Source organism: Mesocricetus auratus, unplaced genomic scaffold, assembly GCF_017639785.1.
Source record: "Mesocricetus auratus isolate SY011 unplaced genomic scaffold, BCM_Maur_2.0 Super-Scaffold_100046, whole genome shotgun sequence".
NCBI classification, from domain to species: domain Eukaryota; kingdom Metazoa; phylum Chordata; class Mammalia; order Rodentia; family Cricetidae; genus Mesocricetus; species Mesocricetus auratus.
The window spans coordinates 2,315,446-2,387,357 of record NW_024429223.1 but is presented as its reverse complement, the minus strand read 5'-3'; the positions used below and the strand labels follow the sequence as shown (position 1 = coordinate 2,387,357).

General features: G+C 45.1%; 3 protein-coding genes and 1 pseudogene across 3 annotated transcripts; 2 read left to right on the top strand and 2 right to left on the bottom strand.

The window, feature by feature from the left end:
- The first annotated feature begins 12,748 nt into the window (after positions 1-12,748).
- On the top strand, positions 12,749-21,512 carry LOC121135975 (major allergen I polypeptide chain 1-like). The gene is made up of 3 exons (XM_040735444.1): positions 12,749-12,809; positions 12,922-13,109; positions 21,375-21,512. The coding sequence occupies exons 1-3, from the start codon at positions 12,749-12,751 to the stop codon at positions 21,510-21,512; spliced, it is 387 nt and encodes a 128-aa protein (XP_040591378.1).
- A 21,682-nt stretch (positions 21,513-43,194) lies between these two features.
- On the bottom strand, positions 43,195-56,611 carry LOC101830096 (annotated as a pseudogene).
- LOC110343026 (translation machinery-associated protein 7-like) lies at positions 56,610-56,792 on the top strand. The gene has a single exon (XM_040735443.1). The coding sequence runs from the start codon at positions 56,610-56,612 to the stop codon at positions 56,790-56,792; it is 183 nt and encodes a 60-aa protein (XP_040591377.1).
- A 2,509-nt stretch (positions 56,793-59,301) lies between these two features.
- Positions 59,302-61,035, bottom strand: Znf599 (zinc finger protein 599). The gene is given in 3 exon segments (XM_040735442.1): positions 59,302-59,741; positions 59,744-60,253; positions 60,942-61,035. Coding segments are annotated over 3 exon segments (1,044 nt in total).
- Between the last annotated feature and the right edge of the window lie 10,877 nt (positions 61,036-71,912).

Here is a 71,912-nt window from a genome sequence, read left to right as displayed (position 1 = left end):
GGAGTCAGGGATTAATATACTCAGCGATAGCCAATCAACTACACCCAGGTGGCATGCTAGGATAGGTTGTCGCCAAGCAGATCTAGAAGGGTACTTGGCCTCACGCCTTCGGGCTGGTGGAATGCAGAAACCAGCGCCATCTATAGGCATGGTACTCTGCAGCTCCCAACAGGGGATCAAGGTTATAGAAGCATCATAGAAAGAGTTTGGCAAAGACCCTTCTGCTTCTACTGTGTGGAATACTTTGAGAAGAATTGGTATAAGCTGTTCTTTGAATTTCTGGTAGAATTCTGCTCTGAGGCCATCTGGACCTGGATTTTTTTGTTGGGGGACTTTTGATGACAGCTTCTATTTCCATAGGGGTTACAGGTCTATTTATATTGCTTATCTGTTCTTGATTTAATTTTGGCAAGTGATAGTTATCCAGGATGTCATCCATTTCCTTTAAATTTTCGAATTTTGTGGAGTACAGGTTTTAAAAGTATGACCTGATGATTTTCTGTATTTCCTCAGAGTCCGTTGTTATGTCCGCCATTTCATTTCTGATTTTGTTAATTTGCATGTTCACTCTCTGCTGTTTGGTAAGTTTTGACAAAGGTTTGTCTATCTTGTTGATTTTCTCAAAGAACCAACTGTTCGTTGCATTGATTCTTTGTATTGTTTTCATAGTTTCTACTTTATTGATTTCAGCCCTCAATTTGATTATTTCCTGGCGTGTACTCCTCCTGGGGGGAGTTTGCTATTTCGAGTTCTAGAGCTTTCATCTGTGCTGTTAATTCTCTAGTATAACTATTCTCCAGTTTCTTCATGTGGGCACTTAGTGCTATGAACATCCCCCGTACCACTGCTTTCAAAGTGTCCCATAGGTTTGGGTATGTTGTGTCTTCATTCTCTTTGAATTCTAGGAAGTCTTTAATATCTTTTTCTATTTCTTCTTTGACCCAGGAATGGTGCAGTTGTGCATTATTCAATTTCCATGAATTTGTAGGTTTTCTGCAATTTGTGTTGTTGTTGAATTCTAATTTTAAAGCATGGTGGTCTGATAAGATGCATGGAGTTATTCCAATTTTTTGATGCTGCTGAGGTTGGACATGTTGCCAAGTATGTGGTCGATTTTTGAGAAGGTTCCATGTGGTGGTAAGAAGAAGGTATATTCTTTTTTTCTTTTATCATTTTTATTTTAATTTTAAATAGCTTGTTTTACATGTCAGTCCCAGTTCCCTCTCCCTCTCCTCCTGCCACACTCCCCTCCCCCCCCCCCCAGCCTCCCACCCTATTGCCAAATCCTTCCACATAGAGGATATCTAGAGTCTGTCGTTTCACTCTGGGTAGGGTCCAGGCACTCCCCTAAGAGTCCAGGCTGACAGAGCATCCCTCTTTGTGCTATGAGCACACGATGACTGTTTATATTCCAGGAATAGACACTGATCCACAGCTCAGGGCCCCATAGGTTGCCCAGGCCTTTTCGCTGACACTCACATTTGGGGAGTCAAGATCTGTCCCATGCTGGCCTCCCCGCTGTCAGTCTGGTGTCCAAGAGCTCTCCCCTGTTCAGATCAGCTGTCTCTGCTGGTTTTGCCAGCCCATTCTTTGCCAATTTGCTCATCACTCCTCTTTCTATCACTGGGTTCCTTGGGTTCAGTTCAGTGCTTAATTGTGTGTTTGCCTCTGCTTCCATTAATCACTGGATGAAGGCTCCCAGATGGTTATAGACATCAAGTTCATTATCAGGAATGGGCATTCGAGGTGGTCTCTCCACTATTGCTTAGCTTGCCAATTGGTGTAATCCCTTTATATCACTCAAGGTCACTCTGGTGTTTGATCTGTCTTCTAACCTATGATTCCCTCTTCCACCTATTCTACCCCCACCCACTCAACTTCCTGTTCCCCCATGACCTACTCTCTCTTCCTCTTCACCCCCTCTCTTCTTCCCAGCTCCCACTCGCCCCCACCCCTCGCCATGTTCCCCATCCATTCAGAGGATCTTGTCTCAATCCTCTTCTCTTGGGTACTATGCATATATGCATATATTTTAGGTTCTATCCTATTTCCCAACGCTCTATCAGTGGAAGTGCAGACTGGCACTATCCTGATCCATGTCTAAAATCCATATATAAGTGAGTACATACCATGTTTGTGTTTTTGCAACTGGGTTACCTCACTCAGGATGGTTTCTTCCAGTGCTATCCATTTACCTGCGAATTTCAAGATTCCATTGTTTTTTCTACTGAGTAATACTCCATTGTGTAAATGTACCACATTTTCCCTATCCACTGTTCAGTTGAGGGGCATCTAGGTTGCTTCCAAGTTCTGGCTATTACAAATAATGCTGCTATGAACATTGTGGAGCAGATGCCCTTGTTGTATGAATTTGCCTCATTTGGATATATGCCTAAGAGTGGAATTGCTGGGTCTTGTGGTAGATTGATTCCCATTTTCCTGAGGAATCTCCATACTGATTTCCAAAGAGGCTGTACGAGTCGGCACTCCCACCAGCAGTAGAGGAGTGTTGCCTTTTTTCCACATCCTCTCCAGCATAAATTGTCTTCTGTGTTTTTGATTTTAGCCATTCTGACAGGAGTAAGATGGTATCTCAGAGTTGTTTTGATTTGCATTTCCCTGATGGCTAAGGATGTTGAGCACTTTCTTAAGTGTCTCTTGGCCATTTTAGCCTCCTCTATTGAGAATTCTCTATTTAGTTCTGTACCCCACCTTTTAATTGGATCCTTTGGTGTTTTGGAGACTTGTTTCTTGAGTTCTTTGTAAATTTTGGAGATTAGCCCTCTGTCAGATGAAGGGTTAGTGAATATCTTTTTCCCATTCTGTGGACTGCCTTTTTGTCTTGTTGACTGGGTCCTTTGCCTTTCAGAAGCTTTTTAGTTTCAGGAGGTCCCATTTGTTAATTGTTGATCTCAGTGTCTGTGCCATTGGTGTTATGTTTAGGAAGTGGTCTCCTGTACCAACTCGTTGAAGAGTATCTCCCACTTTCTCTTCTAAAAATTTCAGTCTGGCTGGATTTATGTTGAGATCTTTGATCCATTTGGACTTAAGTTTTGTACAAGGCGATAAACATGGATCTATCTGCAGTCTTCTGCATATCAGTACCCAGTTATGCCAGCACCATTTGTTGAAGATGCTTTCTTTTTTCCATTGTACAGTTTTAGGGTCTTTGTCAAAAATCAAGTGTTCATAAGTGTGTGGGTTAAAATTAGGGCTTTCAATTCGGTTCCATTGGTCTACCTGCCTATTTTTGTGCCTTTTTCTTTGGCTGCTCTTAATATTTTCTCTTTACACTGTAGGTTTGATGTTTTGATTATTATATGGCGAGGTGACTTCTTTTTCTGGTCAAGCCTATTTGGTGTTCTGTAAGATTCTTGTACTTTCATAGGCATATCCTTCTTTAGGTTAGGGAAGTTTTCTTCTATGATTTTGTTGAATATGTTTTCTGTACCTTTAAGTTGAATTTCTTCACCTTCTTCTATACCTATTATTCTCAGGTTTGGCTTCTTCACGGTGTCCCATATTTCCTGGATATTTTGTGTTAAGGATTTGTTGGTTTTGAGATTTTCTTTGGTTGACGACTCTATATCCTCTAATGAGTCTTCAACACCTGAGATTCTCTCTTCTATCTTTTGTATTCTATTGGTGATACTTGCATCTGTAGTTCCTGATCATTTACCCACCTTTTCTATTTCCAGCATCCCTTCATTCTCTGTTTTCTTTATCGTTTCTATTTCAGCTTTCAATCCTTCAACTGTTTGAGTTGTTTCCTTCATTTTTTTTGGTTGTTTTTTCTTGGTGCTCTTTAGATTCTTTGACAGATTTGTTCATTTCTTGAATTTTCCCCCCATTTCATGGATTTTTTTGTTTGTTTTTTCTTCTATTTCTTTAAGGGATTTCCTCGTTTCTTCTTTGAGGGTCTCCATCATCTTTATGAAATAATTTTTAAGGTCTGTCTCCTCTTCTTCATCTATGTAGTGCTTTTCGGGTCTTGCTGGTGTTGGATCCCTAGATTCTGGTGTGGTCATATTGGTCTTTCTATTGCTGAGTGAGCTCTTATTCTGTCTTCTTCCCATCTCTTCTTCCAGTGGGTGCTGGTGGGGTCTTTCCGTCTCCACTGGTCTCCTTTCTTCCTGAAGCTGAAGCTAGGGATGCTGACATGGAGTTTGGGGCCTGGAAGGGCTGATGTCCTTCCTGAAGCTGGACTCGCTGGGGTTGGGGTCTTGGAAGGGCTGATGTCTTTCCTGTGTGGGCGGGTCTTCTAGATCGGTATATTCTTTTTTATGTGAATGAAATGTTCTATAGATGTCTGTTAATCCCAGTTGGGTCATTACTTCTATTAGACCCTTTGCTTCTTTGTTTAGTTCTGTCTGGTATTCCTGTCTAGTAGTGAGAGTGGTGTGTTGAAATCTCCCACTATAAGTGTGTGGGGCTTTATATGGGATTTAAGTTTTATTAATGTTTCTTTTACAAATGTGGATGCCTTTGTATTTGTGGCATAGATGTTCAGGATAGACACTTCATCTTGGTGGATTTCGCCTGTGATGAGTATGTAATGACCTCCTTCATCTCTTTTGATTGATATTATTTTAAAGTCTAATTTCTTTGTCTTTATTTATTCTGTATGTTTAGGGTCTTGACTATTATGTAGTGAGTGGACTTTTTGTGGTTTTCTGTATTTGGTGTTCTCTAAGCTTCCTTTACCTTCATTGGCATGGCTTTCTTTATGTTGGGAATCTTTTCTTCTATTATTTTGTTGACTATATTTTCTGCTTCCCTTTCCTTGGCAGTCAGTTAAACTTGCTAAGGATGATGTTCAATGCATCCCTGTTTCCAAGGACCACTGCACCGAAGGCTTCATAGAAAGAGAAGCATGCTTCCGCTGCAAACACAGAAAATCAACATTAAGGGAGCCCCAGCTATAGCAGCAGACATTCAGGGTGTCTTGCCACATCTACAAATGTCTTAACGGACGTTCAGAGTCCTGCCTTCCTGAGACTGCTGACCTGAGTTCAAATTCCAGAACTCAAATGGTAGAAAAGAGGACTGGTTCCTCCTAGTTTTCCTCTGATGCACACACACACACACACACACACACACACACACACACAAATAAGTTTTTTGGAAACCCGAAACAAGAATACATAAACAAGCTCTTAATGGTCAAATATGAAACAATTTCAATATATCACATTGAATTATGACATAATTGTGGTATATTATATGAATCAATGTTGGCATGAATGAATGGATGAACAGATACATAAATAGGATGAAAGACAGTGTTCTTACAGAGGAAGCCATGAGTACTTACATATGCTCCTCTCCTCTCAGGAGGCGAGTTTAGTTCCTTTGGTCCTTCAGTTTGAGCTTCATGAATGCAAAGGAAAAATCCAGGTGAGCTGTGGCTGCCCCAATTATGAAATACTTGCTGTGTAAGCTTGAATACCTGAGTTTCAGTCCCCAGGACCATGAGGAAAGCCAGGCACAGTGGTGCTCCTTGTAATTCCAGCACTAGTGAGTCTGCCCCTGGGGCTCCCTGGATAGCTAGTGTATCCATGTCAGAAAGCTCCAGGATCAGGAAGAGACCCTGTCTCTAAAATATAAGGAGGTCAGCTGTTAAGAGGGCTGAGCACCCAGGAGGTAGCTAACAACCCCCTGTAACTCCAGTTCCCAAAGATCCAACACCCTGCTCTAGGGACCACAGGCCCTGCACACACAGTGTGTAAGACTTCCATGCAAGCAAAATTTGCATGCATATAAAATAAAACAAATAAAATCTTTTCAAAAAGCAGAAATCTGCATATACAATATGTATGTATGTGTACATGTACAAGCACACACATAAACATATACACATGTACATGTATATGGTGACAGTGACTGAAGCACTTGATTGTCTATCTCTGACTTCCATGTGTATGCACACATGTATGCCATGTGTCTCAGTTAAGATTTCTACTGTTCAGCCAGGCGAGGTGGCACACACCTGTAATCCCAGTACTCAGGATGCAGAGGCAGGTCAATCTCTGTGAGTTCCAGGCCAGCCCAGTCTCCAAAGAGAGTTCAAGGATATTTGTGATACAAAGAAATCCTGTCTGGAAAAAATACATAAATAAATAAAAACATTAATATTGCTGTGAAAAATACCACGACCAAAGCAAATTAAAGAGGGAAGAATGTATTTGGCTTATATTTCCATGTCACCATTTATCATCAAAGTCAGGACAGGAACTCAAGCAGGGCAGGAGCCTGGAGGCAGGAGCAGATGCAGAGGCCATGGAGGATGCTGCTACTGGTTTCTTTCCCAGGGCTTGCTCAACCTGCTACCTTATAGAACCCAGGACCACCAGCCCCAGGAGATGGCACCAACTGCAATGGGCTTAGCCATCACATATTAAGCACTAATTAATAATTAGCCATCCCGTATTAAACACCAATTAATAAAATGCCTGGGCAAGGATTGGTGCTTGGCACCTCTAATCCCAGCACTTGAGAGGCACTGACAGGTGTATCTCTGAGTTTGAGGCTGGCTGGGTCTACACAATGGGTTCCAAGAAGGCCGGGGCACTACAGGAAACCCTGTCTTCAGGGAAGGCAGAGACAGAGATAGAAAATGCCTTATAGGCTTGCCTCTAGTCCCAACTTATGGAGACATTTTCTTTTCTCTTTCTTAAATGTGTTTCTTTTGGTTTTTCCGTATAGCCCTAGATCTTTTGGAACTCCCTGTAGAACAGGCTGGCCCCAACATCAGAAATCCACCTGCCTCTGACTCCAGAATGCTGGAATTAAAGGAGTGGGCCACCATTGCCCATGGAAGGCATGTTTTTCTTCATTGAGGTTTCCTCTTTCTGGTGATTTTAGCCTTGTAAAGTGACATAAAACTAACAACCAACTATATAACTACACACAAAAATGAACATATGTATAAGTGAACACACACACATATATATAGAACAATGTGAACAGATGGGAAAACTGTAGAAATATCTGGTCACAGAATGTTAATGGTTCAAGGGAGAATGTCCAATCAGTGGGGAAAGGTGTAGATGTCATGTGTCCTCTGACATACAGGATTAGGCACTAAACCTCTGTGAGATCTACAAAAGGACTAATGCTAGATCTGACAAATTAGGAGAGTGTTGCAGGTGTCACCCACCAGTAGACACTTGTTAGCCACATTATGCCCTTGTCTCCATTCCTAACACATCCTAGGACTAGAAAGGCCTTGCTGGGCCTAAGTAGCCCTGTGGACCCGCAAGATCATCAAAACAAGGACTGGAGGACATAGTGGACAGCTCATGGATGGACATTAGTTCTTGGCAACTCTTTGCCAAAATTGTTACCGGATGCAGATCCTGTTTGGCTCGAGCATTCAATAAGTCAAAAGACTAAGGTCTCTCTAAGCCTTTGGAAAACTTCATCTGTCACCACTGATGGAGACAATGTGACAGTCAATGCCTTTGAAAACAAACTCCTTAATTTTGACTTAGCAAAAACTTAAGTACTTAAGTACATAAGCATGTATATAAGGTGAATAGGGAGTTGGGGGCAGTGGTGTTGAGGCCAGCCTGGGTCATGTGGGAAGATACCATTGTTTCATGCTTCAGAAACATCTTGTTTAGAGACTTTAGAGGAGCCAGCTACCCTTCAGTCCATCTAACAAAAATTGTGAAGACCTACCCTGTGGTGTCCCTGGGATGGAGTGTCACATGCCTTGCTCTCCTTACATCTAAGTGACTCAAAATCAGCCAAGGCAAGAAGAGCTGGGGAAGCAGGGACTGGGTTCAGAGCCCTGTGCTGTGGTGGAGGCCAGGCCTGTTCTCATGTACAGGGTCCATGTGCACTGTGGTGTTGTAATCTGTATTCCATTGCTATGGCCACATTCCCCAGACTCGGTGCTGTATGTGAAAGAGAAATTAACTTGGTTCATGGTAGGAGTCTTGACAGTCCCAGATAGAGCAGCCACATCTAGACACTGCTTGCACTGTGTGAATTCATGGTGGGGGGTGGGGAGGTGAGAGGAGCTGGTGGAAGTCAGTCCTAGAGCAGGGGCTCCACTTGGTTTACAGCCACCGCCATAACTGCCTGTCAGCACGACCACCCTGGGGACCAAGGCTCAAGGTGGTGGTTGCTGTGCATGGCCTAACCGAGTTGAAGCCGTAGCTGTCTGTCCCTCTGATATGGTGCTTGATGAATCTGAGCATCAGATCTCACAGCCAGGTGACAGGGAGCACACCACCCAGTGAAGGCAGAGCATTGGGAGACCCTGGTTCTCACTGTGGTCATGATCATGGGAAATGGTGTCCTACCCCATACAGAGATGCTCCAGTGACTGACAGGTCAGGTAGATGATAAGTTCTAGTTTCAGGGGACACAGGGTCATCAGGTGAGCTGCAGAGTCCACTATGGGAGGCTGAAGCAGGTGTGTCCCCAGATAGCTGTCTGGGATCTGTTTGCTCAGAAGATGTTGGGCTCCAGCCCCACAGGATCTATGTGAGTTGCTGGTCAGCCTACAAGTGCAACTTCTTTTCCAGTGCAAGTGCTTCCTATTTTCTAGTGCTGGCTTACTGACTCAGCCTTGAGCCTCTGACATCAACATTCAGCAGGAGGAAAACATGCTCTCTTCTACCTGGGGTTTTTCCACTGTGCTGTAAACCTGTATATAAAGCTCTTCCCTCCTACAGGAGAGGGACCCCTCTTAGCACTTGCAATACAGACACACACACTCTCTCTGTCTATCTCTCTCACTCTCTCTCCTGGCAATAAAGGCAGCACATGCATTCTCTTAGTACAAACCGTTTGTACATCTGGTCTTTCTTTCCCTGATACCTTGGAGTTGCTTATGGCTCAGGCACCACATTTGGAGGTCCCACAGATATCTAGAGAGACTTGGAAAGACTGGGAAAGATTGGCCAAAAAGAAGACTCAGGAGAGGAGAGACTAGAGAAAGAAAAGAATTAAAAAGAGGTGCCTCAACTTCTAAAAGTAAAATTGAATGATCAAATATCTAGGCTTTGCTTGAGAGATCACTTTCTAAGGAGAAGGTGGATTGGATTGAATCTCCGGGCCTTCACCTGACACCAAGGTTGGGAAAGAAAGGGGAACCTGAGAGATCACCCTAGGTTGGAGGGTGGATTGGATTAAATCTCCAGGTCTTCTCCTGACACCAAGGTCAGGAAAGAAAGGGGAACCTGAGAGATCACCCTCACTTGGAGGACAGATTAAAAGTGGGTAAATTAAAAATTGATAACAGTTAATAAACGAGGTACTGGTATTAAGTAAAAGAAAAGGAAAAGATAAAAGTGTATGGAACGGAAAATACACACAGAGTCTGGATACTATGTATAGTTGTGTTGTCTTTAAACTGTTTAATTGCTAAGAAAGGAACAAAAACTGCTAAAAGACATTTGATTATTAATATTGGTAAATTAATCTAACTTATATATTTTGAAAATGCTTTGACTTCTAAATTTAAATATAAGGACAGGTTACTTGGGAAAAGAATTTATGCTTTTGTTTCCACAGAACATAAAAAGCTATGGGTTCCTTCTAGACTAGTGTGCTTTGATGAAGCAAGACCACCTGAAGCAGTGTCCCAGGTGATCCAACATCTAAACACCTTAGATGATGCAGCCTTACAGACCACAAAAACAAGAATGTCAACAGGATTCTGGGGGGGGTTTGTCTTGATCACCATGGTATTTTAGTGCCCCTTAACAGCAGGAAGTAGTTTGGAACGAACGATGCCCACATTCCCAAATATTGTTTATAAATGTTTGTTTTCATTTATACAAGGTTGGTTATTGATACTAAGATTGGCATTGACTTTCTTGTCACCTAAGATAAGTTCTAATTTATATATAAAGAAGGGGGGAGATGTTGGTCCCCAGCCCCACGAGGATTCTGTGAGTTGCTGGTCAGCCTACATACAACCTGTTTTCCAGTCCAAGTGCTTCCTGTTTTCTAGTCCTGGCTTACTGCCTCAGCCTTGACCCTCTGACATCAACATTCAGCAGAAGGAAAACATGCTCTCTTCTACCTGGGTTTTTTTCCACTGCGTTGTAAACCTGTATATAAAGCTCCTCCCTCCTACAGGAGAGAGACCTCTTAGTACTTGCAATGAAGACACACACACACACACACACACATTCTCCTGGCAATAAAGGCAACACATGCATTCTCTTAGTACAAACAAGTGGACGTCTGGTCTTTCTTTCCCTGATACCTTGGAGTTTATTTTGGTGCGGGCGCCGCAAGAATATAGAAACTGTGTGTGGGGGAAGGGAAGGTCTCCAGCTGCTGGCTTGGGCTGCTCCATTGCCCTCCATGTGTCACTGCAGTGGGAAGAAGCACAGCTGGTGGGAGCAGCAGCAGGTGGTACCCTAGGTGAGCAGGCCTCACACTAGCATAGACCCAGGACCCCGTGGTTAGGAAGGAGGACCTCCTTGGCACTCACCAGTGCTGTGGCTATTGGACCTGGTGAGGCTCTTGTGTCTAAAGACACCACAGCTCCCCGGACATATTCTGGGAACCAGGGCCTGATGTTTCCATCCTCTGGAGTGAACCCTTCTGTCCTTCCTCAGACACTGCTCTGCCCTCTCCTGCTGTGACTCTTCCTTTTCCTGCCCCGTCCCCTGTCAGATGCTTCAGCTACCACACATCCAGTCGCTTGCCTGCTGACCACTCAGCTGTCACTCCCCTGCCTCAGCCTTTGCTGCACTGTCTGCTGCCTGCTTCTCCATCACTGTCCTGAAAGAAGAGCCATAAAAAGATGACTCAACAGAACGTTTTGTGAGGCCTAAAATGTCAGTCCCATGGGAGAGAGTTGTTTTCCAGACCAGTGAATGACCTGGCAGCCCACCTCCATAGCAGGGGTACTGCAGCCTACACAGTCACCTCCCAGCACCCCCTCTGCTAGGCCACGGGGAGAAGGGTGGGACTCCCTCCCCTCTGGCCAGGGTAGAAGTGGTTGAAGGGTCAACTAGAATTGTGTGATAGCAAAACTCTGCTAGACACTCTGAAACAGCCTGACTGAGGCTGTGCCTTCTGAAGCCCGGGTTACCAGCTCAGATTGTCCTCTAGTCTCTCCAAGGTACCTGTGGAGTCTTCAAAATGGCCGGTGCTGTCCCAAGGCAGTCATGTGGCTTTATGTCGGAAAAGGCACCCGAAACAGCAAGGCAAAGTCGGGCAGTGTCCAATGAGGGTCAATTGTTCCACACTGACATGTCTTTCTTATTTATGAGAAAATGACCATGGGGCTCTTGAAGTATGACTGTAAAGAACACTCTCTTGGTGATATTAACAGGGTCTCACTCTGTAATTCTGGCTAGCCTGGAACTCCCTGTGTGACTCAAACTCACAGAGATGCTCCTGCCTTCTGTTTGACAGCACAGAAGGCATTCTTCATGGATTTTAACAGTGCTTACAACCAGCCACAGGGAAAGCAGAATTCACCACATGCTCACAACACACACTCACACACACACAGACACACACACACACACACACACACACAGAAACTATACACGTACACCACCTGTACACAATACCTGCCATATACAACCCACATATACCATGCAAACACACAAACATATTCTACATACATACCAACCAAAACAACACAGATATACACAACATACACGGCACAAAACATTCTACAGGAACACACACCATACACACAAGCACAACAAATATCCACATACTACACACATGACCCACACACACTCCACACACAATTCACATACACAAACAGTACACCCAGACATACCCATACCACACACAGCACACAGATATATCACAGGCTCACATACCATACACACACACTTTACACACACTCCCCAAAACAACACACATGCATGCTACACACACAACACATACATACTACAGAAACACATACATACCACAAATCCACATTCTACACACACCACTTACACATTCCATATACACACAACCTCCCACACAGACACACTCCATTCTTAGGACGATTATGAACACAAGGTTAGCCTGGGTAAGATCCTATCTGACAAATCACACAAACATCAACAAGGGAATTAAGAGGTCACCTTTGGCTGGGTAGACCACACATTTAATCCCAGCCCTCAAGAGGCAGAAGCAGGTGGATCTCTGTAAGTTCAGGGCCAGACTGGTTTGTATTGGGATGTTTCCGGACAGGAGTGCAATGTCTATGGACACTGTCCCAAAGAAAACAACAGCAGCAAGGAAAAGATCAAGTTGAAGGGTGTTTACAACATCAGGAAGACTTCAAAGTTACAGAGGGATTCAGGGAAGCCATGAAGCAAGTGAGAGATGGGGGCAGGGATGGAAACAGTCAGAGCAGGGGATCCCAGTGAATATGATCTGGTCTATCCTAGACATTGACTACAAGGAAGACTTTTCAGTAATTCTTGAGTTCCCTGCCAATCAGGGTGACCAAGGCCTCACTCTGGAGGCCTAGTTGAGGGTCCTTTTGCCTGGCTGGCAAGTCATCATCTCCTTGGGTCTTCATATGACATGTGACCTTAAGCAGAGCAGTAAGAAGTGAACCAGGCTGAGCCAGGACTTTGTTGACCTGGACCTTCTCCTCTAGCCAAAATAGACATCTCTCCTGACACCACCCCAGGGAGTATCACACAGTGTTCTGGGAGGAGCCTAGAAGGGCTCAGACACAGTCTGGCCCTGCCCAATGACATCCCAGGACAGTTATAGAAGGGGCCAGAGCAGGGGAGGAGCACCTGGCATCATTACCATGAAGCTCCATGGTGCTCTCACGATGCTTGGGGCTGCCCTGCTCCTGACCTCCGGGGGAGGTGGGTGATGGGGATTCGGGGTCTCCGGGGCTTTCACAGCTTCACTTCCCAAAGGGATCATGTGCTCTGATGCTAAGCTTCAAAGGAGGATCACCTATTCTTTGTGTTCCAGATTGTGGCATTTGCCCGACTATAAAAGAGGAGCTTGAGCTTTTTCTAGGCCCATCTGGGGATGCCTATATCAACTTTGTGAAGAAATACAAGGATGACAATGCCACACTGGAAAATGCTGAAAATCTAAAAACCTGTGAGGATAACAAGTTGACAGAGGAAGACAAGGAGAGTGTCTGCAGTTTGCTGGTGAGTTCTCTTGTGTCTGCCCAGAAGTCTGTCTGCTGCCCTGCTCACCCCAGGTTGGTGATGGAGCATGTGTTCCTCCCCATCACTGCAACTCCTCTGTGCATCCACAAAGAGGCCTCTCCCTGGTTAGGGTATCAAGAGGATAGGGCAGTAAGGGACACTCAGGAGGCCTAAACTAGGCCGGGCTGTTCGGCTCAGCCCAACCAGACTGGACCCTGCAGGATCCCTGCCCCCACAATACCACTTGGCCTCCATCAGCCTTTCTGGCTCAGCCTTCAGAGTCCAGCCACACAAACACAGGGCCTGGTAACCTTCTCCAGCCTGGGTCTTTTATCCCAACTTGTCAATTCTACCATCACACGCCCAAAACACTCATTTTTTTCTTGTCCTCTGAATCTCCGAGACCACTATGTAAGATCTAGGCCTGGGTGACCTAGGTGGAGCATGTAATTGAGTCCTCTGTTTTCACTAGAAGTAGTAGGATCAGTCACCAGGTTAGCGTCATGTATCTGAGGGTCTCCATGTGACAGGAATCAGTTCACTTGTGGGGCCATAGCTGCCTGAGGCTCAACTGGAGCCACTGCAGGTCCTGCCCAGATGCTTCTGCATTCTGTCCCTCATGTGCTCATGGTCCCCCGAGGTCAGGTGGCTCTTTTCATCAGCCTGGATTGGAGGCTGTTTACAAGGTTTGCCCTGATGTGGTTTGAGGGAGGCATGATGGAGGTGGCTTCTTGGGACTGGTCAGACCCAGGATCTATGGCAGATGGGTACAGCTCCCTCCCAACTGGTGTCCTATGTATGATCAGTGAGATCTCCATCACTTCTGATGCCTCATCGGCCTTTTCTTTCCAAGTGAAAATAGAAGATAACATATTCTGCTGATGAATCCATCTTCACCCTGAAGACTCAATGAAGCCACATGCCTGCTCACCTTCATAGATACAAGAAGCCCTACCCTTACCCTCCAGGTGTCTAAGACCAGGATTCCAACAATAAATTTCTTGCAATCCACAGGGGAGTCTGGACTCTTTGGATTTGAGATAGGGCATTGATTGGAAGGAGAATGTGGGGAAAACAACCAGTGGACATTTAACTCTCACTGCTCAATTGAAGTGTTGCCAAAGTGTCCTGGAAGCAGGCATTAGGCATCCTAGGAGACCAAAGTCAACGAAGCCAGAGTGTCTGTGGGTCAGAGCCCATCGGGCACATGCATGACCTCCCTGATTGAAATGCCCAGGAGCACGGAACAGTGAAGGGTCAGAGAGGCCAAGTGTATTTTGAGGATGTCACAGTCTCTACACAGGAAAATCTGACCTTCCTGCCCCCTGCTGGAGATATGATCCCTTTTTGTGGTGTGTGACTTATGTCATAGTGCTCTCGATGGGTGTGGACAGCAGACTCTAGAATTCTGAAGACATGACTTCCTTTGTTATCACCTTTGTTTGGTGTGTGTATGTATGCTTCTCTGTCTCTCTGTCTCTGTCTCTCTGTCTGTTTGTGTGTGTGTGTGTGTGTGTGTGTGTGTGTGTGTGTGTGTGTAGAGGTCAAAGGTGCTAAGTAGCATGTATCCTAATTGGTTTTAATAGTAAAAACTCGGGGTCAGATAGTGGGTAAATGTTGAATGATAAGAGAGGTAAAGGATTCATCCACTACAAAGACTCTTTCCAATATCAAGTCTTCAGACAGAACCAGGGGTGGGAGTGTGGGTTACTCTTTCTTCAAATTCTCCAACAGAAGAAGCTGAGATCCTGTCTTCTCCAACCTTATACTCCTGTCTTGGCCTCCCTAGTGTGGGGACTACCGTCTCCAACACCCTAGTGCTGGGATTAAAGGAGTGTGCCTCACAAGCCCTGGGTTCAAAGGCATGAGATCCCAGGAGCTGAGATCAGAGGTGTGAGCCACCACCACCCAGCTCTTTCTTTTTAGAGTGACTCAATTTGGTGTAGCCCAGAGTGGCCTTGACCACCTGATCCTTCTGCTTCCTCCTCCCAAGTGGAGGGGGGTTAAATGTGTGCATCTCCAAGGCCTGGCCTCTATGGTTAACTGTTGTCTCCCTCCACCCCCTGATCTTCAGGTAGGCTTTATTAGAGCACAAACAAAATTTCATTTTCCCCCCTTCTGGCTAAAAATTTAAAAAGCTGATAACAAATATGAAAATATAAAAAACCATATGAAACAAATATACATATATATATTGTATCCAGGTGATAAATACTTCGAAAATGTCCAGTCCATAAATATTTAAAATATTATTTGACAAATTCAGAGAAAATATTCCATTATCTATCCGATTTCAATGGTTCCAAAAGGTTGTACATAATTCACTTTCTATTCCGTCTTGCATTATCAAAAGTATCTGTACATCCCTGAAACTTATACACTTAACCTTTCTTTAGTGAATGTCTTTACTGAATCTGCTTCTAGGAAAACTGTAAGTATAAATTCTTCAAACCTACGTCAGAGCCCCGAGAAGGAAATAATGTTTCCTGAGTAAGCAGGATGTGCAACAAGCGGCTTCCAAAATATGTGAGAAATGTCAGGCACACCCCGCTGCCTGGACAGTCACTTACAGCTCCTCTGCAATGTTGGGGCAACCATCTTCTGTCCACATGGCCTAGAATATCTGGCAGACTTTTCTATAAAACAGGATATTCTCATGGGCTGTCCTTCCTTTTCTTGGTAAACTTCGTCAGTCACATTCTTTTGTGTGCTGCTTGTCCAATTTGGGTGACATGCTGTCAGCAATTGAGGCAAGAGCTCTTTCTTGCCCAGTGGCTAACATTTGACACAAAGAAAGTAAACTCAGTTTCTTCACTGCCATCATCTTCTCTGAAGGGACATTGTTGCTGAAAGGAGAAGACATGTCTCGGTGTCAAAAAAACCCTATCATATTAAAAGATTTTTAAAAGTCATATTCTGCAGGTCACTGAAGTGTTTGAAGACCACCTGACTACCTCAAATATATCTGGGTGTCTTGAAAACATACCTTCCGAAGAACAATTAAAAAATCCAGTTCCTATTGTAAAAAATCATACTGCTCTGGATCATAGAATGGCTTTGGAGGATGTATCAAAAATTCCAGGAAAGAGACAATGCATATTTTGGCAAGCTTCTCTAAAGGGCAAATAACAAAGCTAAGAGTACAGATAAATAACATTGTAATTGAGGGATTATTGGTGTCAGGTGCAGATGTGACTATTATCACTCTGTAATCTTGGCCCTGAATTGGCCTCTTCAAGAGGAAGACATTCAATTCTTAGGGATTGGAACCTTATCTCACGTAAAAGAAAGAATGACATGAGTTGAATGTATAGGGTCTGAAGGACAAAAAAAATCTGAGGTTATATGTGGCTAGTGTAGCTTTGAATCTATGGGTTCATGGTCAGTTGCAGCAATGGAATACCCAGAATAACCTTCCTTCAGTCTCAGAAACCAACCATAAACCTACTTATGTTGTACAAACAGGATACAACAACAGTGCTAGGAATTATAGTGTGAGCCACCAGTGCTCAGCAGATTAGTGGATCCTGTGAACTATTTTAGCAACTATTAGTTAGAGACAATTTATATTGACATAGATGCTTCTATATTGGTACATATGTAAAATTATTTTTTATTTCTGTTTCAGATAATAATGTATATTGATACAAATTCACCATTATATTTCTTATATCATTTATATTCCTATTTCTGCTTAAAATATTTTATATACAAATATAAAGTTATGTTCTCATATGGTACTATGTATTTATGTTTCTACCTATGCTTAACATATTTTGTATATTGATACAAATTAAGGATTTTTTGCCATCTTGCACTGTATAGTTCTAGCTATATTGGCTGTGTACACACACACACACACACACACACACACACACACACACAATTTCCAGGACATTGTCCTATTGCTGTAGTCCTGTTTAAAGATTGCTTTTTCATATTTTTACTGAATTTGAGGTATATTGTTGTTTTTATAAGTATGTTTTTATTTAAATTTAAACATGCATGCTTCAAATGTCAATCCCAGCTCCCCCTTCTCCCTCCACCAGCCACACCCCCACCCCTAGCCCACTCCCCACATCATTTCCCAGGGAGGGTGAGGCCGTCTTTGCGGAGATTGCCAGAGTCTGTCATGTCATCCAGGGCAGGACCTAGGCCCTTCCCCATGTGTCCAGGCTGAGAGAGCATCCCTCCATGTAGAATGGGCTCCCAAAGTTCATTTGTATGCCATGGTGAACACTAGTTGGTGTAGGGTCTCTGGACTCTGGCTGTGTCTATTGCTCCTTGTGATTTTTATTGTCTCCTTCCAATCTGTTCTTGCTTTGGGTTCCAGAGGGTGCCTTTTCCTCTCCTGGTGGGTGTGGGAACAGGGTTCCCTTCTGGTATGTGTAGGCAAGTTCACTGTTGTGGTAGCTCTCCAGTTCCTGGTCTCCTGGGTGGAGAAATAGACTATGATGCTGGGGTGCTTTGGATCCCACCGGGATGGATTGGAGCCCCAGTGGTATACCCCAGGCACAGGAGTGTGGCCTGGAGACAGGCCCTGATAGTCTTAGTCACATGGGTGGAGCAGGAGACTAGGGTGCTGGGGTGAGTTTGCTCCTTTCCCTGAGATGGAAGCTGCAGTGGCAGTCCCCAAGCACCTGCAGGTGGTCTAGTCCTAGTTCCGTGGGTTCAGCAGGAACCTAGGGCACTGTGACTCCTACCGTTGCCACCTGGGATGTAGGCCTCTGTGTTAGAGCCCAGGTCCAGGCAGGCGGTGCAGACAGGGGTCCTGGTTTACCTGGGCCCGTGGGTGGAGCAGGAGACTATGGTGCATTGGTTCTCACTGTGGGGATGGAAGATGCAGTGGTAGACCCCAAGCACAGGCAGCTGCTCTAGTCCTAGTTCCGTGGGTGGAGCTATACCTATTATTCTTAGGTTTGAACTTTTCACAGTGTCCCATATTTCCTGGATATTTTGTGTTAGGGATTTGTTTGACTTCAGATTTTCTTTGATGAATCCATTTCTCCTAACGTAGATTTTCTTTGATTGATTAATCTATTTCTCCTAATGTATCTTCAACACCTGAGATTCTCTCTTCCATCTCTTGTATTCTGTTGGTTATGCTTGCATCAGTAGTACCTGTCCATTTCCCTAGTTTTTCAATTTCTAGCATTCCTTCAGACTGTGTTTTTTTTTTCATTGTCTCCATGTCAGCTTTCAATCCCTGCATTGTTTGAATTGTTTCTTGTAATTTTTGCTTTCGTGTTTTCCTCCCTTTCTTCTATTTGTTGGATTTTTGGTTTGTTTTTTCTTCTATTTCTTGCATTTTTTGGTTTGTTTTTTCTTCCATTTCTTTAAGGGATTTTCTCAATCCTCTTTGAAGGCCTCTATCATTTTCATGAAGGTGTTTTTAAGGTCATTCCCTTCTGCTTCGTCGGCATTGGGGTGTTCAAGTCTTACTGATGTAGAATCTCTAGACTCTGGTCTCTGGTGGTGTCATTTTTGTTTTTCTGTTGCTGAGTGTGTTCTTATATTGCCTTTTCCCCATCACTTCTTCCAGTGGGTGTAGAAAGAGCCTCTTCCTCTCCTGGTGGATAGGTGACCAGGGTTCCCTTTTGGTGAGTGCAAGCTAATCCAATACTCTCTGGCCTCTGCTCTCTGACCTCAGGCTCCTGTTCACTTGGTCGTCCATGTGGGGGGTTGACCTGGCTTCAGTCCGCAAGCCAGGGAATCCAAGAGAGTGTGAGAGTGCTCACCTCTGCCCTCTGCCCTCTGCCCTCTGCCCTCTGCCCTCTGCCCTCTGCCCTGGGCTTGGGTGGAAGTGGAGCAGCTCTCTCTGCAGGCTCCTGGTTACTTGGTTGTCTGTCTGGGGGTGGAGGGGAGTCGATCTGGCTGCTAGGTTGTTTATTTTTTATCTGAAGAATTGGTGAATAGCTATGAAGTTTATTGAGAATTTTCTATAATAGTCATCCATTCTTGTATTACCTAGGTATGTTATTTGGTTCTCTAGATGCAGAGAGATATACTCAGCATAAATAATTGATCTTCAAACACTTCAAAGACCTACAGAATATGGCATTTAAACATTTTAATAATTTAGAACTCTGCTGACCTGGGACATGACTGCTCCTGACAGCACTGAGTCATTTTTCCTAGACAATGATGAACACCGGAGATGCTTCATTTGGACTTTATTTTCTTCTTGGCAAGACCAGACCTGTTGGGCAAAGAATTTCCCTTGCATGACTGCTGAGAACAGGCACACTGTTCAAACTGGACAATCGGGATGCAAGCAAAAGCAATGACTGATCCATACCAAGACAGGGTAGGACAGTCTTTCCAATCTCTCTTTTTCTGAAATGGTCTGTCAGATATTCCAGGGCTTAACCAAAGTTGGCTGCCTCGACATTAGTGTGAGACTCTGGGTGACTGTCCAGGTAAACAAATAAAAAGGTTAGTATTGCTAATGCTGTGAGAAAACACCATAAACAAAGCAAATTAAGGAGGGAAGGGTTTATTTGGATTATACTTCCATGTCACCATTCATCATCAGAGTCAGGACATGACCTCAAGAAGGGCAGGAGCCTGAAGGCAGGAGCGGATGCAAAGGCCATGTAGGATGCTGCTACTGGTTTCTATCCCAGGGCTTGCTCAACCTGCTATCTTATAGAACTCAGGCCACAAGCCCAATGATGCCATCACCCAAAATGGGCTGGTCCTTCCCTCAATCAATATGTAACTACTAAGGAAATGCATGGCCATTGGCCAGTGCTAGTCACCTTTAATCCCAGTACCTGAAAGTAAGAGACAGCTTGAGGCAAGCCAGGTCCACAAAGTGAGTTCCAAGACAGCCAAGGCTACAAGATAAAACCTGTCTTGTTGTGGGGGTTAGTATATGTTTGGGGTCCTTACAGGCCCAGTCTACACAGGCAGGCAGCTGAGGCTTATGAAAAATTCCGTTTCCCCCACAGCTGAATAGTCCTTGCTATCAGAAGGGAGCTCTGCCCAAGGACACGGGCTTTGGGTGTCTGCTGTGACCAGATGGCCAGCCCAGCAAGATTGGGCAAGCACAGAGACCTATTGTTCCTCAGATAGGGCCAAGGCCGAGACTTGAGTTCCGAGAGAAACCTTAATTGCCCTCGTTCTGAGCCCCAGCCTCATTTAAATTGCCCAATCAGGGTCCTGTAACTAGGCTTCTCACTTCTGTACTGCGCTTTTTGCTATAAAAGAACCCCTGAGTCCCCAGCTCAGGGCTCTCAGTTCCCGAGACTGAGATGCCCCGGGTACCCGTGTATTATCAATAAAGCCTCTTGCTGTTGCATCCAAGCTCATGGTCTCATTGTTCCTTGGGTTCGGGTCTCCCTCCCGTGAAAGTCCCCCGCCTGGGGTCTTTCATTTGGTGCGTTGGCCGGGAATTGAGACCCCCGCCCAGGGACCACCGACCCACTTCTGGGAGGTAAGAATTGTCCGGACTCAATTTCTGTTGTTTCTGTTGTCTGCTGTCTGTCTATGCCTGTTATTTTCTCGCGCCTGCGTCTGTAGTATACAGCTGTATACATCTGTATCTGGCGGCACCGAGGAGGAATTGACAGATTCGTACTCCCGACCGCAGCTCCAGGAGACATCCTGGTAGCGTCTGGAGTCCTTAGGGACTCGTCTGGTTGGGGTAGATGCCTAGGAATCTGCCCCGTTTGTTTGGGGAATCTGCCCCGTCTGTTTCTGGAGTCCTTAGGGACTCGTCTGTTTGGGGTAGATGCCTAGGAATCTGCCCCGTCTGTTTGGGGAAGTCCCACTGGCCGAGGGATTTTCCATCCTGGTAGGGGACGAGGACGAGAGCACAAGGCCCCCGTCCCCGATCTGAATTTGCTTTTGACTTTCGTCAAAGCCGCGCAGCGAAAATCTGTTTGTTTTTGTTTCTTATCTGTTCATCCGTCTTAGTGTCGTTTGTCATCGCTCTCGAGAAAATGGGCCAGACAGTTACCACTCCGCCTAGCCTAACCCTTTCACATTGGCAACAGGTTCAGGAATACGCTCACAACCGGTCTGTCGATGCGCGCAAGAAGCAATGGATCACCTTTTGCTCTTCTGAATGGCCAACTTTTGATGTTGGCTGGCCACGAGATGGCACCTTTAACCCTCAAATTATCTTCCAGGTGAAGGAGAAAGTCATGGATCCTGGACCCCAGGGCCACCCGGACCAAGTACCCTATATAGTTACCTGGGAAGTGCTGATCTATGACCCTCCCTCCCCCTTCTCTTCCCTAACCCCCGCCACCGCCGCAGCTGCAGACACCGCTCGGGCTGCGGCTCATTTCCGGTTCGCGTTCAGCGTCCCGGCTGCTGCGGGAAGGGCGCCCTGAGTGTGACAGCGCGACCGGCGGCCGTGCGAGGGGAGCTTCGTCTGCCTCCCTGGTGGTCTAATGGTTAGGATTCGGCGCTCTCACTGCCGCGGCCCGCGGTGGACTGAGTACGGACAGAGAGTGGCCGCCACGCCCCTCGCCCCGCTCCCCTGCGGCCGTTCCGGCTCTTCCGGGTGGCGCCGCAGCCTCAGCCCGCTCCGGTCAACCGCCCTGCCTCCCCGTATGGGCCCCGATGGCCAGTTGCAGTACTGGCCGTTCTCTGCCTCAGATCTTTATAACTGGAAAAATAATAACCCTTCCTTTTCAGCAGACCCCGTGAGACTGACTGATCTATTAGAATCGGTTCTCACTACAGCGGGTCCTTCTTGAAGCCCGGGAAAAGAAAAGAAAAAAAAAGTTCCTGGGGCAAATGGACAACCTACACAGCTTCCAAATGAAATTGATGCTGCTTTCTCCCTTGACCGCCCCGTCTTTATTGCCAGTTGCTTGTAGCGAGTCTCCGAGAGACGGGTAAGCAATCTACAAATTTGGCCCAGGTAAGACAGAGAGTTCAGAAGGCAGAGGAATCGCCAGCCATTTTTAGAAAGACTTAAGGAAGCTTACAGAATGTATACCCCATATGACAGGGGTGTACACTACCAGATGTATTGAGGGAGGCAGAACGCATTTTTAATAAAAGAGAAGCACAGGAAATTAGAGAGAGAGAAAAGAGGGAGACAGAATGTCAGAGACAGGATAGGTAGAGAGAGGAACAAAGGGGGCCATCGGCGGGAAGCAGTATCGATGGACCACGGACCTCCAGCTCCACCTAGCGACCGGTAAGGTGATGCACTCCTTTTTACATGTTCCTGACTGTCCATACCCCCTCCTGGGTCGAGACCTCCTAACGAAGTTAAAGGATCAAGTACATTTTGAGAAAGCCAACATAAGAGTCACGGGGCCAGAAGGGGCTCCACTCACGGTGCTGACCATAGCCTTAGAAGAGTAATATAGAATACATGAGCCCAAGGATGACTCTTTTAAGGTCAAAGACCGCTGGCTGACTGACTTTCCCCAGTCCTGGGCAGAAACTGGAGAAATGGGACTAGCCCTCCAACAGGCTCCCATCATAGTCCATTTAAAGGCATCTGCTCTCCCGGCCTCAATTAAACAATATCCCATGTCCCGGGAGGCCCGCGATGGGATCAAACCTCACATTAAGAGGCTACTGGAGCAGGGCATTCTAACTCCCTGCCGGTCCCCCTGGAACACTCCCCTGCTGCCAGTCAAGAAGCCCGGAACCAATGACTATAGGCCGGTCCAGGACCTCCGGGAAGTCAATGAGCGGGTTGAGGACATACACCCCACAGTCCCCAATCCCTATAACCTCCTGAGTGGACTGCCACCTGACTATGTATGGTACTCAGTCCTGGATTTAAAGGATGGCCTTCTTCTGCCTGCGATTACCCAAAGACAGTCAGCCACTGTTTGCCTTTGAATGGCAGGATGCAGACCTGGGAATCTCGGGACAACTTACATGGACTAGGTTGCCCCAAGGGTTCAAAAATAGCCCCACCCTCTTTGATGAGGCCTTGCATCAGGATTTGGCCGGGTTTAGAGTCCACCATCCTGAGGTCATCCTCTTACAATGACATCCTGATAGCCACCAAAACAGAGGAGGAATGCTCTAGGGGGACAGAAGCTCTCTTAAAGACTTTAGGAGACTTGGGGTATAAGGCCTCTGCCAAGAAGGCCCAAATCTGCCGGACACAGGTCACCTACTTGGGGTACAAAATCCAGGATGGGAAACGTTGGCTAACAGAAGCCCGCAAACAGGCCATACTTGACATCCCTCCTCCCAAGACCCCCCGAAAACTGCGGGAATTCTTGGGAACGGCAGGTTTCTGTAGACTGTGGATCCCCGGGTTTGCGGAAATGGCAGCACCCCTGTACCCCCTCACCAAGACGGGGGCTGACTTTGACTGGGGGGAGAGCCAGGAAAAAGCCTTCATGGACATCAAGAAGGCTCTGCTCTGCTCCCCAGCTCGGGGGTTACCTGATCTGACTAAACCCTTTGACTTATTCGTGGCTGAGCAAGAGGGTTATGCGAAGGGGGTCCTAACTCAAAAACTTGGGCCCTGGAGACGACCGGTCGCCTACCTATCTAAGAGATTAGACCCCGTAGCGTCAGGATGGCCCCCATGTCTCCGCATGATCGCCGCCACCACAGTTCTCATAAAGGACTCTCATAAATTGACTTTGGGGCAGCCTTTGACTATTTATGCCCCCCCATGCTATGGAGGCAGTCATCAGGCAGCCACCGGGCCGCTGGCTCACCAATGCCAGGATGACTCATTACCAGACTTTGTTGCTGGACAAGGACCGAATTCACTTCGGGGCTCCAGTGACCCTAAACCCCGCCTCGCTACTTCCCCTTCCCGGGGGAAGCAGAGACTCATGACTGCTTGCAGGACCTGGCTGAGGTCCATGGGATGAGAGCTGACCTCACGGATCAACCCCTTCCCAACCCCGACTACGTCTGGTTCACGGACGAAAGCAGCTTTATACATCAAGGGAGGGAGAGAGCCAAGGCTGCGGGAACAGCTGCGCGGCGGCTCGGGAACGCTCCGCGGGCGCGCGCTATGGGGGGGATGGAGCGGGGTTGCGGATGGCTTCTCCCGGGCAGGGCAGAAGCGCAACGACGCTGAGGAAGGAGCGGCGGAAGCCGCGCAGCCCGAGGCCGGGAGCCGAGTGGAAAGCAGGAGCGGCTGCGAGTGCCAGCAGCCTCTGGTATCTTACGTGACTAGGTCCCACCTCTGTTAACACAGGCTCTGAAGCTGGCGGAAGGTAAGAAACTTACTGTCTACATAGACAGCCGTTATGCCTTTGTCACGACATCATACATTGCTCAGGGCATCAGAAAGGTGACAGCCCAGTCGCCCGGGGAAACCGGAGGGCAGACCAGGCCGCCCGGGAGGCTGCCCTGGCCATGGGAAACAGCAGTCACCTCCTTCAAGCAGCTGTAGTCTGGTTAGCAGCCTACACAAACTCACTCATTTGAGCTCCAGGAAAATGCAAGAACTATTAGCCCGGGAAGAAAATACCCGCCACCTGTTGGGAAAATACTAAAGCAAGTGACTGAGCGATGTGACGCCTGCGCCCGCGTAAATGCGACCAGGCTAAAGCTACCCATGGGGACCCGAGCTCGGGGGCACCGGCCTGGGGTGCACTGGGAAATAGATCTCACAGACCTCCTGGTTTTTGTTGACACCTTCTCGGGATGGACTGAAGCCTACCCCACCAAGCACGAGACGGCGAAGGTGGTCACCAAGAAACTTCTTGAAGAAATCTTCCCCCGTTACGGAATGCCACAGGTATTGGGGACAGACAATGGGCCTGCCTTTGTTTCTCAGGTAAGTCAGTCTGTGGCCACCTTGTTGGGGATTGATTGGAAATTACACTGTGCTTACTGACCCCAAAGCTCAGGACAGGTAGAGCAAATGAATAGAACCATTGAGGAGACTCTAACTAAATTATCGCTTGCAGCTGGCACTAAAGACTGGGTCCTCTTGCTCCCCCTTGCCCTCTATCGTGCCCGGAATACACCGGGCCCCCATGGCCTCACCCCTTTTGAGATTTTACATGGAACCACCATTCCCTTTGTTCAGTTCTTTGACCAAGATATTTCTGACTATGCCAATTCCTCCTCTCTTCAAGCTCACCTGCAGGCACTACAGCTGGTCCAGCAGGAAGTCTGGAAGCCCCTGGCCCAAGCCTACCGAGACCAGAGGAGACACCCTATCGTCCCCCACTCCTATTACGTGGGAGACAGCGTTTGGGTCCGACGCCACCAGGCTAAGAACCTTGAACCCCGCTGGAAGGGACCATACACGGTCCTGTTGACCACCCCTACTGCTCTCAAGGTGGACGGGATTGCTGCTTGGATACACGCCTCGCATGTGAAAGCTGCCTCCCCTGAGGAACCGGACTCAGGATGAAAGGCCCAACGCACTCAAAATCTTCTAAAGATAAGACTCTCCCGAGTTGTTTGATTGCCTTCTTATGCTTCATGCTTACCTTTCCCCTTATTGAGGGAAGTCCTCACCGAGTATTCAATATTACTTGGGTGATAACCAATCTGGGGACGGGATAGACTGCAAGCCTGAGTTCCCAACTTGGGGCTCTGACAGACACCTTCCCCACCCTGTATTTTGATCTATGTGATCTGGTGGAGATGCCGGGGATCGAATTGGGACCCCTGATCATTATACTTTTGGTTCTGATGCTTGGGCCATACATCTTAAACAGACTGACCCAGTTCATAAAAGAAAGGGTACAATCACTGGTCTTGACTCAACAATACCAGCAGCTAAAGCAAAGGGATCTCGAGATGGCAGAAACCCTTGAATGAAAGATTCCATTTAGTTACAAGAGCAATGGGGGAATGAAAGACCCCGGCCCAGTCTACACAGGCAGGCAGCTGAGGCTTATGAAAAATTCCGTTACCCCCACAGCTGAATAGTCCTTGCTATCAGAAGGGAGCTCTGCCCAAGGACACGGGCTTTGGGTGTCTGCTGTGACCAGATGGCCAGCCCAGCAAGATTGGGCAAGCACAGAGACCTATTGTTCCTCAGATAGGGCCAAGGCCGAGACTTGAGTTCCGAGAGAAACCTTAATTGCCCTCGTTCTGAGCCCCAGCCTCATTTAAATTGCCCAATCAGGGTCCTGTAACTAGGCTTCTCGCTTCTGTACTGCGCTTTTTGCTATAAAAGAACCCCTGAGTCCCCAGCTCGGGGCTCTCAGTTCCCGAGACTGAGATGCCCCGGGTACTCGTGTATTATCAATAAAGCCTCTTGCTGTTGCATCCAAGCTCGTGGTCTCGTTGTTCCTTGGGTTCGGGTCTCCCTCCCGTGAAAGTCCCCCGCCTGGGGTCTTTCAAGACAAGATCCTCTGAATGGATGGGGAACATGGTGAGGGGTGGGGGGAGTGGGAGCTGGGAAGAAGAGAGGGGGAGAAGAGGAAGACAGAGTAGGTCATGGGGGAACAGGAAGTTGAGTGGGTGGGGGTAGAATAGGGGGAAGAGGGAATCATAGGTTAGAAGACAGATCAGGCACCAGAGTGACCTCGAGTGATCTAAAGGGATAATACAAAGGGATAACACCAATTGGCAAGCTAAGCAATAGTGGAGAGACCACCTTAAATGCCCATTCCTGATAATGAACTTGATGTCTATAACCATCCGGGAGCCTTCATCCAGTGATTAATGGAAGCAGAGGTAAACACACAATTAATCACTGAACTGAACCCAAGGAACCCAGTGACAGAGAGAGGAGTGATAAGCAAATTGGCAAAGAATGGGCTGGCAAAACCAGCAGAGACAGCTGATCTGAAGAGGGGGAGAGCTCTTGGACCCCAGACTGACAGCAGGGAGGCCAGCATGGGACTGATCTGGACTCCCCAAATGTGAGTGTCAGCGAGAAGGCCTGGGCAACCTATGGGGCCCTGAGCTGTGTATCAGTGTCTATCCCTGGAATATAAACAGTCATCATGTGCCCAAATCACAAAGAGGGATGCTCTCTTAGCCTGGACTCTTAGTGGAGTGCCTGGACCCTACCCAGAGTGAAACGACAGACTCTAGATATCCCCTATGTGGAAGGATTTGGCAATAGGGTGGGAGGCTGGGGGGGAAGGGGAGTGTGGGAGGAGGGAAGTGAGAGGGAACTGGGTTTGACATGTAAAACAAGCTATTTAAAATTAAAATAAAAAATGATAAAAGAAAAAAATGAATGGCACTAGACGAAACCATACTGAATGAGGTAAACCACACACAAAAAGACAAACATGGTATGTACTCACTCATGTATGGATTTTAGACATGGATCAGGGGAGTATCAGCCTACAATCCCAGGACCAATGAGTCTGGGAAACAAGGAGGTTCCCAAGAGAGATGCATTATACACTAGAGAAGTGGAATGAGGCAAGATCTCCTGATCAGATTGTGAACATCGAGGGAGAAGAGAGGGAACCAGAAAAAAGAGAGGGGGATAAGAAGAGGTTAGAAGAAGGCATGGGGGAGCAGAAAGGCTGAGTCAGGGTAAGAATAGAGGAGAGCAGGATGAAAGATACCATAATAGTTGGAGTCATTATAGCTCTGAGGAGAGGGCTGACACTAGTGAGATTTCCAGATATGTACAAGGATAACACCAAATGGAAAATTAATTAATAGTGGAGAGACTGCATTAATAGCCCCTACCTGCAGCACTCGGGAGGCAGAGGCAGGCGGATCTCTGTGTGTTCGAGGCCAGGCTGGACCGACAGCCTCCAAAACAGAGAAACCCTGTCTCGTAAAACCAAAAAAAAAAAATAGCCCCTACCTGATGATAAGGTTGATGACTACCTTATGTGACATCCTAGAACCTTCATCCTGTGACTGATGGAAACAGAGACAGATACTCAGTTAAACACTGAACAGAACTCCTGGAACCCAGTTACAGAGATGGAGGTGTGATGAGCAAGGCAATCAAGACCATGATGGTGAAACCCACAAAGACTGGACAAGGGGGAGCTCTTGAATCCCAGTCTGATGCCTGAGAGGCCAACAGGGGACTGATCCAGACTCCATGAATGTAGTGTCAGTGAGGAGGCCTCAGAAATCTCTGGGGCCTTGGGTAGTAGACTAGTGTTCACCATGGCATACAAATGAACTTTGGGAGCCAGTTCTACATGGAGGGATGCTCTCTCAGCCTGGACACGTGGGGAAGGGCCTAAGTCCTGCCCTGGATGACATGACAGACTCTGGCAATCCCCAAAAGGATGGCCTCACCCTCCCTGGGGAATGATGTGGTGAGTGGGCTAGGGGAGGGGGTGGGGGTGTGGCTAGTGGAGGGAGAAGGGGGGAGCTGGAATTGACAATTGAAGCATGCATGTTTAAATTTAAATAAAAAACATACTTATAAAAAAGCAACAATATACCTCAAATTCAGTAAAAATATGAAAAAAACAATCTTTAAACAGGACTACAACAATAGGACAATGTCCTGGAAATTGTGTGTGTGTGTGTGTGTGTGTGTGTGTGTGTGTGTGTGTGTACAGCCAATATAGCTAGAACTATACTGTGCAAGATGGCAAAAAATCCTTAATTTGTATCAATATACAAAATATGTTAAGCAGAGGTAGAAACATAAATACATAGTACCATATGAGAACATAACTTTATATTTGTATATAAAATATTTTAAGCAGAAATAGGAATATAAATGATATAAGAAATATAATGGTGAATTTGTATCAATATACATTATTATCTGAGACAGAAATAAAAAATAATTTTACATATGTACCAATATAGAAGCATCTATGTCAATGTAAATTGTCTCTAACTAATAGTTGCTAAAATAGTTCACAAGATCCACTAATCTGCTGAGCACTGGTGGCTCACACTTTAATTCCCGCACTTGGGAGGCAGAGGCAGGCAGATCTCTGTGACTTCAAGGCGAGTCTGGTCTACAGAACGAGTTCCAGGACATCCTCCAAAGCAATACATAGAAACCCTGTCTCGAAAAACCAAAACAACAACAGAGATACACTAATCTACCTATAGTCCAATCCTTTCAATTCCCTTTTTCTTTTCCAAAAGAGATTTCTGAGTTTAAACTTCATTATTCCACCCCAACCCTATTCCACTTATAAGCAGGCCATAACAGGTGACAATTAACCCTAACCCTGAGGAAAAAGAAACATTCAGCCAAACTGTTGGGAAAGGAGGGCATCTGTTTCTTAGAAGAAGAAGTAATTCTAGCTATCTTGGGACCTATGGTTTCTCTATGGCATCCTTTAAAAAATAAACAGTGGTTCAGTCTCAAGAGGACTAGCTATAACATTTGTAGTCTGTCTCTGAGTCACCTGTCACATGAATAAAAGACTCAGGGACTGTTTTTGGAGTTCTAATATCAAGGTGAAGATCATAAATAAAAAGCAGCTGGCCATTAGCGTCTTACCTCTAACTCAGGTTGAAAGGGTTGACCCAGGAACTCTTCTCAGCATGCCTGGTGAATGAATGCTCCTATCTTCAATGTAGCTGAAAATGAATGTCTCCTCCTATCTTCAGTGTGGTTGGAGACTGAATGCCTGATATTGAATAGTGAAGACCCTGTTTATATCTATTAAAGGGTCTAGTGTGTGATCTGTGATTCTTAGACTGTTTCAATCTTGTGTGTCCCTGGTTGTCCTTGAGTTCAGAGAGATTCCTCTACCTCTTAATTCTGAAACCTAGGATTAAAAGTGTGCACCACTACCTCCTAGCTTCTGGCTGCTGGGATTAAAGGTGTGTGCCTGACTTCTATGGCTTGCATCTAACTTTGTTTCTGAATCCTCAGGAATGGTAATAAATTATAAATGGCATATCACTGCAATTCCCCCTTTTTGTCTAGTGCAAAAAGAAGGCTACAACTAACCAAAGACAAAATATATGAATAAAGTAGAAATGTTCAATGTATCTAATATCTTCCCTCTGCATCAAAATCCCTGAAGGGGTTTCCCTGGAGGGTAATACAGCCAGAATGCAGATTAGCTTCAGATCCACACGATCCACATGCACCTCTAGAATCTTCTGTTCACCAAAGCCAATTATTTTAAGCTTCAGATGATAATTCTATTGGATGATTCAAGCTCTTGTCCCTTGTTAGGGTATTGTTCAGATTTTTCAGTTGCTGCCCATCTACTCCAATAGTGATGTATAGATGGGAAATCTGTCCAAGGAATTTTTAAAAATCATTCAGTATCTGCAATCGACTTCTCTTGATCTGTACTTTCTGTGGTCTGATTTTCTGTAGATCTATTTTATATCCAAGGTAATTAAGAGAATCTCCCCTCTTCATCTCTTTGGAAGCAATTTGTAATCTCCACCAAGGCAAACTTTTAATTCTTCAAATATTTTTGTAAACTGTTTGCTTTTGAATCACTAAATAACATATCATCAATTAACAACAAATTTTAGAGAGTGAACACCTTACAGGAATTATTTTCACCTATTTTGCACAAATGTTGACACAGAGTGGATCTATTTAACAGCCCCTATGGGAGGACCTTGATGTCTCTTGACCCCCTGAGAATTATATGAAGGCAGTGTGAAGTCAAAATTTGCCCTATTGTTTCTTGTAAAGGTATAATGAGGAAAAAAGTCTTTGAATTCAGTATCTGTGATAGACCATCCTTTAGGTAACAGAGAATGCAAAGGCATTCCAGGCTGTATACAGCCCATCAGCTGAATTACTTTATTTATGGCTCTCTGATCTGTCAGCATACTCTATTTTCCAGATTTCTTTTTAATAACAAATACAAGGGCATTACAAGGGCTGGTAGATTCTTCACGATGTCCAGAATACAGCTTTTCCTGCCCCAGCTGCTCTAGACCCTGTAGCTTCTCTGAAATCATATGGCAATGGGAACCTAGAGAGGTTTGTCAGATAATCATTTTACGGTAGGGCTGTTTGTTCTGTTGTTGTATCCTGTTTGTACAACATAAGTAGGTTTATGGTTGGTTTCTGAGACTGAAGGAAGGTTATTCTGGGTATTCCATTGCTGCAACTGATCAGGAACCCATAGATTCAAAGCTACACTAGCCACATATAACCTCAGATTTTCTTTGTCCTTCAGACCCTATACATTCAACTCATGTCATTCTTTCTTTTACGTGAGATAAGGTTCCAATCCCTAAGAATTGAATGTCTTCCTCTTGAAGAGGCCAATTCAGGGCCAAGATTACAGAGTGATAATAGTCACATCTGCACCTGACACCAATAATCCCTCAATTACAATGTTATTTATCTGTACTCTTAGCTTTGTTATTTGCCCTTTAGAGAAGCTTGCCAAAATATGCATTGTCTCTTTCCTGGAATTTTTGATACATCCTCCAAAGCCATTCTATGATCCAGAGCAGTATGATTTTTTACAATAGGAACTGGATTTTTTAATTGTTCTTCGGAAGGTATGTTTTCAAGACACCCAGATATATTTGAGGTAGTCAGGTGGTCTTCAAACACTTCAGTGACCTGCAGAATATGACTTTTAAAAATCTTTTAATATGATAGGGTTTTTTTGACACCGAGACATGTCTTCTCCTTTCAGCAACAATGTCCCTTCAGAGAAGATGATGGCAGTGAAGAAACTGAGTTTACTTTCTTTGTGTCAAATGTTAGCCACTGGGCAAGAAAGAGCTCTTGCCTCAATTGCTGACAGCATGTCACCCAAATTGGACAAGCAGCACACAAAAGAATGTGACTGACGAAGTTTACCAAGAAAAGGAAGGACAGCCCATGAGAATATCCTGTTTTATAGAAAAGTCTGCCAGATATTCTAGGCCATGTGGACAGAAGATGGTTGCCCCAACATTGCAGAGGAGCTGTAAGTGACTGTCCAGGCAGCGGGGTGTGCCTGACATTTCTCACATATTTTGGAAGCCGCTTGTTGCACATCCTGCTTACTCAGGAAACATTATTTCCTTCTCGGGGCTCTGACGTAGGTTTGAAGAATTTATACTTACAGTTTTCCTAGAAGCAGATTCAGTAAAGACATTCACTAAAGAAAGGTTAAGTGTATAAGTTTCAGGGATGTACAGATACTTTTGATAATGCAAGACGGAATAGAAAGTGAATTATGTACAACCTTTTGGAACCATTGAAATCGGATAGATAATGGAATATTTTCTCTGAATTTGTCAAATAATATTTTAAATATTTATGGACTGGACATTTTCGAAGTATTTATCACCTGGATACAATATATATATGTATATTTGTTTCATATGGTTTTTTATATTTTCATATTTGTTATCAGCTTTTTAAATTTTTAGCCAGAAGGGGGGAAAATGAAATTTTGTTTGTGCTCTAATAAAGCCTACCTGAAGATCAGGGGGTGGAGGGAGACAACAGTTAACCATAGAGGCCAGGCCTTGGAGATGCACACATTTAACCCCCCTCCACTTGGGAGGAGGAAGCAGAAGGATCAGGTGGTCAAGGCCACTCTGGGCTACACCAAATTGAGTCACTCTAAAAAGAAAGAGCTGGGTGGTGGTGGCTCACACCTCTGATCTCAGCTCCTGGGATCTCATGCCTTTGAACCCAGGGCTTGTGAGGCACACTCCTTTAATCCCAGCACTAGGGTGTTGGAGACGGTAGTCCCCACACTAGGGAGGCCAAGACAGGAGTATAAGGTTGGAGAAGACAGGATCTCAGCTTCTTCTGTTGGAGAATTTGAAGAAAGAGTAACCCACACTCCCACCCCTGGTTCTGTCTGAAGACTTGATATTGGAAAGAGTCTTTGTAGTGGATGAATCCTTTACCTCTCTTATCATTCAACATTTACCCACTATCTGACTCTGAGTTTTTACTATTAAAACCAATTAGGATACATGCTACTTAGCACCTTTGACCTCTACATACACACAAACACAAACACACACACACACAAACACAAACAGACAGACAGAGACAGACAGAGAGACAGAGAAGCATACATACACACACCAAACAAAGGTGATAACAAAGGAAGTCATGTCTTCAGAATTCTAGAGTCTGCTGTCCACACCCATCGAGAGCACTATGACACAAGTCACACACCACAAAAAGGGATCATATCTCCAGCAGGGGGCTGGAAGGACAGATTTTCCTGTGTAGAGACTGTGACATCCTCAAAATACACTTGGCCTCTCTCACCCTTCACTGTTCTGTGCTCCTGGGCATTTCAATCAGGGAGGTCATGCATGTGTCCGATGGGCTCTGACCCACAGACACTCTGGCTTCGTTGACTTTGGTCTCCTAGGATGCCTAATGCCTGCTTCCAGGACACTTTGGGAACACTTCAATTGAGCAGTGATAGTTAAATGTCCACTGGTTGTTTTCCCCACATTCTCCTTCCAACCAATGCCGCATCTCAAATCCAAAGAGTCCAGACTCTCCTGTTGATTGCAAGACATTTATGCTGGAATCCTGGTCTTAGACAGCTGGAGGGTAAGGGTACGGCTTCCTGTATCTATGCAGGTGAGCAGGCATGTGACTTCTTTGAGTCTTCAGGTGAAGATGGACTCATCAGCAGAATATGTTATCTTCTATTTTCACTTGGAAAGAAAAGGCCGATGAGGCATCAGAAGTGATGGAGATCTCACTGATCATACAGAGGACACCAATTGGGAGGGAGCTGTACCTGTCTGCCATAGATCCTGGGTCTGACCAGTCCCAAGAAGCCACCTCCATCATGCCTCCCTCAAACCACATCAGGGCAAACCTTGTAAACAGCCTCCAATCCAGGCTGATGAAAAGAGCCACCTGCCCTCGGGGAACCATGAGCACATGAGGGACAGAATGCAGAAGCATCTGGGCAGGACCTGCAGTGGCTCCAGGTGAGCCTCAGGCAGCTATGGCCCCACAAGTGAACTGATTCCTGTCACATGAAGACCCTCAGATACATGACGCTAACCTGATGACTGATCCTACTACTTCCAGTGAAAACAGAGGACTCAATTACATGCTCCACCTGAGTCACCCAGGCCTAGATCTTACATAGTGGTCTCGGAGATTCAGAGGACAAGAAAAAAATGAGTGTTTTGGGCATGTGATGGTAGAATTGACAAGTTGGGATAAAAGACCCAGGCTGGAGAAGGTTACCAGGCCCTGTGTTTGTGTGGCTGGACTCTGAAGGCTGAGCCAGAAAGGCTGATGGAGGCCAAGTGGTATTGTGGGGGCAGGGATCCTGCAGGGTCCAGTCTGGTTGGGCTGAGCTGAACAGCCAGGCCTAGCTCAGGCCTCCTGAGTTTCCCTTCCTGCCCGGTCCCCCGGATACCCTCTCTTGGGAGAGGCCTCTTTGTGGATGCACAGAGGAGTTGCAGTGATGGGGAGGAACGCAGGCTCCATCGCCAACCTAGAGTGAGCAGGGCAGCAGACAGACTCCTGGGAAGGCACAAGAGAACTCACCAGCAAACTGCGGACACTCTCCTTGTCTTCCTCTGTCAACTTGGTATCAGCACAGTTCTTCAGATTTTCAGCATTTTCCAGAGTGGCATTGTCATCCTTGTATTTCTTCACAAAGTTAACATAGTCATCCACAGATGAACCAAGAAAAAGCTCAAGATCCTTTTTTATAGCCGGGCAAATGCCACAGTCTGGAACACAAAGAATAGGTGATCCTCCCTTGAAACTTAGCATCAGACCACATGATTTCTTCACAGGAAGTGAAGCTGTGAGAGCCCTGGAGACCCCTCATCCCCAACACCCACAGCCTAGTACCCACCTCCCCCTAAGGTCAGGAGCAGGGCAGCCCCAAACAACATGAGAGCACCAGCGAGCTTCATGGTAATGGTGGCAGATGCTCCTACCCAGCTATGGCCCCTTCTATAACTGCCCTGGGCTGCTCAGTGGGCAGGGAGGGGCTGTGTCTGAGCCCTTCCCAGCTCCTCCCAGAATATTGAGTGATACATCTGGGGTGGTGTCAGGGTAGATGTGTATTTTGGCAAGAGGAAAAGATCCTGGTCAACAAAGGGCCCTGATTCAGCCTGGTCCCCTCCTTGGTGCACTGCTTAAGGGCACATGTCATATGAACACCCAAGGAAATGATAACTCGGCAGCCAGGCAAAAGCCCCTCAATGAGACCTCCACAGTGAGACCTAGGTCACCCTGTTAGGCAGGGAACTCAAGAATTACTGAAAAGTCTCCCTAGTAGTCCATGTCTAGGATAGACCATATCATATTCACTGGGGTCCCCTGCTCTTACTGTTTCCATCCCTGCTCCCATCTCTCACTTGCTTCATGGCTTCCCTGAACCCCTCTGTAACCCTGAAGTCTTCTTGCTGTTGTAGTCATCTTCAACTTGATCTCTTCCTTGTTGTTGTTTTTTTTTAGACATTGTCTATAGACATTGCCCTCCTGTCCAGAAACATCTCCTCGTAGACCAGGCAGGCCTTGAACTCACACAGATCTACCTGCCTCTGCCTCCTGAGTACTAGGATTAAATGTGTGCACTACCCAGTTAAACTTGACCTCTTAGACTCCTTGTCAATGGTTGAGTTTTTAAGACAGGAACTTGCCAGGTTAGTCTTCTGTTTACAAATCTCCTTAGAATGGACTGCATGTGTGTGGTATGTGTGGTGTGTATATGTGTGTAGTTCATGTAATATGTGTGTTATGATGTGTATGGAATGTGTAGTATGTGTGTGTGTCATGTGTATTTGGGTGGTATATGTGTACTCTGTGTGTGTGTGTGTGTGTGTGTGTGTGTGTGTGTGTGTAAGCAGTCTGTGTGTGATGAATTCACCTTTCCCTGTGACTGGTTGTAAGCACTGTTAAATTCATTAACCAATGCCTGATGTGGTGTCAAACACTTTCAGTCCTAGCACACTGGAGGCTGGGGCAGGCGGATCCCTGTCAGTTTGAGGTCAGCCTGGTAGACACAGGGAGTTCCAGGCCAGCCAGAAATACACTGTGTGACTCTGCCACTATCACCATGAGTGTGTTCTTTAAGGTCATATTGTAAGCGCCTTAATGAGGATATTCAATGCTATAAGGAAAACAATATATTTATTTACCAGAGAGAGAGTCGCACTAGCTAGGAGTTAGAAGCATGGCTGGCTTCCAAGAGAAAAGGGAGGTTCCTTTTCCTTTCACTTCCTTTTATATCTACCTGTGTCAGTTTACATGTCCCCGTCCTCATGGGCAGATAGCTTTGTGGGATTCACTCCTACAATTCCCCTTTTAGTCTAAATAGAAGATTTAAATCTGATACAAACTCAAACATATAAAACATATATACATAGAGGGTGATAATTAATTTATAATCTACTTATCCTAAGCTAAACATATCCATTCCACCTAAATTCTAAACTTATCTGAAAAGGATGCCTAAGTCTGAACACCTCCTTCCAATCCCAACCCTAAAATAATTGCAAATTAATACTAACAGGTGTAAACTATCCTCTAATATCAATAGTAGGGAGAAGGGACGTGGAATTCTCAAATTTACTTCCTGCTGAAGTGGGACAATGACAATCATGCAGACCCATGGGAAGAAATTGTTAGAGTAACAAGAGTCTTAAGTAGGTCAATTAGTCTCTGTTTTGCAGGAGAGACTTGACTGAAGTTCTGGATTAGAGTTCTAATTTTGATTGAAGCTCTTGTCTGAAGCTCTGATCAGATTGTAGAAGATGCACTGTATCAGTTCCTTGGCCTGAAGATGTGTCGAATGATGTAGTTCCAAGCTGGTTTCAGGATGGTGCTTGTCAGATGGGGTCGATGATGTGAAGCAGTTTAGATGTATCCAGTTGAATCAGGCGGAGTCGGGGAAGTGAGTCCACATTCTCTTTCTGAAGCAGTTGAAGATCGCTGACAAGAAATCCCTTTTTCGCTGGGCGTTGGTGGTGCACGCCTTTAATCCCAGCACTTGGGAGGCAGAGGCAGGTGGATCTCTGTGAGTTTGAGGCCAGCCTGGTCTACAGAGTGAGTTCCAGGACAGCCTCCAAAGCCACAGAGAAACCCTGTCTCGAAAAACCAAAAAAAAATCCCTTTTTCTCTGGAAAACTGAAATATTAATGTTAGCACAGAAATTTTTAACTTTTATGTGTATGAATACTGGGAAAGGCGACCCTAAGGAAGATAATACACATGAAGGAGATTAGAGTTTTAGAAAAGAATCAAATATACACAGATGACAGTCCCTATTTTTTTTCTGTCTTATATCAATGGCTCTTTGATATAATACAGAAAGTCTGAATTGCATTTTAACAATATGCTTGGGTTTAAAGCAGGAGAGTCAATCCAACTCCAAAGCCAGTGTTAATTAGATGAATTGGGACTCAGACATATTAAGAAGCAAAGGAATAGAAATTACAATTAAAAATAGAGAGATTTATAACACGTTGTATTACTGCATGTTTGGTGGTCCTCTGGGTAGCTATCCTTTCTTCTTTAGGTATCCATATACCTAGTATTTTTTCATTGTTCAGAACTAATTTTTCCTGTAAAGACACAAACAGAACACTTCTCTTTCCTTTGATGAGGTCTCCTTGTACATAGCAGACTTTGTAGATGAGCCATCATCTTTCCTCCTCCTGAGACATTTTCTGTTCTGATGGAATCTTAATTAATTTAGATGGGACCCAAAGCTTATCTTCTCCTGTGGAAACAAAAGCATAACCCCTTTCCCAACGTTACACATATCCTGGTTTCCAGACTGAGGTCATAACATCCTTAAAATACACTGGTTGGTTCAGTTCAGAAGTCTTCTCTGTAGTCCAGTGTCTTTCTGCTGCAGTTTGTCGTTTTCATCAGCATTAAGAAAATTCAATGTTAGTAAAGCATTATGTAACCTGTGTTTAGGGGTCTTTGTTCTCCCTGGCTGTTTATGAAGCATCTCTTTTAAGCTTCGGTTAGATCTTTCAATCACTGCTTGTCCTGTGGGATTGTAAGGTATACCTGTTACATGTTTTATATTATAATATTTGAAAATTTGTTCCAATTTACTGGAGACATATGCTGGAGCATTGTAAGTTTTTATTGTTTTAGGTATACCCATAACAGCCATCACCTCTAAGAGGTGTGTAATAACAGAGTCAGCTTTTTCAGAGCTGACAGCAGTAGCCCATTGGAATCCTGAGAACGTGTCTATGGTATGGTATACATATTTCAAACTGCCAAATTCTGGGAAGTGAAATACATCCATTTGCAAAAGTTTATTTCTGTGAATACCTTTAGGATTACAATCTGCTGGTAATGGAGTTTGATTGTAAAATGAGCAACTGGGGCAATTTCTTACTATTTCTTTGGCTTGTTGCCAGGTGATAGAAAAGTCCTTCTTTAAGCCTTTGCGGTTAACATGGTGTTTCTTATGAAATTATGAAGCTTCCAACACATTACCTACTAATAAACGATCAATTTCATCATTGCCTTGTGCCAGAGGACCTGGCAGACCTGTATGGGATCTGATGTGTTATATATATAGGATGAGTCCTGTTTCTGATGATTTCCTGTAATTGTAAAAATAATGAGTTTAATTCTGTACTATCAGGAACAAATTCTGCAGTCTCAATGTGCAAGACAACTCTTTCTACATACTGAGAATCCGTGACTATATTGAGAGGCTCTGTAAAGTCTTTAAGTACCATGAGAATTGCATATAACTGTGCCTTTTGTACGGAGTTGTATGGGCTTTGAACTACTTTACTTATATTTCCTGATTTATACCCTGCCTTACCTGATTGGTTTGCATCCATGTAGAAGATAAGAACTCCAGAAATAGGTGTTTGCCTCACGATACGTGGAAGAATCCAAATTGTTTTCTTTATGAATTTGATTCTCTCTGTATTGGGATAGTTATTACTAATAGTTCCCAAAAAGTCACTGCAAGCTATTTGCCAATACTCATTATCCTTCCATAAGGAGGAAATTTCCTCATTCGTTAAAGGTACAATAATTTCAGCTGGGTCTTTCCCAGTCAGTTGACAAAGCCTTAACTTACCTTTTAATATCAAATCGGAGATCTTTTCTATATATGTTTTCAATTTTTTATTCTGTTTATGTGGCAGAAATACCCATTCTAGTATGATGTCTTCCCTCTGCATTAATATTCCAGAGGGGTATTCTCTAGATGGTAAAATAACCAGAATACAGTCCAGCTTTGGATCCACACGGTCCACATGTGCTTCTAATATTCTCTTTTCTACCCATTCTAATTATTTTTCAGCCTCAGCTGATAGGACTCGTGGGCTGTTTAGGTCTTTATCTCCTTTTAAAGCCATTTTCAGGTGTTTTAAATCATGCCATTCTACACCGATAATTGTCTGTAATTGAGAGATTTCTCCTAATAGTTTTTGAAGATCATTAAGAGTCCGGTAACCATCTCTTCTGATCTGTACTTTCTGCGGTCTAATTTTCTGAGCATCTATTTTATAACCTAAATAGTTAATAGAATCTCATCTTTGTATTTTTTCTGGGGCAATTTGTAAGATCATTAAGAGTCCAGTAATGGACCGGGCGGTGGTGGCGCACGCCTTTATTCCCAGCACTCGGGAGGCAGAGGCAGGCGGATCTCTGTGAGTTCAAGGCCAGGCTGGACCAACAGCCTCCAAAACAATACAGAGAAACCCTGTCTCATAAAAAAAATACAAAAACAAAAACGAAAAAAAGAGTCCGGTAATGATCTCTTCTGATCTGTACTTTCTGCAGTCTAATTTTCTGAGCGCCTATTTTATAACCTAAATACTTAATAGATTCTCCTCTTTGTATTTTTTCCGAGGCGATTTGTAATCCCCAGCGAGGCAAAGTTTCCTTTACTGCTTCAAACATCTTTTCCAAAGTATCCTTATTTGAATCAGACAGTAATATGTCATCCATATAATGATATATTAACGAATGTGGAAATTTTTTACAAATTATTTCTAGAGGTTTATTCAAAAAATATTGACACAAAGTTGAGCTATTTAACATACCTTGAGGTAGTACCTTCCACTGGAATCTCTGTACCAGTCAGGAATTATCATAGGTAGGTACCATGAAGGCGAACTTTTCTCTGTCGTTTTCTTGTAATGGTATGGTGAAGAAGCAATCTTTTAAGTCTATAACTATAATTGGCCAATCCTTAGGAATTAGAGAAGGTAATGGCATCCCAGGTTGTAGAGACCCCATAGGCTGAATTACCTTGTTGGTGGCTCTAAGATCAGTAACCATTCTCTACTTACCAGACTTATTCTTGACAACAAAAACAGGTGAATTCCATGCACTACAATATGTCCAGCATCTAACTGTTCCTGAACTAACTTGTTCAAAGCCTCTAACATCTCAGATGTCATAGGCCATTGACCCACCCAGACGGGTTCATCTGTCAGCCATTTTAAGGGTAGAGCTTTGGTTGCTCTGTAGGTTTGGCACTAGCATCCAGCTTCTGTACAGCCTGTACATTTGGCATCTGTTTTCTGTACTGCCTTACTATATTCTTTCTACCACTAAGATCTTGTCTATTTCCTAGCTGATACAGGAGGAATGTTAATCTGTGTATTCCATTGCTGTAATAGATCACGACCCCAGAGGTTTATAGCAATATCTGCAACATATGGGTTTAACCTTCCTCTCTGTCCTTCTGTCCCAAAAAAGTCAATCCATCTAACGGTCTGTTTAACTTCACATAGGGTTCCAATCCCTAAGAATTGAACGTTAACCTCTTTTAAAGCCCAATTTGGGGGCCAGGACTTCTGATTGATTATGGTGATGTCACTTCCGGTGTCTAAAATGCCATTAATCACCATATTATTTACTTTAACTGGTAACTTGGGTCTATGATATTGTATAGAAGTTTGCCAAAATATATGTTTTGTATTTCCTCCTGATATAATTGATTCATTCTCTGGAGCTAATGTATTATCCAGTGCCGTATTATTTACAATGGGCAGTGGATCTTCTAATTGTCCTGGGAAAGGCTGTCCTCCACTGTCACTGGGAATGACCGGATAATCTTTCTTTCTGGGGCCTGCTTGAGGCCCCGATTCCCGTTTCCCTGCTGTAAAAATCTACCTTGTCTATCTCTAGTGGACCAGCATTCGTTAGTCCAATGCTTTCCCTTTCCACACCTCCTGCAGAGACCAGGAGGCTGAGGCCTTCTGTTTGATGCATTCCTGGTGGTAAAAGCATTATTTCTAGGAATGTGTTGTCTACAGTTCCTACTCAGATGTCCTATTTTACCACAATTAAAACATCTAAGGTTTTGATGTCTTTTGAAACTTCTGAAGATTGCTTCCCCAACCCAATTTGGGATCTCCTCTTGGGTAGGCCATTTTTCATTCTGATTCCTCCTAAATCCTTTAGAAATGGCTTCTCCTATCCAGGTTCCTGCCTCTGGATTGTCATACTCAACATTAGTTGTATATAAGACCCATTCCTCCAGTGGTGCTGATCTTTAGTGGCCACAGTATCTGTTTGTAATGTGGGTTTGCATTCTCATAATCCAAAGATTCTGTAAGAAGTCGCCTGATATTAGGATCAGTTATTTGTAAATCTACTGCTCTGGATAATCTTTGTAAGAATTCAGAGAATCTTTCTCTCGGACCCTGTATCACTTTTGAATATGATTCAAGTCTTTCCCCTGGTTCACGAACCTTATCCAAAGCATTTAGTGCTGCTGTTTTGTATAAATCAAATGTACGCTCATCATAACCAGCTTGGACTTGTGGGTCAGAAAATTGCTTCTCCCCAATAATCTTACTTTCAGGAAGCTTCAAATCCATCCTTCAAACCTTGAAGTTCAAGGGCCTTGGCTTCCTGTCTCCACAAAGATTTCCACTGTATTTGGGAAGACTGGTCCATCACTGCAGATATTAAATCATTCCAATCTGAGGGGGTTATCTTATTGGTAGTAGCCCATGTGCTTAGTAACTGTTTTACATAAGGGCTGGGGACCCCAAAAGACAATATTGCTTGCTTTATAGCTTTCATTTCTTTCATGGGAATAGGTTCCCATTTATGTGTAGTGGAACCAGTTTGGTTCCTTCACGATGCTGGCCTTTCTACCATGGTTACTGGAAAGGCCACCTTAGGATGTCTAGTAGCCATATTTCATTTATTTCCTGGTAGCCTAACATCTGTTGACTCAACATCTGATGCTTCAGAGGATGTATCTTCTAAAAATTGAAATTTTGCAACCATGTCATCCTTTAAGTCTTGGATTTCCTGCATTAAAAATTGTTCCAAGTTGGATTTCCTCCATTAAAAATTGTTCCAAGTCCTTGGATTGTTCATTGAGGTCTTGGATTTCCTGCATTAAAGATTGTTTTAAGTTAAACGTGATTCCAAGCTTTTCATACCATCCTCCTTTAAAACTCCAAAGGCATCTATTTTTCCTTCCAGAAAACACATTCGTTCTGCTAGATAGTCATTATTGTCAGACATAGATTGAATTGACCCTGCTAATTTTGAATATTCCTCCTGGCTATACTCTATCTTAGCCATAAATGTAGTGGACATTGAATTGAATGTGTCTCGAAGGTTGTCCTAATCAAATTTAACTAAATGCACTTGTTCCTGAATTTTTTACTCTAATTTTTGAATTGACTCTGCTAATCTGGAAAGTTCCACCTGGTTAGACTTAAATGCAGTAGACATTGAATTAAATGTGCCTCGAAGATTGTCCTGATCAAATTTAACTAAATCCCCTTGTTCCTGAATTTTTTACTCTAATTTTTGAATTGACTCTGCTAATTTGGAAAGTTCCACCTGGTTAGACTCAGTCTTAGCCATAAATGTAGTAGACATTGAATTAAATGTGCCTCGAAGATTGTTCTGATCAAATTCAAAATTATCTGTTTTGGTAACTAAATCACCTTTTTCCTGAACTTTTGACTCTAATTTCGAATCATATGCACATGTTTCTTCCATGTGATTACATGTATTAATACACTAATCACAAGCATGGCACACATATATATATGAAAAATATGATAATTGTCTTTTACTGCATAAGCCATCACATTGGTAACAAAATCTCTAAAATCCTGCAGTGTTAAATTACCTGCCATGTTATAATTAGATGTTCTTACACCAATTGGTGATTCCTAAATTGGAAAAATCACCTCCTGATTTGTCTCGGATTAAAATACCAGTAGTTACCGTGCTTGGCCAGCAGATGGCGGAGGAGTACGGCCAAACACTGCCTCTCAGCAGAAAATCGGATGCTCCCCAAGGAACCTGTGAAAACTTTGCTAACAGATTTGGGGCTGCTAAGCCCGTGGAAGGAGTGGGTCAGTGATTGTGCCGCAGGACGGCAAAGGGGCAAGGGAATCGGGCAGGCAGCAGGGGGGAGTGGGCAGCAGATGGCTGTGGACAGCAAATGGCCCGGGTGCCGCGGCGGGGAACGCGGTTCTCTTCGCAGCCTTGCTGGCAGCGGCTCCGAGCAAGACAGCGATGGCGGCCTCCTGCACCAGGGTCCGGACTGGCAGCAGAAGACTGAGGAATGGCATTCGGGAGAAACAGGACCAAGTGTGCAATGCAGCTGCCGCCACAGCGAGAGGCCGGGCGGCTGGAATGCCGATTAGCACTCACCTCGGGATGCCCATGCCACAGAGGCGTGGGCTTCCAATCCACTCAGATGACACCAGATAAGGAGGATATTCAATGCTATAAGGAAAACGATATATTTATTTACCAGAGAGAGAGTTGCACTAGCTAGGAGTTAGAAGCGTGGCTGGCTTCCAGAAGAAAAGGGAGGGTCCTTTTCCTTTCACTTCTTTTTATATCTACCTGTGTCAGTTTACATGTCCCCGCCCTCATGGGCAGATAGCTTTGTGGGGTTCACTCCTACAGCACCTCATGATCATTTTTTTATAACTAAGAAAGATATTTTAGTTTGGAGCAATCTGACCCCTAATTGGCCTCTATCCTGCTCTGTATTGCTGCTCCGGGGGCCTTGTACCTCAGAAGTGCAGCATGATTGCCTCGGGGACAGCACCGGCCATTTTGAAGACTTCACAGGAACCTTGGAGAGACTAGAGGGCAATCTGAGCTGGTTACCCAGGCTTCAGAAGGCACAGCCTCAGTAAGGCTGTTTCAGAGTGTTCTGGGTCTATGCTAGTGTGAGGCCTGCTCACCTAGGGTACCACCTGCTGCTGCTCCCACCCCCAGCTGTGCTTCTGTCCACTGCCGTGACACATGGAAGGCAATGGAGCAGCCCAAGCCAGCAGCTGGAGACTTCCCCTCCCCCACACACAGTTTCTATCTTCTGAGCAAAGAGATCCCAGACAGCAATCTGGGGACTCACCTGCCTCAGGCTCCCACAGTGGACTCTGCAGCTCTCCTGACCACTCTGTGTCCCCTGAAACTAGAACTTCCTGCTCTGTCTGTCACTGGAGCATCTCTGTATGAGGTAGGACACCATTTCCCATTAGCATGACCACTTTGAGAACCAGGGTCTCCCAATGCTATGCCCTCACTGGCTGGTGTGCTCCCCTTCACCTGGCTGTGAGATCTGATGCTCAGATTCATCAAACACTGTATCAGAGGGACAGACAGCTATGGCTTCAACTCGGGTAGGCCATGCACAGCAACTGCCACCTTGAGACTTGGTCCCCAAGTCTGACAGGCAGTTATGGCAGTGGCTCTAAACCAGGTGGAGCCCCTGCTCTAGGACTGACTTCCACCAGCTCCCCTCACCTCCCCACCCCCACCATGAGTTCACACAGTGCAAGCAGTGCCTAGATGTGGCTTCTCTATCTGGGACTGTCAAGACTCCTGCCATGAACCAAGTTAACTTCTCTCCCACATACAGCACCGAGTCTGGGGAGTTTGGTCACAGCAATGGAACACAGATTACAACACCACAGTGCACATGGACCCTGTACATGAGAACAGGCCTGGCCTCCACCACAGCACAGGGCTCTGAACCCAGTCCCTGCTTCCCCAGCTCTTCTTGCATTGGCTGATTTTGAGTCGCTTAGATGTCAGGAGAGCAAAGCATGTGACACTCCATCCCAGGGACACCACAGGGGAGGTCTTCACAATGGTTGTTAGATGGACTGAAGGGTAGCTGGCTCCTCTCAAGTCTATAAACAGGACGTCTCTGAATCATGAAACAACAGTATCTTCCCACACAGCCCAGTGTGTTCTCAGAGAATGGGGACAGACGGACTTTCTGATCCTTGCTCACCCCCTTTCTACGAAGTCTTCGGAGCATTGGTCCTTGGAAACAAGGAAGCATTGAACTCCATCCTTAGCAAGATTAACCCAACTGCCACGGAAAGGGAGGCCTTTGAGAAAATCCAGGAATGCTACAATGAGGGAGGATTGAAAACCAAAGTCTCAGATACTACAGTTCTGGTAACTTCCTCCCTAAACCCACACCCCCATGCACACATGGTGCAAAGCCGTTTACAAGTAATGTGTGTCGGGGGATGAACAAGAGACACCCTAGTACATGTCAATGCAGCATGCCGGTACACAGCCAGCCTGTTCTCAGCTAGTTCTGCAAACACTCCCATGCTATGAGTAATCTCGTGTTCTCCACACACTAGGGCAGGCAGGGACAGAGGAGATTTTTGCTCTGGCTGCTACACAGGTAGGGAACCCTTAGTCCTACTCTAAGATGTCTGAATTCTGTCTACTGGCCAGTGTCACCTTCTCTGGATCTCCCTTGACTCTGCTCCCCTGTCTCAGATGGCGCCCTCCTTCCCCTGGGATCCTCAGAGCCAGGCCAGAACCTCCCTGCATGGCTTAGATGACACCCCACCCCCAGAGAGTGCCCGCAGCTGCCCACCACAGCTGCTCCTTGTTTCCCGTTGTCTCATCTTAAGTCAAACCTGGATTATACAGATGTGTGTTTTGAATAGTGCATCCCTCACAATGTTTGTACTTTAGTTTGAGTGACAGGTCCTGCAAAACCACAGCTCTCTCCAGTAAAGAGTTTCTTCTAACACACTCAGACTGGGGATGTACTGACCAATGTGCGGGACAGATGTCCTCAGGTACGGGACACCATCAAAACCCATACTCAGACATCCTGTGTCCTCTCCACACTAGCCCCCCATCATACCTTCCAGCACCTTCTCTAATTCATCCCTGCCTGGCTAGGGTGACTTTTCAGACTTCCTCCTGGCAGCTGTGGATGAGCTGCAGCTCCCTTGGGCAGAGTCTGCTGTGGAGACCTGAGTCACTGCAGGGAGTTTCCTTCACTGAGGACAAGGAGCAGTCTCATCGTGGGTGACTGGGGTGTCCCGGTGAGGCTCTGCACCTTGTCTGTGACCACCTCTGCCTCTCTCTGTGCTTTTCTTTTCCAGCAAGCCATCACCTTCACCCAAGAATGCAGGCAACACTTTACCGAAGACAATCTAAAAATAATTAGAGCATATGCTCTTACACTATACCAGTCTTCACAATGATGGCTGATGCGTGTGACATCTTGCAGCCCTGTCCTCTCTCCCTCCTGAAGTTGGAATCCAGACATCTGTCCCCTCCTTCTTCTGTCTGTCAAGCTCATTCTAATGAACACCTGCAGCTCTGCTCTGGTCTCCATGTCTGTGTGCTGTGCAGGTGAAGTGTGACATCTTCAGAGGATGTGGGAGACAGTGACAGAAGTGACATGTGTGGGCACTCAGAGCAGGGAGACTGGCACTGACTGGCCAGGTTAGCATGGGAAAGCCACTGCAGGTCTTTTGTTGTTCTGTAGCCCAGGCTGGCCTTGATCTCACAGAGGTCCTCCTGTCCTCTGCCTCCCGAGTGCAGGAATTAAAGGCACTTCTCACCACCACACCAGTCTGACTGCAGCTTTGTGAGACTGTGAGACAGGAGCTGTCTCAGGGTAAATAGCACGTGAGCAGCCAGCGGGTTCAGGGGCTGGCAGGACAGAAATGACATGCACAGCCACTCACCTCTGGGCTTGATCACAGGGCAGCTGGCTTCTTATAATCCATAGCAGTATAGTGACTCCAAAGATGACCTGGGGAGCTCATCAGATTCTCTATGTCTGATAGTGACAGTCACCGTTTGTCATAGCCTAGTCTACCTAGCAAGTTCCAGGACAGCCAGGACTTCAGAGAAAGATCCTGCCACAAAAACAAAAACTTAATAACACAAAAGAAACCTTAATGTGGGGAAAATATAGGAGTAGATGTTCAGCTAAAGAAAACAGAGTGTCTGGGAAGGAGGTTCCAGGAATAGAATGCTTCTGTGCCTTACTGGGGACCTGAGTTCGAATCTCAGAACCCATGCAAAGCCAGTCTTGGCAGAATACGTTCATAACCCCAGTGCTCCTGACCAGAGATGAGAGGAGACTAGTGAATAACCAGAAGTTTGTCTGGAGTCCAGGGTCAGACGACCAGAGAGACCTGTCTAGATGCGGTAGGTGAGGAGTGACACCTGACATTGTCTTTGACATCCGTGTGCACACTGTGGCTTCTGCATGTACGCTCTCTCACACACCCACACACAAAACAACCAGACCACTAAAAAGTAGAGCAATCTCAATTGGTACACTCAGAAATCATGAACAATATTGGTTCACAGGGAGACACAAATGATAGCACACTACAGAGAGTGGCAAAGATTGAGAAGAAGACGGAGCTAACCCTAACCCAGAAGTTTATCCCGCAGCCCCCGTGAGGATCTCTCCCGGGTGAAAGGTCACAGGGACGGCCCCGCCCTACTGCCTTATAACCTTTACTGTTCTGCTTTCATACACATCCCACAGCCAGTATCTCCTGGTCCCCTGCCAAACACAAGCTCTAGTCTATGCTCCTGAATTAACATTATCTGTCTTTGTCCTGACCATCTCCGTCTGACAGATGAGTCCAGGTCCTCAGCTGATGGGGGAGAGGCGGTGGAGAGTCCTTGTTGCCACCATCTGCTCAATTCCTTTCCTAATGTAAATAATTTCTACTTCTATCTCCATTTAGGTCTCAAAATGAGGTGTTTCTATAGGATCCTGTGTCCTGAACTCCAACCATACAGTCAACGCCTTTACACAGGGTTCTCCAGAACAGCTCAGATTCAACAAGGCCACAAACCTACTTCTTTTTTTTGTTTGTTTGCATGCTTGCTTTTTTATTTTCAGATGGTTTTTCTCTGTCCTGGCTGTTCTGGAAGTAGAACAGGCTGGCCTCAAAACCCAAAATCGTCTTGCCTCTGCCTCTCAAATGGTAGTAAAAGGTGTGCATCACCATGGCCAGGCCCAAACCTACTTCTCACCATTCCTCCAGAAAAGTGATCCAAATGACCTTTCCACGACAGGTGACAGCATGTCCTTCCCTCCATTGACTCACGACTCTCCTTTGGTTTGCAGGTATCAAGGTTGCAGATTTCTAGAAATACATGCAGGCAGAATACTGTTTACATAATAAAGAAACCTTAGGTGGGGAGATTGTTGTGGAAAGGACTGCAGCCAACTTCAGAAAAGTAGAGAGACCTTATTTCAGACATTCTCCAGTGCTGTAAAATTAGAAGACACCGGGAACCAGATTTGTCTGACCTTGGAAGCACACTCACCCGATGATCTTGGAGTTCATATTATATCCTTATTTGTATTCAGATGCATGTAGAGTGACCCTTCCAAAAGTGAATTGTGCAGCTGGTGAGATGACCCAACAGGTCAAGACACTTGCTCCCTAACCTGGCCACCTGAGTTCAATCCTCAGGACCTGCATGGAACAAGGAGAGTATCTTTGACCTACAAGCACAGGGACAGTCAGGACTGTTGCACAGAGAATCCCTATCTCGAAAAACAACAAAAAACAGCCTAATAATTCTTAAAGGAAGTTGCGTTGGATCAGGTATGTTTGGGTAACAAAGAAGAGAAAGTTCCAGGTGGCATCATTGTTGATAGCTGTCCTGACTTCTCCTTCTCCCTGTGTCCTGGGCAACCCGGCCCTCTTCCTGCTCCCGACTCCTCTCCTTTTCCCACCCTGGTCGTTTCTCCTCAGCACCCGCCTGTCACTCTGTGACAGCCCTCTCCTGGACCTGCGCCTTCTCCTTAGGGAACCTTTCCCAGTTAACTCCATGTGGGTTTCTTGAGTTAGAAATGAGATCGTGTCTCATTGCCCACAGCTGCCGCAAGAGCAACAATCGTGATGGAAAAGACTGAGGAGAATGGAGTTTTACCTCAGCAGATGGAGACTCCAGCTTTAAGGCAGCCCAGGTTCCCATAGAAACCATGTCTGCATGACTGTGTGCGGGTCATCAGACAACACTGTGTTATCTACACAATGTGTCTTATTGGTATTATGAAATACAGTCTACCATCCTCAAAAAGATCTATTTATTTTTGTTTTATGCGTAGTGTTTTGCCTTTATGTGTGTTTATGCCTGATGGCCAGAAAAAGGTATTGGATTCCCCTGGAACTGGGGTTACAGCAGTTGTGGGGTGCTGTGTGGGTGCTGGGAACCAACTCCCTGTCCTCTGGAAGAGCAACCAATGCTCTTTCACACACACACATATATATATATATATATATATATATATATATATATACATATGTATGTATATATATGTAGAGAGAAGTCTTTTCCTTGCCTGCCTCGTTGTAGTCCCCAAATAACACACAAGATGCTATATTAATTATGAAGCTGTTGGCCTTGCTTGTTTCTTACTGGCTAGCTCTGACTTAAGTATTTAACCCATCTAAGTATTTCTCTTACCTGACGGACATCTTACCCCTCTGGCGGGCTACATGTGTGTTTCTCCTAAGCAGAGTCCTCCTGGACTCCTAGTCCCACCTATCTTGCTTCTCTATTGGCAAACAGTGCTTTATTGACATATACACAGGGCTTCCCCATCATATATATACATATATATATATATATATATATATATATAATGTAGTTTTATTTTATGTTGCTCTGCTGTTACATAGGGCAGGACGTTTTCACAAGGCCTTTTTGGGACTACAGTCAATGATCAGCAAACACAACATAGTGGGCCCCTCTCTCTAAAAAAACATCACTGGACAAACTAGACACCCTCTCACATGTACACAAACCTGTGTGGAAAAGTACTCAAGTTTAGACCTGGCCCTGTGTACTTTATTTCCCCTTTCTAGCGTATCAAGAAAGGACATGCATTTTAATTTGCTCAAAAGCAAGGCTTGTTTTCTGGCAGCAACATGCTACTTCTATTACAAGGCACAGTGAATGCCAGAGCTACGAAGGCAGGAGGTGTAAGTGAATTCTTACTGGGAAGGAAGTTGTCAACTCAAACAGCAGCAAATGAAGAGTGCATAGAGGAAATTCCTTGTTGTCACAGACAGACGTAACCTCCAGAACATGTGACAAAGAAGACACTTTGATCTGTGACCCCAAGACTCCCTGAATTAACAGCTTTCCCATTTAATCGAACACTTCTGGATCCCTGCTAACAAGGAATGTGCAATACGAGTGTGGAAAAGTTGCTTCTGAAAGGAAACTCCCAAAGAAGGGTCAGAGAGAGGGAATGCAGAAATCAGGAAGTTTTTATTACAATCCCTTTAAGTGGTAATGTACCACGTTTCCATATCTTCACAGTAATACAAAGCACAGCCATTTGCAGAACTGGTTCAGATTCCTTAAACACCAATGGCACTTTCAGTCCTCTGCACAAGTGTCTGGAAGTTACTCGTGTTTGTATGAAATGAAGCTACTGATACTTTTCTACAGCAGTAAGTGCACACCAGGAGAGCCGAGACAACACAAGTCCAGGGGTGGGGTTTCCCAGAGCTGCAGTGTAGACAGACTACAAACAGTCAATTCCATACACATGAATGGGCTTCCTCGCTAGAGGAAATCCAAGTGGAATAAGGAATGGAGATGTAGAAAGGTTTTCTTGAGGGGACGGAGGACGGCGCCCTGGATGCCTTAGGTTTTCGGCCCCCTCGGCTGCACCACATTCTTCTCCTGCGCTGTCTGACGTCCACGATGTTAAGTTGTCTCTGCATGGTGAGGGTGCTGTCTTTGCAGGAATCTTCATTCAGTGTATCAAGCTCCACGATGGCCTCATCAAAAGCCGTTTTGGCCAGTGTACAGGCAAGCTTCGGATTATTAAGGATCTCATAGTAAAATACAGAAAAGTTAAGAGCCAGCCCCCAGGTGGACTGGATGCTTAGGTTGCATCTCTTTCCTGCTTGTATCAAATGCCTCTGGGTACGCTTCTTGTGAATTATCTATCGTTTGTTTCCGATCCTCACCGCATACTACCGGAAATAATCTCCCTTCATCTTCAGATAGAAGACCTTACTCTCTGGATTAGTTGCATTGGCTATTAAATACTTAAACAACAATTCCAGGACCGGCCCCGACTCCACTTTCTCCCAATAGTCCTTGATGGTGTCAGTCTTCTGCTGGATGCTCGAGATGACCCTCCAGGCGGACCTGCGGGCCCCCGACCACGTTCTTGTAGGCCACCGACAGCAAGTCGTGCTCCTCCTTGGACAGCTGGGCGCCCTGCCCTGTCACGGCTTTCATGCAAGTGGCCACGTAGTCATAGTGCTCGACCTGCTTGGCCAGCTTGGCCTTCTGGATCAATTTGGTCTTCTCCAGGGCGAAGCCAGGGCGAGTGCTGAGCCAGATCCGGAGTCCTCCTTCTATTCTCCACGGCTGTGACGCAAGTTGCAACCAATGCTCTTAACCACTGAACCATTAATTTCTCTATCCCAGGATACTTTCTTCACTAGAAAGTGCCTCTGTGTTTACTGGCAGTTGTGGGTTAAAAAAAATCTACATCTAGAGTAAATATTGTCTTAGAAAATCAGCTGTGAAATACAAGGCAACTAGAAGCGCAATTATTCAATTATACCCAATACAGTCCTGAGACAATTTTATTGGTGAGATATATACAGGCTCCAAAACTACACAGAGAAACCCTGTCTCAAAAAACCAAACAAAAAAGAAGAAGAAGAAGAAGAAGAAGAAGAAGAAGAAGAAGAAGAAGAAGAAGAAGAAGAAGAAGAAGAAGAAGAGGAGGAGGAGGAGGAGGAGGAGGAGGAGGAGGAGGAGGAGGAGGAAGGGTGAGGAGGAGGAGGAGGAGAAGGAGAAGGAGAAGGAGAAGGAGAAGGAGAAGAAGAAGAAGAAGAAGAAGAAGAAGAAGAAGAAGAAGAAGAAGAAGAAGAAGAAGAAGAAGAAGAAGAAGAAGAAGAAGAAGAAGAAGAAGAAGAAGAAGAAGAAGAAACAGCAGCATCTGTAGTTCCTGACCATTTACCCAGATTTTCTATTTCCAGCATTCCCTCAGTTGTGTTTTCTTTATTGTCTCTATTTCAGTTTTCATGGCTTGGACTGTTTGAATTGTTTCCTTCACCTGTAAGATTGTCTTTCTTTCTTTAAGAGACTTGTTGATTTATTGCATTTTTTGGTTTGTCTTTTCCTCTGTTTCTTCCTTTTTTGTCTGTCTTTTCTTCCATTTCTTTAAGGGATTTTCTCATTTTCTCTTCAAGGGCCTCTATCATCTTCATAAAGTTGTTTTTGAGGTCATTTTCTTCTACTTCATCTGCATTGGATGTCCAGCTCTTGCTGGTGTAGAACCCCGAGACTCTGGTGGTGTCACATTAGTGTTTCTGTTGTTGAGTGTGTTCTTATCCTGTCTTCTTCCCATCCTCTTCTTCCAGTAGGTGCAGGGTCAAGGCTCTGATGGTGGCAGATGCTGGATGGTTTCAGCGGCCCCTGGTCTCTGGGGATTCAGTGGGCAGGATGGGGCTACATGCCCCAGCCAAGGGCCTCCAGTGAAGGGGTGGAGACAGGAGAAAGCCCAGCACTCACCTCTCCAGGAAGGTGCAGGGCCAAGGCTCCAACGGCAGCAGCTCAATTTTCAAATTTTTAAAAGAAAAACAATTCTATGGCAACAGAATAATTTTTTCAACATTCAAAAGTTTTTTATTCTAGAAGAGAAACATATTTTGGATTTGAAATAAAGTTTCAAATCCATATGCACTTGTCTGTCTGTCCATCTATCCTGGTCACTGTCGTTGAGTTTGTCCAACAGATCAAGTTCCTGACCACCAGTGAAGGATTCAAGCTGGTCCAAGGAGACAAGGACCAGCGCGGGTGCCATGGTAGTGAGTGACCGAAAATTCTGTTTTATCTTCTAAAACTATTGTGTCATCCAGAGCAGTATGGTTTTTCACAACAGGCAGTAGGTTGTTTGATTATTTTGGGGAGGAGTTTCCCTCATGCTGACAGGGAATGGTTGAATGTGACATGGGGACCTTCTGGAGGCCCTCTAAGGCATTTTCCTGATGGCAAATGTTACCTTGACTGTCCCATGTTGATCTGCATTCATGTCCAGTGTCAGCCTTTGCCACACCTTCTACATATTCCAAAAGGCTGGGACCTTCTGTTAGGATAACCCTAGAAAAAACATTGTTCCTAGAAATGCCTTAGCTACAATCCCTTTTTATATCACCTGGTTTGCCATAATTACAACATCTAACATCACTTCTATCAAGTACCATCATAAGCATGAGATTCAATATCAACTGTATTTCAGATCCATTCATCTATAGACTGATCTTGCCTTTAAAGGCCTGATCAGCTACATTCTGAATTAGCATTTTTAAAACAGACGATTCAATTAATATTTGTCTAACTTTTATATTTGATACCATTCTATTTATAGTTGAAGACAATCATGTTTTTGTTGTTTTATTCTCTGTGTAGTCCTGGCTGTTCTGGAACTCACTCTGTACATCAGGCTGTCCTCAAACCCACAGAGATCCACCTACCTCTGCCTCCTGAGTGCTGGGATAAAGCTGTGTGCCACCACTGCCTGACTTGAAGTCAATCTCTATAAAAAAATCAGTAATTTTATTAAATGGCTCAGTCCTGTTTCCTGATTCTTAAATCTTGCCCCAAGGATTCAAAGCTTCTGTATGACATAGGGCCAAGGTGTGATTATCAAATGTAATCTGTCTATCCACATCAGCATAACAACCCTCACCAAGGATTCCATCTTAGAAAACCTCACAACCTCTAACCCTACTTCATTGTTTGATGGCCTTAGCTTCATCTCTCAATCATGTTCTCCACTGTAACTGAGGACCAGCTTCTAATACTGCTGTAACTAACTCTTTCCAGTCTCCTGAAATAATTCTATTTTAGGTGCCCCATGAATTTAACATCTGCTTCACAAATGGTGAATATACAACAAATGCTTCCTTAAATCTCCTCAAATCTAACATTACTATAGGATCCCAGTTAGTTTCTGTGTAGCCTTGGGGATGCATGTCATCTGGTGGTCATTCTTGAATAGTAACTGGATAAATTGAGGTTGGTTTTATAATGACCTTGGGAAGCTCCTTGTCAGGTTCCATAATGCCATGGTGGGGTAACTTCTGCTCTAAACTCCTCTATCTATGCGTGAATATTTTTCTTAGTTCCATTAGTCTTTCTAAGGATTTCATCTTATCAATGTTTCATATTTGGCACTGATATCAAACAACTCTCTTAGGGGTAAAACAAGAATTGCCAAAATGATAATTAACATTATGTCAATCCTAGCTAAGTTGACTATCCCTTCATTTAATTGTTTCATTTTCAAACCACCCATTGTGGAACTATACAGAGACCTAACTTTGTGCATCATAATATTTTTCATTTTTAACATGGGGAGAAAAAAGCCCTCTTTTCTCTCTTGTTTTAACTAATTCCCACCTTTAAGAATTCCCAGGTATCTCACCAGACCTGTTGACTGTGTCAGTGAAATGTGAGGCTGGCTGTCACTGTGCAGCACAGCTGGATGGAGATCACAGGTGGTGTACGGCCTGCCAAACCAGAGAGAAATCGGATGAAAGAACTATAGCAGCATTCAGTGAGGGTTATTTTGCTGGACATCAGATCAGCAGTTGAACAACCTGAAGAACATAGAAATCATAATTCTACAGACCAAGCAAGCATTTTAAATATGTATTTCTTAGATCACTAGCTTGCATGTTCAGCTCTATGTAGGAAGCATATTTTGCTAATTGGCATGTGAGGATGGTTAGTCTTTTGGAGTCAGATAGACCTGTTGGGGCTGAAATTACAGGTGAGCTGCCATGTGGGTACTGGGAACTGAATTTACATCTTCTGGAAGACCAGCAAGTGCTCTTAACCACTGAGCTATCTCTCCAACTCTACCACTGCTTCTTGTACAATTTTTCTTAAACTAATTTTAGCCACAGTATACTCTTTCAAGACTGGAAACCCTAGGAGAAACATGTCCTGGTCTCTGCTAAGAGTGTCTTTTTTTTTTTTTGGTTTTTCGAGACAGGATTTCTCTGTATTGCTTTGGAGTCTGTCCTGGAACTCACTTTATAGACCAGTCTGGCCTCTAACTCACAGAGATTCACCTGCCTCTGCCCTCCCTCTCTCAGTGCTGAGATTAAAGGTGTGTGCCGCCAACGCCCTGCTAAGAGTATCATTCTTTCGGTGAAAATATATTACAGTGTATTTCCAGTGGGCTTCATGAAAACATTTCAAGGAAAGAAATTCGAGCATCATTTACGTATTCTATATATTGTTATGGGCTGAACTATAATAACCACTCAGGGTAGAGAACTTCAGTTATACCTCAGAATCATTGGGAGAGCTTGCTATACATTGCTAATCTCCAAACCAAGAGTTTCTGTGTTAGTTAGTGTGAGGTAAGCCCAAGAATGTGCATGTTTCATAAACAAGCAGTAACGTCTTTGTTCATGTGACTCACTTTGCTGACTATAACATTAAAACAAGTAGAGCTTTCTCACAGAGGTTACAGTTTACAGGAAGTAAATTCTATATGGACACATGCACATAATTACAGGAAACTTAAAAGGTTAAAAACTTGTTAAAAGCGAGCAAGCAGTGGTGACATCACAACTTGGAGCAGGAATGCTGAAAGTCAGCAGAGCATAGGGTATATCTCAAGGGCCCTGAGTAACTGCCGGCCATGACCACAGAATGACGATTGTCATGCTTCCTGACATGTGCAGGGCACAGAATAACAACAGCAAAGAAGCCATGAAAGCAAAAAGGAGACCATGGAGAAAGGCTGCCCACGTGGTGATATGTTGAGAGAGTAATGAGAAGCACACAGGATTAAGGTAATGTCCTATACACGTATGAAAAATGGCATTACGTCTATTCATTTCTACAGTAGACATGCACTTAAAAAATATAAAGACAAACATGACAAGTGTCAATAATGAGTTCTGTCCATATGTCCTTAAGGCTAAAGAGTGGTAGTCCCAACACTGAGTCTGTTACAGAGGGTCTTGACAGAACTACAAAGGAGCCCGTCAGTGACTGTGATACTCTATTTCTGGACCTGTGCAGTGTTTCTCTGACTTATACACATGGGAACCTCCAGAGATGTAGCCTATGGAGTTGTCCATTCGTTATCATATGGTAATCACCTTATATTCCGTTAGACAAGCACGATGAGAAAGGAGTGGAACAGAGCCTTGTATAGACGCCTCTCCCACGAACGAGAAGCCCCATCAATCGACTTGGCCACCCAGATGAAGTTAAGTGTCCAGGGGGAGCCAGAGCCAATAGCTCTTCATCTGCTTTGTGTGTCCCCCGAGTGTCACACCCCCTTTGATTTGTAGAGCGGAGGAACATAGAGAAGTGGGAGGTAATCTGTTTCCCAGTGTGGGAGACTCATGCATTTCTTCTCATGATGCTGTCTCCTCACTCTTAAAATGCCCTCCACTGGCTCCAGATCCTGGTCCGGGAAGGGGCTGTCTGTGGACGTCATGTCGGGCCTCGAAGGCGGCAAAAGGAAGCCCCTAAAACAGCCCAAGAAGCAGGCCAAGGAAGATAAGGCTCTCAAGCAGAAACAAAAAGAGGAGCAGAAGAAACTCAAGGAGCTGAAAGCCAAGGCTGTGGGGAAGGGACCACTGGCCACAGCTGGAATTAAGAAATATGGGAAAACGTAAGCTGTCCTTCATACCTGAGACCATGGTGACCCTCTTCCATTCCTACTTAAACATCTGGATCCCTTGCCATAGCCTCTTTGCCACACACAGATAGAATGAAGTATTATACTGGAGCCTATTAAACATCTGGATTCCCTACTATAACATCCTTGCCACCTACAGCTAGAATGAAGTGTCATCCTGGAGCCTGTTGTACATTGTAATAAACTTTTGTAAAAATAAAATAAAATGAATAATACAATGAAAAAAATGTCCTCCACTTTACTGTTGACAGAAACACACATCTCTACTGTGGCAGTCATCAAAGGTGATTTTAAAGGCGACTCTCTATATCAGTATATGGAACCTTAAATTATTGTGCATGTAAGAAGGAAAGACTTGCTCTATAAGCCAGTTCTTTGTACACTGGAGAAAAATAGCACAGGTACCTCAGAAAGACTGACATTGTTCTCACAGCTACCCCAGTCAAGCTGAGTACAGTCTCCAAGGCAAAAAGAAATGCCTTTCCAGGTGAATAATGCCTCGTTTCATGGTCACAGAGGACTTGAAAATTTACATCCCAGCGGATGTTTTCACATCCACTAATTCAGGTAATAATTAAAAGCTTACAAGGTACTTCAACATGTGGGAACTTCACAGCCGGGCCCAAAAGGCTCTCAACATCAATCCAAAGCCACATTGCCAAACTAATGGAAGCCAGTCACCATGTGAAGTGTTCTCCATTGTGACGCCTTGGGTTAGTGTTAAGCTACTATATGTGACTGTTGGAAAATATGTGGCTGTACTCCGTGAAAGCTGTTTAAAGAATTATAGAAAACTCAATCCACAGTTATCAGACCACACGCACTGCATGGCCAGTAAGTAGAGAGGCTTTGGTGGTCTGAAGAGGAAGGTGTTCTAGTAGGTGAGACCCCGCAGTCCACTAATGAAGACCTGGGGGAAATCCAAAGTGGGGTGCAGAAGTCAGTGATCAGACAGCTGAATCCATGTCCCCTTCCTCTCACAGCAGCTAAGGTATTATATCATCATGGGATTCTAGACTGAACGCATGTGATGGTTTGAATGGCCTCCGGTAGACACATGCATTTGAATGTCTGGCCAATAGGGAGTGGCACTCTTAGGAGGTGTGGCCTCATTGGAGTGGGTGTGGCCTTGTTGGAGGAAGTGTGTCACTGTAGAGGTGGACTTTGTGGTCTCATACGCTCAAGTAAGCCCAGTGTGATGCAGTCTCCTTCCGCTGCCTGCAGATCAAAGATGCAGAACTCTCAACTCCTTCTCCAGCAATGTCTGTCTGTGTGCTGCCATGCCTTTATGATAATGCACTAAATTTTCGAAGCTGTAAGCCAGCCCCAATTAAATATTTTCCTTTATAAGAGCTGGTATGGTCATTGTGATTCTTCACAGAAATAGAATCCCTAAGACAGTACACTTTTCAACCAGGTAAAAATGAAATCCTACTAATGAATACAGCCTCAAACTACAACGCCAACCTCACTATCTCCCATATGTTTGAACACACACACACATTTTATATGAAAATATAAATATATAGATGTGGCTGCTCCAGTTTTCAAGCCAGTACAGAGGGAAACTTGATGCTGTCAACATTTGGCAAGGAGTCCATGAAGCGTGTGAACAACTGTCTTCTCCTTATGCCACTGCGTGGCCCTCTCTTTCAAGCCAAGAGGAAGAGGTTGAATCACAAGGAACACTTTCCAATCACATTCCCTGAAGCTTTAACAAATTAGAATTTTAATGAGAGTTGTTTACTCTGGCTTCAAGTTTCAGCAGTATATTTGTGTGGCTGCATTGTAAATACAGCCTTGTAAATGGTACTGTTTCCTGTTCATAAGAGCTAAACACACGTGTACTGCACATTCATGTATGTAACAAATTAGCAAATCATGTGTTTGAGTCCACTACATTAAAAAAGCATGATTATCTTTATTATAAGGAACAGTAATTATAAATATATTGACATACTAGGATGTGTTTAAATAGAAAAATGCTTAGCTATTGATTGGCTGATGAAAAGATTTAGTTACAATTCTTTAGATGGCAAAAGTGATGACTGGCTATAGGGATGACAATCATGTGTCTCTCCAGTATGAATTTCCAGAAACTAAATTATTTCTGGCCATGAGATTTTCCCTGATCATAACACTGGGAGATGTCTTGCTAGCGTGTGCTTCTTCAAGTGGACGGAGGTGAACAGTGGCCCGGATCTTTTAAACCCTGGTATGAGTCTTTCGGTGCTGAATAAAGGATGAATTATGGCTGAAGGTCTTCCCACATTCGTTGCATTCAAAGGGTTTTTCTCTGGCGTGAGTTCTCATGTGCCTAACTAAGGCACAGGTGTCATAAAAGGCCTTCTCACAGACGGTGCATTCGAAGGGCTTCTCTCCAGTGTGGGTCCTACTATGCCTAAGAAAGTTTGCAGGTTGAGCGAAGGCCTTCCCACACTCTGCAAAAATAAGGCCTCTCTCCGGTGGGTGTGAGTCCTCATGTGTCAGATGAGGGAGGAGCTATAGCGAAAGGCTTTCTCACACTCTTTGCATTCCAAGGGTTTTGCTCCGCTAAGGGTCCTAGCGTGTTTGGTGTGGATCCTCAGGTGCTGGGTGAGGGATGAGTTGGCACAGAAGGCTTTGCCACAGTCTTTGCACACAAAGGGCTTTTCTCCAGGGTGGGTTCTCCTACGTTTTACCAAAGTGGAGGAGTGTGTGAAGGACTTCCCGCACCGGCTGTGCGCGTACAGCTTCTTTGCAGCATGGATCCTCGTGTGCTGGGCACATGAGGAGCTGGAGTAAAACGCTCCGCCACAGTCTTTGCACAGGAAAGGCTTCTCTGCGGAGCACGTCATCCTGTGCTGGATCAGAGTGGAACGGTGAGAGAAAGCTTTCCCACATGCTTTGCACAGGTAGGGCTTATCTCCAGTGTGGATCCACTGGTCTCGCTGAGGGGAGAGCCGCGTTTAAAGGCGCACTTCTGTAGTCTCACCCCACTATGAATCCTCACGTGCCGAATAAAGTCGGCCATGTCACGACAGAGTTTCCCGCAATCGCTGCATTCATAAGGCTCTCCTCCAGCATGAATCTGTTAATGCCACACTAAGGTCCAATTAGTCCTAAACACTTTCCCACAGTCTTTACAATGATAAAGGCTCCCTACCTCAACCACAGGCTCTTTTTCTGATCTTTGGGGATCATGGTCAGAATCCCGTAGGGTTGCTTGTGCCTGTGAGACTTGTACACAGAGACCGTCATCTGTCTCCAGAACATCGTGTTTATGACTCAGCTCTCCGAGGCACGGCTCCTTGGAGGAGTCTGCTGCTCTTCTGCTTCCAGCTGGTGTTTCTGAGCACGATTCTTCATGCTCGGTCTGCCCTAACTTGGAGTCCTCTGAGGACCTCTGCGATCCTTGTTCTGGGAATAGCTGACAAGCATTGGATTTTGCTTCTTCATCTAAAGGAAATCCAACAAGAACAGGTGTCTATTTATTAGTAAACAAAACTAAACAAGCACCAATGCAGAAGAAGATGAAAACATTACCTCTGAAGGCTATTATTGCATTCAATATGTCTTTTGTCTTGTTTTTTTTAAGACAGTATTTCTATGTATAACAGCTCTGGTATCCTGAAACTCACTTTGTAGACCACACTAGCCTTGAACTCACAGAGATACACCTGCCTCTGCCTCCAGAAAGTGCTGAGATTAAAGGTGTGCACCACCACGCCCAGCCACTCTTGTCTTAAAACCATGTTTGTAAATTCTTTTTCATTCGTTCATGCTTAGGCTCTTAATGTTTTCCAGTAGAAACCTAGTAGGAAAAGCTGGGAGAGGGGGGAGAGAACCATGAGTGGAGAAGTCACTCCAGACTCCAGAACGGGGGAGGTGGGAGAAGCGACGGGTATAATGTATGCAGTTAGCGTGGTCAAAGGAAGCATCATCATGCTATGAAAACAGAGAGAAGCTGCACCTAATTCGGCCTAGACAGAGAGATCAGCAGAGGGTACACAAAAATACTGGCATGTGACCCTGTTTCTAAGGGAGAGTCAGCGTTACCAAGTAGAGGAACTGAGGGATGGGTCTGGGGACACAGACAGGCGGACACTCTACTAAGTGAGGACGAGGTACAGAGGTTTGATGATACGGAACGCCAAGCCAAAGGTGGAGAAGGGGAGGCCTGTGGGAAGGAGGCAGGAGACAGGTGGGGACAGAGGACAAACACTGTCAGGATTCGGCATGTGCCAGCGTGAAGGGGGTGACAAGCGCAGACATGCTGGCTCTGCTGCCGTCAAGAAGGACCAAGTGAGCAGCGCAGACACGAGGCCAACGGCATCTGTGTGAAACCAGTGACATCACACTGTGCAAATCTTCACATTAGGATCTACAGGAGGAGAGGTTCCCAAACGTCATCTGTTAACGCAATATAAGCCCATCTCTCCCAACCAGAATAGCTACACCAGCAAGACTACGAACAAAAGCAAATGCTCGTGAGGACGGGGCCAACGCACTGCTGGTGGAGATGTAAATCAGTGCCACTGCAGAATATTCCTTTACGCTGTGTGACTATGTCACTGTGGTTGATTTAGTTAAGAGGCCAAGATTAGACGGATAAGGTTAGGTGGGAGAGCCAGACTAAGAGAATTCTGGAAAGAAGAAGGAAGGTGGAGTCCGAGGAGTCTCAAACAAGATGCAGAGGAGGCAGGGGATGGGCATGCCGTACACGCATAACATTTATGGTTAATAACAAGTCTCCAAGTTGTGATTTGGGAACTGGCTGGAGGGAAAGAAAAGTCGGCCTACATGCCACCGCTTTGGAAATCATACTGGAGGCTTCTAAAGCGCCGGGAACGGGATTGACATATGATCCGGCTACACCACTCCTGGCTTTACCCAAAGGTGTCTAAATCAGCTCGGCACAGGGCCAGACACCTGCACAGCCAAGTCCATGGCAACCATTCACACAGCTGAGTTGTCTGAAAAGGGCAGCGTGAGTGGGGTGCGTGTGAAGTCAGGGGACCACAGGTGAGAGCTGCGTGATCTCAGCAACCGAGACCCGTGGGTCAGCACAGTTGCCCCCTGGTGCCCCGCGGCTGCTCTCGGCCACGCCCCCTGGTGCCCTGCGGCTGCTCTCGGCCACGCCCCCTGGTGCCCTGCGGCTGCTCTCAGCCACCTACCTGTGCAGGCTCTTTGGGAGAGTCCCCTCTTCACTGCCCACACTCCCTGCCAATGCTCCTGGATCAGCTCCGACTTGGGAACGCGATGCCTTGACATGAGAGATTACACAGAGCAGCATTTGTAGGCAAGGGGAGAATTAGAAACTCACGTTAACTGTGCGTGTGTATTAGCACACTGTCAGGGAGACCAGGGAGGGAGACACGCCCCTGCCTCTCGAGGCGCTCTCTTGTCGGTCTGGGGCGGAAGAGCCCCGCCTGCTTGGAGAGCACACACTTCCCTAGCACCGCCTGGTCTCAAACCCAGATATAATAAAGCATGCTTCTGGCCACAAGCACCCAACACTTGGGTTTCCAAGGCCTGGTGTAACTGTGGTATTTAAGGATCAGTGAGAAACAGGGGACCCTCAAAGTGAGGAAGGGCGTCTACCCGACAGCTGTTTGGGGTTCGCCTACTGCTCCGGCTGGTCCTGCGTCATCCTGCACTCCTACCAAGGACAGCCAGGAAGGAAGATGGCAGGAGAACGGTGTTGCTGCTACACGCAGCAGCCAGCCACACCGCTGGGCATCTAAGCGGGTGGCATCATACGCCTCGCTTACAGGATGAATCTAGTATGACGAGAGACTCCTTCGCTTTCAGCTAAATACATCCTGCCAATTGTGAAGACTTACGGACAGAAATCTGGCTGAGGTAGCCACAGCAAAATCACTGGAAAATCCCACATGGCAGAAAGGAGCAATAAGTTCTCCGGTTAGGAGCAATAAGGTCTCTGTTAGGAGCAAGACAGTTCACAGCTAAGGCGAACTGGAAGTAAAAGACCTCGCGTCTGCTTTAGCTTGCAGAGTGAGAGTAAAGCAAATGGACCCGGCTTTTGTGGTGATAATTTGGCTAATGTTTAATATTATAGTGTGGGCTCTTGTCTTTTGGTGCTGTTATCCAACTTGCACACCTTCGGAGCGCACCAACTAAAAGAGTAGACTTTAAAAAGGCATAATGGGGTCGTCACAGTCACACCCAATTTTTTTGGCTCTTCAGGAGCTGCTTCTTTCTAAAAAATTAAACTTAAGCAAAGCCATGTTGCAGAGGTTTTTGAGTGAATGAGATGTCATTGCACCCTGGTTCGCAGTTTCAGGGAACCTCTCTGTGGCTAGCTGGGATAAGCTGGGAAAAGACCTGGAGTTTGCTTGGAAAGAAGGAATGCTGAAACCATGCGTTAGGCCAGTATGGCGGCTGATACAAACTTGTCTGGAGGATCAAGAGGGGAACAAAAAGGCTATAGAGAAAGGACGGGTTGCCCTCGAGATGCTCCAGGAAGAAAGATCAGAACAATCAGAAGGCGAGGTTAGGAAGAAGAAACAGAAAGGGAAAAAGAAACAAATCTATCCCTCATTAAGGGAGCTGAGGAGAGAATCAGAAGAATCGGGGTAAGATTCAGAAACAGAGGAGGACCTCTCGGAGGATGAGGAGGAAGAGATTTTCTAGCTAATGGGAAAACATTCTTTAAGAACACCGGAGACGCAGCACCCTAAAATGGCTACTGCAAAGCAAGGGCACCACCCTTCCGCTCCTCCACCCTACTGTTCACCAGAGGAACTACAAGTTCCCGGTTGCAATACTTTCTGCCCGGAAGTGTGGTGCACTGTTCGTGCCGAGTTTCGGATTACCTGGCCACTAGCTTATCCAGTTTTCCAGAAGGGTAACTGACAGAGATATCATGAGCCGCTTGACTTTAAAATAGTCAAAGCCCTGGCAGAGTCGGTACACACCTATGGGGTGACGGCGGCTTATACAATTGCCCAGGTGGAAGCACTTAATCACTTCTGCATGACACCTGGCAATTGGATGAATTTGGTAAGCACTTGTCTATCACCAGGACAATATTTAGATTAGAGAGCTTTCCAAATTGAATTTGCCAATGATCAAGGTGCGGCTAACCTCGTGGCTGGTAACCCTGCCCGGGATGTAGACATGTTACTTGGTCTGGGTCGTTTTGCGCAACAACAAACAGGATATCCCCCTCAAGTGTATGATCAGATTAACCAAATAGCCATTAGGGCTTGGAGGTCTCTGCCCAATAGAGGTGAAGTCAATGGAAACCTTACAAAGATATTACAAGGCCCTATGGAACCCTTCTCAGATTTTGTGGCTAGAATGGTAGAAGCTGCAGGAAGAGTGTTTGGGGATACAGATACTGCTATGCCATTGATTAAGCAGTTGGTTTATGAACAGTGCACAAAGGAATGTAAGGCTGCTATAACCCTATATATAGGTAAAGGCCTTGAAGTCTGGATGAAGGTCTGTAGAGAGTTAGGAGGTCCATTGACCAATGCAGGCCCAGCAGCTGCAGTGATGCAGCTAAGTAAGAAAGGAGGAAATGCAGGGACCTGTTTCAACTGCGGCAAACAAGGACACCTTAAAAGGCAATGCCCTGAAAGAGGAAGTAGTAACAGAGGCAGTGGCTCCACCCAGCGGCCTAAGCCAGGGTTGTGCCCTAGGTTCAAGAAAGGAGATGATTGGGCTACTGCCTGTAGATCAATGAAAGGCATTAACGGACAGCCTTTTGATCAGGGATATCAAGGCCCCAGGGCCCACAAATATATGGGACCATGGAGAATCAAGCCCAAGAGCAGAACCCCGAAACCTGGCCCTCTCTTCGACATCCGAGGGACTGAGTAGAGCCACTTCAGGCTCCACGGGGCTGGACTTATGCTACACCACCAGACTTGTATTAACACCCAGGATGGGGGTCCAACTTGTAGACACTGACTTTAAAGGACCCCTTGAGCCTGGTACAGTGGGCCTGCTTCTAGGAAGATCATCTGCAACCATAAAAGGGCTACGAGTACATCCAGGAGTGATAGATCCTGATTACACAGGTGTGGTAAAGATTATGGTAGAATCCCCTAAAGGGATTACAGCCATTTCTGCTGGAGACAGGATAGCACAGCTGCTGCTTCTGCCAAGTCTACATGATAAATTTCCAGCTCAAACCAGGGAGAGGGAGAAGGAGGCTTTGGTTCCACGGGATCAAACTTGACCTTCCTTGCCCTAGATCTCGACCACCACTCAACTTTAGAATTCCTAGTAGATGGTAAGAAAATTCTAGGCTTATTAGATTCTGAAGCTGATAAGAGCATCATAGCCACCAAAGATTGGCCTTCTGGCTGGCCTATACAACTCTCCTCCCAAACTTTACAAGGGTTAGGCTACGGTAAGGCCCCTGACATCAGTGCCCGACAGTGTCTTGGAGCAATCAGGAGGGGCACTCTGGGACATTTCAGCCTTATGTATTACAGTTAACAATTTCACTGTGGGGTAGAGACTTACTAAAAAACATGGGTTTGAAGCTCACCAATGAATATTCTGAGGCATCTCAAAACATCATGAAAGGAATGGGATACGTCCCAGGTCGGGGTCTCAGAAAACATCTGCAGGGTCGCACTAGTCTCATTATTCCACAGCAAAGACCAAAGAACCTAGGTTTGAGTTTTTCCTAGGGGCCGCTGGGGGAGGTATTCCCATTACCTGGAAAACAGAGGAGCCAGTATGGGTTCCCCAGTGGCCACTCTCCTCTGAAAAGCTGGAGGCTGCCAGAACTCTAGTGCAAGAACAGCTGAATTTGGGACATATAAAGCTCTCTGTGTCTCCATCGAATACTCCCATAATTGTAATTAAGAAAAGTTCTGGCAAGTGGAGATTGCTTCAGGATCTTAGAGCTATTAATCAGCAGGTGCAAATTATGGGCCCAGTACAACGCAGCCTTCCACTTTTAGCCTCTTTGCCCACAGCCTGGCCTATTATTTCTATAGATATTAAGGATTGTTTCTTTTCTATACCTTTATGTGCCAAAAATTCAAAGACTTTGCATTTACATTGCCTTCATGTAATCATGAGCAGCCTGATTTGAGATACGAATGGGTAATGCTGCCACGGGGAATGGCCAATAGTCCAACTATGTGTCAATTGTTTGTTGCAGAGGCTATCGCCCCTTTAAGGGAGGAGTTTCCAAAGATTAGATGTATCCATTATATGGATGACATTCTATTGGCTGCTAAGGATGAAGAAACGCTCAACAAGGCATACTTAAAACTGGTGAAATTACTTGAGATATGTAACTTAGTCATAGCTTCAGAAAAGGTACAAAGAAACACTTATTAATTATCTAGGGGCTAAGATTTTCCCTCATACAGTTATCCCACAGAAGATAGAGATTAGAAAAGATAATTTGAGAACCCTTAATGATTTTCACAAGTTGCTAGGAGATATAAATTGGATCAGGTGTTATTTGAAATTACCTAACTATGAGTTAAAACCACTGTATAACATCCTCAGTGGGGACTCAGCTTTAGATTCACCTAGGCAGTTAACCACTGAAGCCCGAGAAGCACTAAAGTAGAGACAGAATTACAAAATGCCAGCCTTAAATGCCAGCGAGAAAACATGGATATTCTTTTGTGTGTGCTTCCAACATTTTCTCAGCCTACTGCCTTGCTATGGCAAGATGGCCCATTGCTATGGATTCATTCCCTATCCTCCCCGGGGAAAAACTGTTGAGCATCTTCCAACAGCAATTGTGGAATTAGCACAAAAGGGAATACAACAATATCTCCAATACTTTGGGAGGATGCCGAGTAAGATCATAATCCCATATACAGCTCAACAAGTTAGGGTCCTTTGTGGGACAGTAGATGAATAGGCGATTCTATGCTGTGGATATTCAGGAGAAATAGATAATCATTATCCAAAGCACCCTTTAATGTAATTTTTTAATGAACACCCGGTCATTTTTCCTAAGATGACTGCGACTACTCCTATTCCTGGAACCGTAAACATTTTCACTGATGGGTCAAAGACAGGCTGCGGGGCTTATATGATAGAACATCAGGATCCAATACAATTTCAGTAACCACCTGGTTCCCCCCAGATTATTGAGTGTAAAATTGTTCTTGAAGTATTTAGAGATTGCCCGTTTTCCTTTCATCTGATTTCGGGTTTGCCATATGTTGTGAATGCTGTTAGAGCCCTGGAGGTTGCAGGATCTATTAAACCAAACAGTATAGTTTGCAAGCTCCTACAGGAGTTGCAGAGGTTGATTTGGCATCGCGATCAGAATTTTTGTTTTTTAGGGTTTTTTTCCAGACAAGGTTTCTCTGTGGTTTTGGAGGCTGTCCTGGAACTCACTCTGTAGACCAGGCTGGCCTCGAGCTCACAGACATCTGCCTGCCTCTGCCTCCCGAGTGCTGGGATTAAAGGCATGCACCACCAACGCCTGGCCATGATCAGAAATTCTTTATATAGCATATTAGGGCTCATACTAACTTGCCAGGACCTTTATCAAAAGGCAATGAGGCTGAAGATTTGTGCACTAGAAGAGAATATGCCTTTTTTGCTTCCCCCCGCAGAGCAAGCGCAGCAATTTCATAAACAATTTCATGTATCTGCAAAAACTTTACAGCAAAGATTTCAGCTATCCTGAGCAGAAGCTAGACAGATAGTATTGAATTGTCAACAGTGTGTAACTTTCTTGTACCCCCCCCCCTGGTGTGGGAGTTAACCCCAGAGGGTTACTACCCTTGAAGATTTGGCAGATGGATGTCACTCATTTTCCTGGGTTTGGGAATCTTAAGTACATTCACGTGTCCGTGGACACATGTTCAGGCATTATTCACGCTATGCCTATTAGTGGAGAAAAGGCTCGCAATGTCATTGGGCATTGCCTTGAGGCGTGGGCTGCCTGGGGTAAACCTCAGCAACTGAAAACAGTAAGGGACCGGCCTACACGGCTCAGTCTTTCCAATCATTTTGTAAACAGATGGAGGTTCAATTAAACCATGGCCTACCCTATAACCCCCAAGGACAAGGAATAGTTGAAAGCGCTCATCGCACATTGAAAGAATGTTTATTAAAACAAAAAGGGGGAATAGGCCATGGTAGAACACCAAAGGAACAACTATCCTTAGCTCTCTTTACCTTAATTTTTTTAAATTTGGCTGCTCAAGGTCTGTCTGCTGCAGACAGGCATCAGAATCAGACCCCTGCGGAGAAGGGGTATGTCAAATGGAAAGATGTCATCACGAGACTATGGCATGGACCAGACCCAGTGTTACCATGAGCGAGAGGTTCTGTTAGTGTTTTTCTCCAGGATCAACAAGATCCAGTGTGGATCCCAGAGAGACTGATGAGGCGGTGCAACAAGCAACTTGAAGCCTCCGATCATGTTTCTGTTGATGATGATGGCCCTGACGTCCCCGCTGCTGATTCAGGCCAATGAAAAAATTTTATGGGCCATAGCAAAAGTGTGGCCAATTCCCTTACCTGTTCATTCTATGTCTAAGATCTTGCCTGTCTTCTTTTCCACTAGTTGTGAATTAGGTTTGTCCTGTGTGAATTTAGATCCCAGCAAGGCTATATATAATGCAACCAATGTTTTTCTTCAAGGAGCCTTATGCTTTTCCCTCATAAATAATTCTAATCCATGCATATGGTTGAAAAATGGCTCGGCTGGCAATTGGCTTGATCCCCTGAGTCAGAATCATATTCCTGTTGCAATGCTCAATGAAGCGTTAAGTCAAGTAAGTGCTGGTGCTTCCTTGGGCTCGGGCGATGGCAGTGGAGGTAGTAATGCTACGAACATTACTACCCTACTAATGCTGATGGAGGGGCTCCGACCCACGAACTCACGCTTTGGACTAGGGAATTCCACTGCCCGTCAAGTATTACCCTATTGTGCACCCAATCTAGGGTACCCTCCTCAATGGACGCCCTGCCAAAGCCCAGACCTTAAGGATAGGCAGATCACGCCAGGGTTTGAGTTTTCCCCTCCTTTGGGCAAGTATTATGTTACTATAAATAAAATTATGAACAATTTTACTGTTCCTGCCAGTCCAGTGTGCTTAAAAGCACCATTCTTCTTTTTGCTGGCTAATGTCACCAATGCCACAGGAGATGCGGTCTCTTGTAATACATCTGAGGCAACCTGCATCACAAGTCAGTGCTGCAATGGTACTTATAGTACAGCTGTAGTAATGAGAGTTCCCACATATGTTCCTATCCCAGTCAAAGTAGATACTGGGACTTTCCCAATCTCTCACCTGCTCAAAACCAAAAGAGATTTTGGGATAATGGCGGCCCTAGTCACGGTGACAGCTGTGTCTGCCACACGACAGCTGCCGTTGCCATGGTTATGACAATTCAGACTGCTGAGACAGTTAATGAAATTGTGGAGAAGACGGCCTCAACATTGGCCACTTTGAAATCTATTGATGGTCATTTAAAAGCTGGCATCTTAACAGTAAATCAAAGAGTGGACCTTCTACAAGAACAGGTGGATGCCTTGGTAATATTGACCAATTTAGGATGTATTCATTCCCTCTCTTCTTTGTGTATTACCTCCAGGGTGGCTGAGAACTTCACAAAAAAATAGTAGTCTGAGCTGGCAATTGAGTGAATACCTCCGGGGGAATTGGAGTAAGGAGTTCGAGAACCTGACGGATACCCTGACTAGTCAGATCATTTCCCTGAATGCTACTCGCCTGGAGATGCCCACTGTCAATGCTGTTTTTTGGGGGGGGAGGAAAGTGTTTATTCGGCTTGTACATCCATACCACAGTTCACCACTAAAGGGAGTCAGGGCAGGAACTCAAACAGGAAAGGAACTCGGAGGCAGGGGCTGATGCAGAGGCCATGGCAGAATGCTGCTTACTGGCTTGCTCATCTTGGCTTGCTCAGCTGCTGTTTTCTTTTTTTTTAATTTTATTTTCCAGTTTAAATTTAGATAAGAAACAAGGTTGCTTCACAAGTCAGTTCCAGGTCCCTCTCCCATTCCCTCCCTTCCTCCCGTGCCCTCCCCCCCCGTTATCCCCTCATTTCTCCAAGGAGGGTGAGGCCCTCCATGGGGGTGTGCATAGTGTGTCATTTCATATAGGGCAGGGCCTAGACCCTTCCCCAAGAGTTCAGGGTGAGAGTGCACCTCACATTGTTCTATGGGAGTCCAAAGTCCGTGTGTATACTTGGGATGGGTGCTGATCTGCTGCCCAAGGCTCAATAGATTACCTAGGCCTCCTCACTGACACCCAGATTCAGGGGTTCTTGATCAGTCCCATGCTGGATTCCCAGGTGATGCCTGGGATTCAAGAGTTAACCTTTGTCTGGTCAGCTGTTTCTGGGGGTTAAACTAGCCCAGTCTTAATCCCTTTGATCATCAGTCCTGCCTCTCTGTTACTGGCTTTCTTGAGTTCAGCTCAGTACTTAACCAAGGGAGTCTGCCTGTTCTTCGATCAGCCTCTAAATAAAGTTTCTGTTTCCCAGACTCTCTGGCCATAGGATTGTAGGCTGGCACTCCCCAGATCTATGTCTAAAATCCATATATGAGAGAGTACATGCCATGTTTCTCTTTTTGTGACTGGGTTACCTCACTCAGGATGGTTTCTTCTAGTGTCATCCATTTGCCTGCGAATCTCATGATTCCATTATTTTTTTCTGCTGAATAGTACTCCATTGTGTAGATGTACCACATTTTCTCTATCCACTCTTCAGGTGAGGGACATCTAGGTTGCTTCCACGTTCTGGCAATTACAAATAAAGCTGCTGTGAACATAGTGGAACAGACATCTTTGTTGTATGAATGGGCATCTTTTGGATATATGCCTAAGAGTGGAGTTGCTGGGTCTTGTGGTAGGTTTATTCCCATTTTTCTGAGGAATCTCCATACTGATTTCCAAAGTGGCTGAACCAGTTGGCACTCCCACCAGCAATGGAGGAGTGTCCCCCTTTCACCACATCCTCTCCAGCATAAATTGTCATTGGTGTTTTTGATTTTAGCCATTCTGACAGGGGTAAGATGGTATCTGAGAGTTGTTTTGATTTGCATTTCCCGGATGGCTAAGGATGTTGAGCACTTTCTCAAGTGCCTCTCAGCCATTTTAGACTCCTCTATTGAAAACTCTCTATTTAGTTCTGCAGCCCACTTTTTAATAGGGTCCTTTGGTGTTTTGGAGACTTGCTTCTTGAGTTCTTTGTAAATTTTGGAGATCAACCCTCTGTCAGATGTGGAATTAGTGAATATTTTTTCCCATTCTGTGGGCTGCCTTTTTGTCTTGCTGACTGTGTCCTTTGCCTTACAGAAGCTTCTCAGTTTCAGTAGGTCCCATTTATTAATTGTTGATCTTACTGCCTGTGCTACTGGTGTTATGTTCAGGAAGCTGTCTCCTGTACCAATTTGTTCAAGGGTACCACCCACTTTCTCTTCTAAGAGGTTCAGTGTGGCTGGATTTATGTTGAGGTCTTTGATCCATTTGGACTTAAGTTTTGTGCATGGCGATAGACATGGGTCGATCTGCATTCTTCTACATGCCAGTCTCCAATTATGCCAGCACCATTTGTTGAAGATGCTTTCTTTATTCCATTGTATATTTTTAGCTTCTTTGTCAAAGATCAGATGTTCGTACGTGTGTGGGTTAATACCCGGATTTTCAATTCGATTCCATTGGTCTACCTGTCTATTTTTGTGCCAATACCAAGCTGTTTTCAGGACTATAGCTCTATAATAGAGCTTGAGGTCAGGGATGGTGATACCTCCGGACGTTGCCTTGTTGAACAGGGTTGTTTTGGCTATCCTGGGTCTTTTGTTTTTCCATACAAAATTGATTATTGTTCTTTCAAGGTCTGTGAAGAACTGTGCTGGTATTTTAATGGGGATTGCATTGAATCTGTAGATTGCTTTTGGCAGGATTGCCATTTTTACTACATTGATCCTACCTATTCAAGAGCATGGGAGGTCTTTCCATTTTCTGAGGGCTTCTTTAATTTCTTTCTTTAAAGATTCAAAGTTCTTACAATACAGGTCTTTCACTTGTTTGGTTAGTGTTACCCCAAGGTATTTTATGTTGTTTGTGGCAATTGTAAAGCGTGATGTTTCTCTGATTTCTTTTTCAGCCCTTTTATC

Excerpts from the sequence above, each read along its gene's own strand:
- LOC121135975 (XM_040735444.1), top strand. The coding sequence starts at position 12,749 with ATGAAGCTCCATGGTGCTCTCACGATGCTTGGGGCTGCCCTGCTCCTG. Across the intron at positions 12,810-12,921 it reads GCTCCTGACCTCCGGGGGAG|ATTGTGGCATTTGCCCGACT; the intron begins GTGGGTGATGGG and ends TTTGTGTTCCAG. Across the intron at positions 13,110-21,374 it reads AGAGTGTCTGCAGTTTGCTG|CTGCAGACACCGCTCGGGCT; the intron begins GTGAGTTCTCTT and ends CCACCGCCGCAG.
- LOC110343026 (XM_040735443.1), top strand. The coding sequence starts at position 56,610 with ATGTCGGGCCTCGAAGGCGGCAAAAGGAAGCCCCTAAAACAGCCCAAG.